The 70031-nt window shown below is 42.6% G+C and overlaps 6 protein-coding genes across 11 annotated transcripts in view; 5 read left to right on the top strand and 1 right to left on the bottom strand.

Moving 5' to 3' along the window:
- The window catches only part of LOC147967240 (callose synthase 3-like), an 8528-nt gene extending 5686 nt beyond the window's left edge, over positions 1-2842 (top strand). Inside the window, exons 5-12 of one of the 2 annotated variants that reach the window (XM_087529372.1) lie at positions 333-419; positions 513-629; positions 738-830; positions 944-1035; positions 1110-1236; positions 2092-2229; positions 2308-2384; positions 2466-2842. In XM_087529372.1, the coding sequence (XP_087385498.1) occupies positions 333-419; positions 513-629; positions 738-830; positions 944-1035; positions 1110-1236; positions 2092-2229; positions 2308-2384; positions 2466-2736 (1002 nt within the window). In that variant the 3' untranslated portion in view covers positions 2737-2842. Of the gene's footprint in view, positions 1-332; positions 420-512; positions 630-737; positions 831-943; positions 1036-1109; positions 1237-2091; positions 2230-2304; positions 2385-2465 lie in introns of both variants that reach the window. The other variant, XM_087529371.1, reaches the window with a different exon arrangement.
- A 4577-nt stretch (positions 2843-7419) lies between these two features.
- LOC147967239 (outer envelope pore 21B-like protein) lies at positions 7420-10076 on the bottom strand. Its single transcript, XM_087529373.1, has 5 exons — positions 9856-10076; positions 9669-9743; positions 9410-9562; positions 9195-9293; positions 7420-7860 (listed from the first exon to the last, which is right to left on the bottom strand). Exons 1-5 carry the CDS (start codon positions 9964-9966, stop codon positions 7777-7779), a joined length of 522 nt encoding a protein of 173 aa, XP_087385499.1. The 5' UTR covers positions 9967-10076; the 3' UTR covers positions 7420-7776.
- Positions 10077-17654: 7578 nt separating this feature from the next.
- LOC147967238 (callose synthase 3-like) lies at positions 17655-31942 on the top strand. 3 transcript variants are annotated; one of them, XM_087529370.1, is made up of 42 exons: positions 17656-18197; positions 19050-19150; positions 19414-19538; positions 19641-19734; positions 19897-20010; positions 20125-20241; positions 20392-20484; positions 20584-20675; positions 20809-20935; positions 21957-22094; positions 22172-22248; positions 22343-22442; positions 22691-22813; positions 22926-23040; positions 23690-24024; positions 24104-24156; positions 24239-24299; positions 24550-24631; positions 24701-24750; positions 24829-24915; positions 25141-25266; positions 25394-25497; positions 25579-25663; positions 25748-25908; positions 26000-26123; positions 26215-26312; positions 26450-26585; positions 26703-26854; positions 27204-27313; positions 27394-27519; positions 27639-27707; positions 27798-27972; positions 28412-28574; positions 28697-28816; positions 28903-29021; positions 29147-29230; positions 29523-29635; positions 29723-29952; positions 30046-30843; positions 30974-31024; positions 31193-31378; positions 31464-31942. In XM_087529370.1, exons 1-42 carry the CDS (start codon positions 17939-17941, stop codon positions 31716-31718), a joined length of 5928 nt encoding a protein of 1975 aa, XP_087385496.1. In that variant the 5' UTR covers positions 17656-17938; the 3' UTR covers positions 31719-31942. The 3 variants fall into 3 exon arrangements, with proteins under 3 accessions (XP_087385493.1, XP_087385496.1, XP_087385495.1); XM_087529367.1 differs by having other exon boundaries at positions 17655-18197; positions 27639-27972; XM_087529369.1 differs by having other exon boundaries at positions 25579-25908.
- Positions 31943-35535: 3593 nt separating this feature from the next.
- On the top strand, positions 35536-36832 carry LOC147967237 (uncharacterized). Its single transcript, XM_087527532.1, has 2 exons — positions 35536-36333; positions 36435-36832. The coding sequence occupies exons 1-2, from the start codon at positions 35610-35612 to the stop codon at positions 36470-36472; spliced, it is 762 nt and encodes a 253-aa protein (XP_087383658.1). The 5' UTR covers positions 35536-35609; the 3' UTR covers positions 36473-36832.
- Positions 36833-48817: 11985 nt separating this feature from the next.
- On the top strand, positions 48818-56276 carry LOC147967236 (callose synthase 3-like). 3 transcript variants are annotated; one of them, XM_087529366.1, is made up of 25 exons: positions 48819-48965; positions 49035-49084; positions 49163-49249; positions 49475-49600; positions 49728-49831; positions 49913-49997; positions 50082-50242; positions 50334-50457; positions 50549-50646; positions 50784-50919; positions 51037-51188; positions 51538-51647; positions 51728-51853; positions 51973-52041; positions 52132-52306; positions 52746-52908; positions 53031-53150; positions 53237-53355; positions 53481-53564; positions 53857-53969; positions 54057-54286; positions 54380-55177; positions 55308-55358; positions 55527-55712; positions 55798-56276. In XM_087529366.1, the coding sequence occupies exons 1-25, from the start codon at positions 48869-48871 to the stop codon at positions 56050-56052; spliced, it is 3819 nt and encodes a 1272-aa protein (XP_087385492.1). In that variant the 5' UTR covers positions 48819-48868; the 3' UTR covers positions 56053-56276. The 3 variants fall into 3 exon arrangements, with proteins under 3 accessions (XP_087385490.1, XP_087385491.1, XP_087385492.1); XM_087529364.1 differs by having other exon boundaries at positions 48818-48965; positions 51973-52306; XM_087529365.1 differs by having other exon boundaries at positions 48818-48965; positions 49913-50242.
- A 3593-nt stretch (positions 56277-59869) lies between these two features.
- LOC147967235 (uncharacterized) lies at positions 59870-61166 on the top strand. The gene is made up of 2 exons (XM_087527531.1): positions 59870-60667; positions 60769-61166. Exons 1-2 carry the CDS (start codon positions 59944-59946, stop codon positions 60804-60806), a joined length of 762 nt encoding a protein of 253 aa, XP_087383657.1. The 5' UTR covers positions 59870-59943; the 3' UTR covers positions 60807-61166.
- Positions 61167-70031: the final 8865 nt, after the last annotated feature.

Here is a 70031-nt window from a genome sequence, read left to right as displayed (position 1 = left end):
TGTTCCTATCACCCCATTTCATTTTGTCCAAACACGATCTCTATTTCCACATGATTTCTTCCTTCATCAAGAGCTCATCCATCTCCCTGAGGATTTTCTTCCTCTCCAAAATAGCAGCATGGTCATTTCTTTTGTAGAGTACATTTAATCTTTTCCGCTCCATTTCAAGCTTTTTAGGCAAATTAACCTATATGGTCCCTACTCCACCCATGAAGGGACTTCATAAGGGCATCCAGATTATTTGCCACATCTCCCAAGTCACTGACATGCGCACTTTTATTCCAACATAATTTGATTTGATCTTTCAGCACTGTTATTGATTGATGTTACAGATTCTGGAAACAAACAACCAAGTCGAGGAAAAGAAAAAGGTGTATCTTCCTGACAGTGCTAATCAGACTATTATGAAATATCCCAAGGTTCTCATCCATCCTGATTTCTTCCAGAGTACTTTGGCAAGATGTTGAGATGATTACAGTACGACTTGTGCTGCTTTTCATTATTACATGTAGATCCAAGCAGCTTTGCATGCCCTTAGTGACACCAGGGGTCTGCCATGGCCCAAGGGCCATGAAAAGAAGGCTGATGCAGATCTTCTTGAATGGCTTCAGGCCATGTTTGGGTTTCAGGTTATCACAACATGGCGACTCTACCATTTGCATTCATATCTCATGCCCACAATTTGGTTGTGAGTGCTGATAAATTAATGCTCTCTAACTTCCACTATCACTCTCCAGAAAGATAATGTGTCCAATCAGAGAGAACATCTCGTACTATTGCTTGCCAACATGCATATAAGGCAGATCTCCAAACCTGAACAACAACCAAAGGTACCGCCTTTTCCAACATACTGACATACACATGTGTGATGTGTGTGCACATTGACCCAACCCTTGTAAAATGATATCATATTTACTCATTCCCTTTCTGGAAATATTTTCAGTTAGATGACCATGTGTTGGATACAACAATGAAGAAGCTATTCAAGAACTACAAGAGATGGTGCAAGTACCTTGGTCGCAAAACCAGCTTATGGTATGATGATTAACCTTTAGTGGTCCACTGATTGATCCCTTGCTCAACTAATTAGTTGATCATTATGTTTCTAGGCTGCCGACAATTCCACAAGAAGTACAACAGCGTAAGCTTCTCCATATGGGCCTTTATCTGCTCATATGCGGCGAGGCGGCTAACTTGCGATTTATGCCGGAGTGTCTTTGCTACCTCTTTCATCATGTATGGTCAATTCCTAAACCCTGATCAAGAGAAATCTGATCTAATTTGTGTGCTCACTTTTCTTCTAGTGATGCTATCTTAGTATTTTAGACCATTTTAAATGGGCGAAAGCTTGAGGATAGTACACCATATTTCAGATTCTTTGCTACGTCTACCATTTTAAATGGGCGAGGCGGCTAACTTGCGGTTCATGCCAGTTGCTACCTCTATAATCATGTATGGTCAATTCATTTCTTCGTCAAATTAAAGACACGATCTATTTACTAAACTGGAGAATTGGGTTTTAAACTCTTTATTAAAGGAGTTCAAGGTCCTTATTCTGTTTCCTGATTACAATGAAAATGATGCAAAGGCTACTATGCTAGTATTTGGGTATGTCTGGAGAGTTAACAAAATGTATCCTAACTATTTTTTTGGTCATCACCAAAAAAAATTGGTCTTTGTATGGATGGCCGCCAATTGTTTGTCATGCCAACTTAACTCCAGATATAAGTTCTTCCCGAGGAGGTCCCGTAAACACTAACAAAAAAAAAATCTAACGCGGTCCCTATTTTTGCTTGACCCCTTTTCTTCTATTGATGCTCACATGGTAGTTTAGACCATTGCAAATCAGCAAAAGGTTGAGGTTAGTAGTACATTATATTTCTGTGCCGGAAAGTTTTACATACCATTTATGTTTTTGTTGCCCTTTCATACTTGTTTCCATTTAGCAATTGTATAGTTTGTGTTTGTGGACATGCTAGTTACTAAATGCTTGATTGTCAAGGCTGTTGTTGTTGGTTGATTGACTGCCATAGCTCTTCTGATGAGATGATTATTGGCAAGTGACGGTCGTGCTTTTTTATTCCATTGCAGATGGCTTTTGAATTGTATGGTGTGTTGGCTGGAAACGTGAACCCAATAACTGGTGAATATGTTAGACCATTCTATGGTGGCGAAGAGGAAGCCTTCTTGAAGAAAGTCGTGACTCCAATTTCCAGAATCACAGAAATGGTACATTTCTTTATTTTCATGCTCATGTTTTAATTCAAGCACAATCAACTTATATCCTTTTGGTTTTTGCCATAGGAGAAAGCTGAAAGGAGCGGGACAATAAAATCAAAACACTCGCATCGGAGAAACTATGATGATCTCAATGCGTACTTTTGGTAAATACAGCATATATAATTCGTTATATTCATTACAATTTTGTGGCCCATGCAATTAATTAATTTTACATTGCCTATCAGGTCAAAAGACTGTTTCCAATTAGGATGGCCAATGAGAGCCGATGCAGATTTTTTCAAGAAGAGGCGCAACCTGTGTGAGTTGTGCTCTTCTTCCACACCACAAGTGTGTGTGCGTCTGTGCTTCATCTTGGCCACAGTCAGGTCTTGGGTCCAACAGTCACGGCGGCGGTGCTGGTGGAGTGGACGAGGCTCGCCAGAGTTCATTTGGTCGTCAACAGTTAGTGATGGGCCAGTGAGTGATCTGGAGTACTGCTTGCTTGGCAACAAATGACTATCACCTATTAACTATTGCTGTGTGTAATAGAGCTTGTATAGTCCACGCCCATGCTGTACTTATTGGATGCTTAACCTTTTAATGAATACCCTTTGTGTGAAAATAGTAGAAAAATACCAGCGACGGAGTACAACGTGTTTCCCCCACAAGAAAAAGTTCAATCAAGTTATCACTATCCCTATCCCTTAAAAAAGCTCGAAATGATAGCTCGCTGGCACAAAGGGAAAAAAAAATGCCAATATTTTGCGCACCATCTGCATCTGCAACCCGGCAACTCCAGAGTATGCTCCTCTCAAGCAGCTTCGTGGATTCAGGCCCTTGCAGATGTACCCTCACCAGTCACCCCACTACCGACTGTTGTTGTACCATCTACGTTTTCACAATATATAGGCTCCGGCCAGCCGCCGAGGAAAATAGGTTGCCTGATCCTAGCGCTCTTCAAGATTGCCTCCAACTGCTATTCCAAGATAGCATATACTACTGGTACACAAGCAATGGGATATTGGTATTCTCGACACCACTGATGAGTCGTTCAGCAAGATCCGCATCCCGTTTTCTTATGGCTACGCTCGACTGTTTGAGATGGGTGACATGCTTGCTATCTTGTCTCTTAATGGTGACAGCCTTTGATATCTGGGTGATGCAGGACTACTAAGCCGAGGCCTGGGATTTCAAGTGTCGAGTTGAATTGCCGGTTGTCGAGACCATGCAGCAGTGTCAATGCCCTCTCCATCAACAGAATGTGATGGTTGTGCCTGGGGACAGTGAGCTCAGTTGTGATGACTGGCTGTTTCAGGTTGATGTTGATGTCAAGTTGATTGCCAGTTTCCATCCGAGAGGCAACAATTCTACTCATTTTCTGCTCAAGCAAACTCTTGTTCAACAAACCTTCTTTCCGACACTAGAGAGCTATGTTGTGAACCCCTCGGAAGATTATGTTGTCAAACCTTCGATGAGCCTTTTATGCCCGGTTATGTATTAACACTTAGCCTTTTATCCCCATTTATGTATATGACGGGCGCAACGTGTATGAATTAGGTCCATTATGAGCCGGCCGGCTCGTTTCTTTTTTATGTAGACAAGTTATGATCACAAGAAGCTTTGACTGTAAGTCCCAGCCATGCTCTTTTTTTCTTTGACCGGCTCAATGTGCTTGAATTTCGTCCACTATGAGCCAACTTGTTTCTTTTTGATGTAGACAAGTTATGATCACAAGAAGCTCTGACTGTTTCATGGTCTCATGAGATTTACTCCCTCCGTTCCGAATTACTTGTCGTAGATATGGATGTATCTAGATGTATTTTAGTTTTAAATATATCCGTTTCTGCGACGAGTAATTTGGAACGGAGGAATACATTTGTTAGAATATCCCTCTGGGTTGAAGTGGCTAGCATGTTGATGCTAAAATTATTTGGTAAGCGTTTGAAATATTTGCCTATTGGTCTGCCTCTGGGTTTTTTTTATCGAGTCTTGTTTTTTCTTAAAGATCATTCAGTGGTTTTCCTGATAACTAAATATTTTCTGTAATCTGTCTTTGCTGCTGCATTGTTCGGGACTATCTCTGTCACAGTCAGGCTTGTAAAAACTACGAGATGGTTGAATATTTGTGTTTTGTTATTGTATTGATCTCACCCTCGTATGGGGTATATATAGAATACACGAAGGATAGAGACTTGAAGTACAAGACAAGTTATACTACATTGTTTAAACCTATCCGATCTCTATTCTTTATCTCTATCTTTAAACCCATATTATATTCTAATAAGGCTTAGGTCTTAACTGTCTTAACTGTCAGCCGTGTTCGTTTTTTTTCTCTGTAGCCAGTGCAAGGCCATGTCAAGAGAACAACACGTAATATATGCCATTCCTTCAGGGTAATTTGCTCAGCTTCTCACAGCACTTGTAGGCTACTCACAGTTAATTATCTGTTATTTGCACCCCCGTTTTGGCGTGTATGATAATATACCTACTGGACACAAAAGATATATGAGTGTGTGTGGTTACAGTTTACGCTATAGATTCAGTATACAAGTTCAATAATCTTCATACCAATTCTTAATCTTTATCTTTATCTTGTCCTCCCTTGATGAAAAATTCCAAGGCGCCTCCCTTGATCATGTCCTCCGGTTCATCTGACACTAATTTCAGGGGTTTTATCTATTGCAAATTGTCAGTTCATGTCCGTAGTCTGAAAGGCTTTTCTTGCGAGTGTGTATGCTAGATGATTGGAATTTTTCTCCTACTGTAATTCTAGTGTTAGTAAAGTGTAAGTTACAGAGTAGTTGCACTATAAACGGCAGTGGAATTTCCTCACCCACACTTTAATTCTAATGATATTAGAGTGTAATTTACATAGTACTTCCACTGTAAATTACAGTGGGATTGTAACTATAAATTCAGTGGATTAGTTAACCATAGTGTTTTCCCACTGTTTGTATTGCAAAGCCTTTTAGAATCAATTTTCTTTTGGGATTGTCTTTGTTGGGTACGTAGTATTGCATCCATTTTGAAACCATTTTAAGACTAGAACCTTTTCTTTTGCGGTTTGCCTTTGTTTGGTGCATCCATATGAGAACCAAGATTGGCATGATTGAAATGAAGCAAGTGCCAGGTTTAAAGACTGATTGTTAGCATGAGCCCACAATTTTCTGTGTGCACATGGAAATTTGGAAAGGACATGTCAATAGACTAAACTATTTGCAACAAATCAATAGCAAGAATGCAAGTAAAGTCTCTGTATCTGAATGCCAACTTTAACCCCAAAATGTAATATCTGAAAATATATAAACAAATTCAACTGAAGCCTAATTCAATTTCTCCCTTCTTTTATTATGAAGTAGCTAATGTTACAACCTAACTAACTGTGTTCTGCTGTAATTAGCTAGAAACCGTGCAAATGGTGACAAGGTCTCAAGCTTCCCGCGTGGTGTTCGCGAGGAGCGTGTGCTTCTGCTTCTGCCTCGTCACGCTATGGTGTGTGTCCACCCCAGCTGACCTGCGGTTTGGCGGTGTGGAGTAAGTCATTTTCCTACTCGTAAGGTCCTCTAGTCCCGGTTCACCAAACCGGGACCAAAGAGTGGGGACTAAAGCATTAACTATTAGACCATGGGTAAAGAGGGTCCCCCTCCCCTTTGACCATCTTTCTTTGGGCTGGTCACCTAACCCCTTAGGGCTGACGTCACCGGTTGTGAGAACCCTGTTGGCACAGAAAGATGCACTTCTCTCTTTCTCTCTATCGCTTCTAGTTGCATGCATGCGTGCACATGCACGCCCTGCGATGGAAATCTGTGCCCTCCCCTCCCCTCCACTTTCCTCGCCAAATCAACGTCAGTCCACCTCCCCTTTCCTTTCTTTACCTTTACCTAATATTAAAGGACGGAATCTTTCATAGTTCTCCATACGTCATCCCTTTTAATCTGTTGATTTTATGTTAACCACAAAGATTATTGGCTGAGATTTCTTCTCTCTTCTTCTTCTATAAAAAAAAACTGTTCACAAAAACGTCTTGGTCCGTCGCTATGGGCCATCAGTCCGTATTGGACCGGGCTTCTCCCTTCCTACACGCTCGCTTGCCTAAAAAAATTAGATACGCACTTGCCCGCAGTCAACACAGAGGCGGCTGCCATGAAGGTTGTGTGGCGGCTCTCTGTAGGGAGGGAGAGAGAGAGAGAGAGAGAGAGAGTCTAGGAGTAGCGTAGGAAGAGAAGGAGAGGAAGAACGGGACGCGGGAGAGAGGGAAGGAAGAGGAGAAGAAGAAGGCCCGATGGGTGACAGGTAATGAAGGAACGCAATATACTGGTGTGTAGGTAAATCAATTGGTTTGTTGAATCGCGGCTCTACCAAGTAGATCGAGTAGAATCACCATGGCGTTAGCATTTAATGCAGAATTGGGAGCACGCCGTGTTTAGTTTGCGCAATGCAAATTCATTCCATATATAACCATTGAACAATCCACCAAGAACAGAAACTTAAATAGAACACAGTTCGTTTCATTCATGAAGAAGTGCACACAACTAACAAAAGGCGATGGTGAGTTTAAGCGCCTAATGAGCTTTCCTCATCCACAGGTACTGCTTTTTTTGTGCTATACTCACTGCTCCACATAATCAGGACTTTTTTGAACACACCATTTCTTGATGTTTACAATATCACTTGTTGGACATGTACAGAATAGCTTAAGTATATGAATTACTTACTTCAACCTGAACTGTTGAAACATATATACACCCCTCAAGTGAAACTCTAAACAGTTGGATGAACGGACAACTAAACAGTTGGCTACATGTATAGTTCGTTCCAAGCACATTTAGACTGATTCCCATCCAGTTTAGTTATTGGAGCCGAAATGATTTTGGAGCCTGGCTTTTGTTCAGATTCGTTCAAGTGCTTCATTGGAAAGATGGAAAACAATATTCGAATCCGGTCTTCCATTGGCAAGATGGTTCGGTCCATGCTTCTTGGTGCTCTGTCATTGCAATGCTCTGCCCTTTATTTTGTTGATGACTGAATGAATGAATGAATGAATGATTGTTGCAGTTCCAGTGGCGGCCGAGGTCACCTTCACTGCCTACTCCTGAGAAGGAGAAGGAAATCTCAACCTCCATGGAAGGCTGAGTTGCTGTAAGTGGAAGCAGCTGCAGACCATAAAGGAGAAGAATATGTATGATGACTCCAAAGATGTCGAGGTGGAGTGAAGGTCATTGGGAACACTCAAGTTTATAATTTTGTGTTTTTCTTACATGCACTTCACCTTGTACATTCTTCTTATTCGCATTCATAGACATTTGCATGCCTTCATACAACCAATAATCTCATCAGCGCTACACAAAGGCACAACTGAATCCTGAATTTCCAGACTCAATTCCATCAATGAAATGTCTAAGTTTCTAATTCTACATACGGCTTTCTCCATAGAACTGGTGCTTGCTGGTGAATGGCATCTTTCCGGTGCAATACAATGGAATGAAATGAAATGGTGGCCCCTAAAGGAGGGACAACACAACTACGGCGCTAACTGATCACCAGAGACCTAGCCGATCACATATCGAATCTGACATCCCATTTCCCGTCCATGTAACCATTAAGCGTCCAGTTGTTCTCCCTCAGCTGGAAATAAGGCATCTGCAATCACAAACACGTTTTCAGATTTATGAAACTAGAACCAGGTAGAAACAGAATTAATGATCCAACTAATTTTGGTACTACAAGATATGTAGAAGAAATATTCATCAGCTTACACATACACAGTTTATTATCAATTAGTACATTTGCAAAATAGATGGCCAAAAGGGAGTGGGATTAGCCTGATTCTGGTGAATAGTATTTGCACAACTAACAGGGGATGCATTCCAGACATTGCGTTATGTGAACATGCAAAAAGGAGATGCATAGCAATTTCCTAAGATTTGTCAGCGAATGTGACCGGTGAGGAACAAGTGTGTCAGTGTGCTGCTCTGAACCCTTTTGCTTTACGGAACCAAAGCTGGAACGCACTTTACCATATTTATGAAAACTACAGCCAGGTAGGAAAGATAAATTTAACCTTGCTTGGTAATGTTTTGGTCGGCAGTGAACGAAAGGAAAACGCAATGTTTTGCACTAAATTGATCCAATTAATTGTGGTATAAGGTGTGCAGAAGAAATGCTCATCAGATTATACAGTTAAGAAGTGCATCAGCAATAATATACGGCGAAAAAGGAAGGGGATGGAACCATGTATTTCAACATGAGTCTGTTTCTGGAAAATACTTGTACAAGAACTAACAAGGCGCGAGGGGGAGACACCGGGAGATATTAAAGGCACATCAAGTTATTCTGAACTTTTTTGCTTTACGAAAGAGAAACAGGCCAATGTGCTGATAATGATATTGTACAAGAATCACTGATATGTGGTAAGGTTTCTTGAGCGAATGTGACTGGTGAGGAGCAAGTGTCAAGTGTGTGCTGCTCTGAAGCTTTTCGCTTTACGAGAAAGAAACTGGCATGCACTTTCCCACTGCATTTGCATAGACATACAATATTTAGTGTTGTGCTGATATCTTCTAAGGTTTGTTCAGCTACAGAGTGGTAAGAGTAACAGGTGTGTGGTGCTCTGAAATTCAGGCATATAGTACAATATTTAGTGCAGGTACTTTTTTTTGCTTTAGGAAGGAGAAACTGGCATCTACTTTTTGCACTGCACAGGCATATACAATATTTAGTGCAGGTAGCAGGGTATGTTGCTGCTGACTGACAGAAATTCAGGCACAAGTGGTGGTGATCTTAATGGGAGCAATCGAAAGAGAAGCAGCAAATGAATCCCAGCAGACCATGTCAGAACAATACGTTTGCAATAGAATTTAGCATGTTATAATTCTGTAGAGACATGCATAATCGACGGCAATGGGACAGGCATTGCACGAAGGGAACAAGTCGGCTTAACCAACAGTACAAATGTGTGCCCTGTGGCGGCGTACCTTGCGGTATAGCTCGTATCCGGCCTTGATCCTGACGTCCTGGCCCCTTCTGAAGTCGAGTATGGTCCAGGCGAGCTCGATGGCGCCGCTCTTCCTCCTCTGCAGGCAGGCAGGAAGAGAGCAGCAGCAAAAGTTTGAGTCAGGTACAAAATTCCTAATATGGTGATGCTGCAAATGCTGAAATGCGGGCGGTTCAGGAAGAAGCTGAGGGGTACCGGCTTGAAGTTTTTGTCGGCGAGGAGGCGGCCCTTGATGTTGAGGCCGAGGAGGCCGTCGTGGGTGAAGGAGACAGCTTTCTTCCCCCGGAGGGTGTACCTGAAGATGTTGCCCTTCTCCAGCTGGACCCCGGCCCCGACGTTGGCCGACAGCTGGTTGGTTAATGGAGGAGAGCAGAGACGAATCACAGCAAATTAGTCATTGGATTGGTTCCAAGAGAAGGAAAGAAAAGAAATGCAGAGGAGAGTAGGTAGTCGCCTGTGGGAAGAAGTGCCTTGCGAGGATGGCGAGGAGGCTGGGCTTCCGGGTGGCGGTGTCGATCTCCGCGTGAGCCTGATTGATTTGATTGATTGTTGGGGCAGGAGTCAGGTCACCGGAGGAGAGGAGGATTGATTCATGTTGAGTAAAGAAAGAAGGAAAGAAAGAAAGAAAGATTTGCGTTTGCCTGGAGGAGTGCGTTGTATGCGAGGGGCAGCTTCTGCTTGGCGTGGATGCGGAGGCCCAGCTGCTGCCCGGAGGTCGAGTCGGCGCCGCGCAGCCGCAGGGAGGTCTCCATCGCTCCCTCCGGCGGCTCCTGTGACCTGCCCTGCGGAGTGAGAGAGAGAGATGGATGGATAGGGTTGGTTGCTGCGGAGAAGACGACGACTTTCCTTCCTTCCTTGCTTGGGTTGGGTTGGGTTGGGCCCAAATCTCTTCTCTATCGGTCCACTGTTGTGCTTGAGAGCCCATTCTAATTCCTCCTACCTACCTACCGCTAAAACAACAAATAAGGACAAAACAGCCCAGCAAATTTCCACCCATTTTTCTCACTAGGGATTTTGCATTTTTAAAAATAAAATTTGAATGTTTTTAATATATTGTTTTGAAAACGTGAATTTTTTTTTAAAAAACTAAAACTTTACTATTTATTTTTAATTTTTTTTCTAAAAATGCGTTCAAAAACAAGATTTTTATAAATTTTAATTACCTATTAGAATTTATAAACGCTTGCAACTTTCAACTTTTTAAAAAATATATAAATAACAATATTTTTAAAATCCAAACGATTTTTAGAAATAAAATACGAAAAAAACTGAAAAGAACAAAAAACAGAAGAAAACTATCTAAAAAGTACAGTTCCCAAAACGAAAACTCTATGAACACGTTTGGCAGGTCGCATATACCTCAGCCAGGCCCACGCGGGAAGAAAATGGCCTGTTTGGTTACTCGCATTAATTCACTGTTGGGCCTGCATCGTTTACTCCTTCGCTGTCATCGACTGAGCTCCTGTTGCCCGTTCCTTGTTGGTTGTTGTTTCAATACTTGGGTTTCGTTTACGACTTATCGTACTATGTTGGTTTAAAACTTGTTATGTGTGGTTAAGACTTGTGTTTGTCCTTAAATTTGTTTTGTTACTCTAGTTTAGTTGTTACTTCTTCATGTGTGCCTCTGGTAACCTCACCACTTCAAGGAGGAGGTTACCGCACAACTGTCCTGGATGTAACAAAACAACCAGACGTGTGTTTCCCCTGAAACAAGTCTGCAACCAAACATCAGGCCTTTCCGTTTCAGCACATGCAGGCTAGAGGGGATGCATGCAACTAATCAACATGCATACGTTTTTTTTTGCCTGCATATGCTCAACCAGGCCCAGTTAGGACAAGTATGCAAAGCGCCTAAAAACGATGCAGATAACCAAACACATCATATAGACACATGTTATCGTTGAATGGGTAGGCCCATTATGATCATTCACCGGCTTCCCTTGGTGTGATCGGGCGGTAATATGCCACAACGAGTGACAAATATGGAATCACCACTTTACCCCTCTAAAATTATCATCGGTTCAACGTACAACCCAAAATTTTGATTTGGTTCAAAATACAACCCTGAAATCTAAAAATAGTCCACGATACATGATTTAAACTGGTTTTAACTCCGCTTTTACGCTAAAGCCCGTGCCCAGGCTGCCCATAGACCTCGTCTTCCTCTTGCCATCCCAATAATGGCCCCCTCTTTCTACCAGCCTACCATCAACGACAGACGCTTCATCATTGAAGCTACTGCTCCGGTCATACGCTCACCGGCAGCTGCTGCTGCTTCTCTGCCCTAGCTCTCATTGCACTAGCCGATGGCATCTCCACGACATGTTGGAGATGGTTGCAGATATATTTTAGGGATTAATATATTTTTTTTCGAGACAATTTAGGGATTAATATATATGAGTGATTGATTGGCTGAAGCTGCCTCCAGGTCCAGGTAGTTTATCGATGATACAATGGTTGTCTTGTGTGATGAGTTGGCATGAAAATGTGGATGTGTGTGTGCGTGCGTGTGTTTAGAAGCAGCCAAATCGTTAAAAAAAATTGATCAGAAGGCTTTCGGAGCTTGGGGTTGTAATTTGAATGGGCAAAATCAAAGTTCTTCAAAGGATTTTATTTCCTACAAAATTTCGATAGAAATCCTATGAACAAAAGGAGGCCTGAAGGTTGTAATGCAAACCTGGGGACAAAGTGTAGTTTAGGGGCGAAATTGGTCTTGTCTAGGTTAGTGCGTGGATGCTTAATTGACAGTGTCATCTGTACTAGTGCATGCTATGTGTTAGCACCTAGGTGGAACGAATGAGTGAGAAGACGGGTATGCATCCGCCGTTACTATGCATCATCATCATCCCTAATCAGGGAAAGAAAAGAAGATTAGATTGAGGGATGGTATCGATGATGAGTAGATTGAGCACCCAAAGGAAAGAGCTTTCTCCTCCTCTTTTCTTCTCAAAGTCTTTTTCGGCTGTGACCAAGGCCAGCTCAGCAGCTCCATCTCATGGGGAGGGGTGTTTTGGCTCTGGGGGTCCAAATGCACCCTAAATTCTGGGCGTTCAGCTTTACTTCATAATTTGTGCCATCATTTACTAACTCTCATATATGCAAGTGCAGTGCTAGGAATACAGGGAGAACAAAAAGTGCAAATACATATCGTACTTGCGGATGGCGCGGGGTCGTCGCACGTGAGCACATGTTTTGGAGCGACGGGTGTTAGCGCCTGGAAAGTTGTACCGATCGAACATGTGTCAAGCACGAGTACTTGTGGAAAAGGCCTATATAAACCACTCTCAAATCGATATAATAGGAGAAAGAGATACACTTTGAAACTCCAAAGAAGAGCACAACTTGTCAACTACAACAGATTTTTTAGAACATATATATTTATAAGATGGAGAAAATGATCATTGGTTGCCGTTAATTTGTTTCGGGCTCCGGCGTCTATCGTCATGGATCCCGTCAAATTGTTGTACCTTCTTCGTCAGTTCTTGAGCAAAATTCCCTTAACTACTACTCCTAGTGTATCGGCATGAATCCCGTCAAATTCTTTCTACCCAACTAAATCCTATCACTAGGCATCTTCACAGCAAAATACTAAACCATGATTATTTCACTTAGTGCCCATCTAAAGTGGGTGGGTGTTTAACTGATGGTGTCCATGTCTACTTATGTTTAACGGTCATAAACAAAAGACGTGGCAACAACGATTAGTGAGAAACACACACGTATGCATTTATCCGTGGCGTGACCTATCATCGTCCCTATATATATCTATCTATGTGCGACATGTAATAGATATGAATCGATGATGATGCCGACTAGATTGAGATGTCATAGCATAGACCTAACAGGGACACGCATTGCTCCGAACCCTAAACCCTAGCCGAACCAACGAATCGATGCCACCAAACCAACGCGAAATTACATATATTTTTGGGGCTCATTAAAAGTTTATACCAAACTTTTACACTTTAATTTAATTTATTAAAATGTAATATAAAACATTATTTTTGTATATTTGTTAATTTAGTTAGTATACGTAATCAAAGGAAATTATGTTGTGTCGTTCTCTTATGTACGGTTGAAATATTCATTGTTCAAACATGGTATAATAATTTTTGACGTGCTTCAAACATTATACAGAAATATGATGTGTATCTCTGTTTCGTGTTTGTGCATAATTTAATATCCTTAAATACTTCAAGTGGGATCTGTGAAACATGGGATGTAAAATAGATGCCAGCACACGCTTGCAATGTATGATCTAGATACAAGCAAACAGAAAATTCTAGAGTTTATGACATGTTTATGAGGATCTTGTCATCTACAAGTTTTTCTCATACTATTTATTGCATGCTTCCGCTTATTATCTATGACCATATTGCGCATGATCACACAAGCAGTCATCATCTCTCATAATTTTTTGGTGCTCCAAGTTCTAGCAGGACACCGAATGATGCTCCATCGAGATTGCAGAACACCAAAGGCATGCTCGACATCCTTCATAGCACTCTCTTGCTCTTGGACAAATCTCTTCCTCTTCTCTCCGACAGGGTTGGAGATCGTCTTCACAATAGTGGTCCATTGAGGATAGATACGTCAGTTAGATAGTATCATTTGTTGTAGTTGTGGCCGTTGATGTTAACATTGTAAGTGCATCTAGTGCCTCTTAGTGATTTTGGTGTATTGAAGACTTATAGGTTAAGGGACTAATGCGTTTGTGAGTGTACACAGGTCTATAAGTCTATGGGGAGTTTGATATTTACAGAAAAAGTCGACCCCTAAAAATGAATATCTTCGACTGAAGATTTTGGTATTTCTGAAGACTTTCATGAAGACTTTGAAAGTGAAGAAATTGGTGTGTCCGTGAAGACTTGATATTCATGCGAGGAATATAAAGCTTGCAGACTTTCGTTTTCATAGTTTTGTTTTTCTCTTTCTTGAGTCATAGAAAACACCGTATTATTAAAGGGGGTCGAGGAAATACTAAGGAAAAATTTCCATGTGATGCTCAACTCAAAATCCTACACCTACCAATCCCTTCGAGTGAAGCCATTGGAAATCTCATACAGTTCAGTCAATTTCTTCAGTGACAGAGACGAAGTTCTTCTGGTCTCTGAGGAAATTGTCCTGACTGAGGAGTTAGGAATTCGCCAGTGCGGATTGCCTACACAGTGAGGAACATGATAGCCCTGAGGATTTTGCTACTCAAAATTCCGACCGTTGCTGTGCTATGCGCCAGCTGTCCCAAAATATCTATCCACCTAACGGTCATATCATTGAAGGGCATTTATGTCTTATCATGTCGGGCTGCTCCCTAGGCTATAAATAGCCGCCCCCCTACAACCACTAGCTGGTTGGCTGCTCTGAGAGAAACTGGCACTTGTCATTTGAGAGCAACCCATCCTCTGAGGACTTTGAGCGAAAATCATCAAGTGAGAAAAAACCAAAAACCCAAAACCCAAACACCTACAAACCTCAAGTGATTGAGCATCACTGAACAGATTGATCCTGAGTGGATCCGATGCTTGTTACCTTTGAAGACTGTGCTTCTTCCAGACGGTTAGACGTCATGGTCTAGAGCATCCAAGAGGAATTGTGGATCGCCGAGTGACCAAGTTTGTGAAGGTTTGGAAGTCGCCTGAAGACTTACCACGAGTGATTGGATGAGGTCTGTGTGACCTTAGTTCAAGGAGAATACGGTGAGGACTGGGTGTCCTGAGCTGCGTGTTCAGGACTGGGTGTCCGGGACTATGTGTCCTCGAGTTTAAATACTCAGCCGCTCCAACCAGACGTACAACTGAGACAGTAGTTGGAACTGGTCTACCAAATCATTGTCTTCACCAAGCTTACTGGTTCTATTTTCTCAACTCTTTCATTTCCTCATAACTGTGTTGTGTGTTTGTTCATATCTGTGTTTAAAGACTTTGACTGAAGACTTTCTCAATTTCCTCAATTCAATTTCTTCAGTCTGTTTGTCTTCATCCTGTGTTATCCTGTGATTACGCTTCCTATACTCTGTGCCTGTCTTCATTTCATCATGATGACTATGCTTGTATTCTGTTATGTTTACTTTTGAGTACTTATTCCGCTGCTAGTAGTTCTTCGCTAAGGAATTTCCTCACCGGCAAATTCCTCAGTGAAGAATTTCATAAAAATCGCCTATTCATCCCCCCTCTAGTCGATATAACGCACTTTCAAACATTCACCGGTGGACAGTTGCCTTCGGCAAGCCTTGCAAACACCAGCGAGCGTTGAAGCACGTTGATATCATTGAGCGATCCGGCCACGTCAAAGAAAGAGTGTCAGATCCAGAGACCGTGTGAGGCCACAACCTCAAGTATGATAGTGCAAGCCTTCACAAGGCCCCTATGATAGTTCAAGTATGATAGTGTAAGTAAAATTATAAATACGGATTTTAAAAAATCGAAACAATTTTCAAAAAAAAAAATCTGAAAATAAAACTAAAAAGACAAAACCAGCAAAAAAGGGTTCCGAAAACGGGAACTCTATATACACGTGCTACCGCTGAATGGGTATAGGCCCATTAAGATCATTCGCTGGCTTCCCTTTGTGCGATTTGGCGGCAATTTGCCGCAACGAGTGACAAATATGGAATCGCCACTTTACCATTATAGTAATCTAGGTCGTTGGATTGACATGGTTTGATGCCGAGATTAATTGGATGTGCCTCTTTGGGTCTTTATATATTGGTATAGATGTAGATACACTTGTCCTTGATCGATTGTCAACAAACAATGGATCCATTTCGAATCCGTGAAGTTTTCAACTTGTTCAACTTGTTAACATTTTTCAAATTTGCGGATTTTTCAAATTCATGAATTAATTTTGAATTCATGGTTTTTTTATTCTTATATTTTTGAACTAGTGAATTTTTGGCTTTTGGCGAGTAGGGGAGCTGGCTGAGCCGTTGTAGGGTGCCTCCCGCAGCGCTCTCGGGGTAGGGAGAGCAGCGTCGGCGGTGGACGGTCGGCCAGGACAAGGGCACTGCTGGGAGTTGGAGCTCATGATAAAATTCTTCTAGGATGTTTTTTTTAATCCTTTGGGATTTTGTTTTAGCAACAGGGAAAAGAATTAAGAAGTCGGCAGATTCTAAGCAAAAAACAAGGAGCTTAGGGTGCATTTTGAACAAACAAAATTAAAGTTGAAGGTTGTAATATAAAATAAAACAAACCGGGGACAAAGTTCAGGAGGTAAGTTGGTGTTGGTCTCATTTAGTGGCCATCTAAAGTGGGTGGGTGTTTTTTTTTGAGGTTAGTGGGTGCGTGCTTAAGTGACCGTGTCCATATGTGCTTATGTTTAGCCGTCATAAACAAGAGACGTGGCAGCAACGATTAGTGAGAAAACACATACGTATGCATCCTTATATATATCGGGGTGTGGTCTCATGATATTAAGAAGACGTGCTTGTGTGTGTGTCGGACATGTGATAGATATGAATCGACGATGATGATGCTGAGTAGATCGAGCACCGAAAGTAAAGCACAAAAGGGAAGAGCCCAACACAAGACACGACTTTCTCCCCTGGCCTTTTCCCCTCAAATTCTCTTCTTTTGGGTTGTGGTCTCATGCAGCCGCTTTAGGCCACCACTACATGTAGTATACTAGTATCAATCATCGCTGGTAGTTTAGTGTACTATCATGATCGTATTATTCTAGTATAATGTACTGTGGAGAATCGAGGTTTATTCGATTTATATGCCTATAAAGTCAAAAGGCGTCCCCACAACATTCCATTCCATTATGCTGGCTGCTACAGTGCGACATGGTAAACTTTACCGACTCCTCTCTGGTGTTTTATCATTTGGGGGTGGCAGTTTGTTACACAGACCGTGCCCTTCGACGTCCAGTGGTATGCGTCGACGACTTCTCCATAAGCCATTACCTACACAAGCCTCTGAGTTTAAGCAGGTTTGATCTGCAGGGGCGTAGGGCATAGGTGCGGCATGGAGCCACCTATGGATAGATGCGGAGGAAGAAGACTTGGGCACCCCAAGAATTTCAATGCAATTTTATTCTTTTTTGTAAGGGTGTGTTTGTAAGGACATGTGTATTTAATATACGACCACAGACCCACTTTAAAAATAAAAAATATTATACTCCCTCCGTAATAAACTAATAATATAAGTATTAGTTTTGTTGTCAATCTTCTACTGTCCTTGTCATGAGCAAAGAAAGAAAGGATCTTTAGCATAATTTAGACAGATTTAATTTTAGCAATGAGAAAAGGAAATTCAAAAAGCAGTAGCACTCTCTCCTATCCTATGGATGGATGGGTTGGACTGGTGAGAGAAATCGTGCGTCTCGTCTGCCCCCTTTCTTCTCCACTCCGCCAACACAAGAGTTTTGTCCATCTAAACGCTCTTATATTAGTTTACAAAGGGAGTATATATTATACGAAGAAAAAGCAGCGAAAAGAATATCAGCTCTGCTATGCTTTGCTTTCCCCAAACCCCACTGCCTCCCTCCCTGCTTTTGCTCTTCTCTTCACTGCCGCTACACCTCGACATCAATCCCTTCCCCCAAACCCAAACCCAAATCCAAATCCAAATCCATGGATCGGTCGATCTAGGGTTTGGCTCCTCCCCCTCCGGCCGAAATCAAGCCAAGCCAAGGCAAGGCAAGCCAGGGTGAAAAAGCAAGAAACCTTGTTGAGCGAGAAAGTTCCGTCCTTTCCTTCTTCCCTCCCGGCCGTCGGCCGCGGGCGGGATGGCCTCCTCCTCCGGGAGGCGGCCGGGCGCGGGCCCCGGCCCAGGCGGCGGCGGCGGTGGGGAGCCCTCCTCGTCGGGCGCGGCTTCCACCCCGGCGTCCGGAGGCGGCAGGAGGATCCTGCGGACGCAGACGGCGGGGAACCTGGGCGAGTCCATCTTCGACAGCGAGGTGGTGCCCTCCTCGCTGGTGGAGATCGCCCCCATCCTCCGTGTCGCCAACGAGGTGGAGGCCAGCAACCCCAGAGTCGCATACCTATGTAAGCAACCACATTCATCCATCCTTCCTCTGCTCTGCTCTCCTCTCTTTGTTAATTACTGTTACCAAGCAAGCAAGGAAGGAAGGAAGGCACCAAAGCAGAGGAGTTGTTAATTATTATTACTGCTTGCTTGTTACTCTACCAAGAAAGGCTCTCTCTTTGTTAATTACTACTGGGTGCTACTCCCTGCTCCTGTATTCTATTGTTACTACAAAGTCTGCCTTGCCTGTGTATTATATATACTTTATTCTTCTTGCTCAACTCCTAGTACGTACTTACAAGACTAGTCCCAGTGACAGTCCACTCTCTTAGTTAATTTATTATTCCCTCTGACTCTGAGTGCCCATAATTCCCAATCTCTCTAGCAGAGCAGAGCAGAGAGCACCACCTGCTCCCTTGTCTCACCCATACCAACAATTTAATAGCAGTATGTATGTCTCTTGGTCTTGGCTTGGGTGCTACATAGGTCCCTTCTGCTACTAGTCCACTTTGTAACTTGTTTGTATTCTATTACTACTACTTTGTATCTGTGTAGCACTGTATTATATTCTTCCTCCTCAAGTGCTACTCCCTCCGTTCCGAATTACTTGTCTTGGATTTGTCTAGATACGGGTGTATCTAGACTCATTTTAGTGCTAGATACCTCCGTATCTAGACAAATCTAAGACAAGTAATTCGGAACGGAGGGAGTACAAGACTAGTCCTAGTACTAGTGTCTTGCTGCCATTGACAGCCTATCAAGTTTATTAACTCCAACTCAAGTCAAGTGCACATAATTCTCTAGATGCTGTATAGGTTACCAACAGTTTTCTTGCCTCACCCACACAATTGACTCTGTCTATTGCCTGCCAGGTCGATTCTACGCCTTCGAGAAGGCCCATCGACTCGACCCCACCTCCAGCGGCCGTGGTGTCCGCCAGTTCAAGACCGCGCTCCTCCAGAGGCTCGAAAGGGTACGTACATGTGCCTGCCTACATACGCATTTCCCTCCTCCTTGCACAAGATTTAAACTTGCAGCATATTTGATTGCATTCCGTTTCTGCTCTTTCCTGCGCTGTCTTCTATTTATAGCTTCCAAATCTTACCATATTAACTGCATACAGAGGCTAGTGGTCATTTGTTTTACCCCAGCAGTAACTTAATTGCATGACATCCAACGTATACATACCGTATTAACTGCTTCACTTCATTGTCATGCACACGCTTCTTTCCTCAGGAAAACGACCCCACGTTGAAGGGGAGGGTTAAGCAGAGCGATGCCCGCGAAATGCAGAGTTTCTACCAGCACTACTACAAAAAGTACATCCAGGCGCTCCAGAATGCCGCCGATAAAGCTGACCGGTCAGACCAACCAACCCATCCTCTTTTCTAATCTAATATAATGCTGCTGGCTCACTCATCTATGGCTTGCCTGATGCCTGCTCTGCTTTTCTGATTTCTCAGTGCCCAGCTGACAAAGGCGTATCAGACCGCGGCTGTCCTGTTCGAGGTCCTGAAGGCCGTCAATGTCTCACAGAAAATCGAAGTCGATCAAGCGGTAAGTTCTAGCACAAAACATTGGAACCTTCTCTGTTCTTTTGTTTGACACAATGCACCTTTCATGTTTCCTCACAAAAAAGAAAGAACCCACCGCTACTGTTGTTGTCCAGAAAAACAAAAATGGGTTTCACCTCCCTGCTGTGGTTGTTGATTGTTGCAGATTTTGGAGACGCACAACCAAGTCGAGGAGAAGAAGAAGCTGTATCTTCCTTACAATATCCTCCCGCTCGACCCTGACAGTGCTGCTAACCAGGCTATTATGCGATACCCTGAGGTTCCCATCCATCCTGATTCCCATCCCGAATTCACTGCGAGCTTATCATACTCTGGTGAGATGTTGAGATGATTACACTAGGGCTTATGCGCTGCTTCCCATTCTTACATGTAGATCCAAGCCTCTTTTCACGCTCTTCGTAACACAAGGGGTCTGCCATGGCCCAAGGACCACGAAAAGAAGGATGATGCGGACCTTCTTGAGTGGCTTCAGGCACTGTTTGGGTTTCAGGTTATGACAACATGGCTACTGCCTACCTTTTGTTTTCATATCTTATTTCTTGCGAGACTTTTGCTTTCATGTCAAACATTTTTGTACCGATGATTTCATTTGTGAGATCTGATACATCAATGCTCTCTAACTCCAACAACCACTCTGCAGAAAGATAACGTGTCCAATCAACGAGAGCATCTCATACTCTTGCTTGCCAACGTGCATATAAGGGAGATGTCCAAGCCTGACCAGCAATCAAAGGTAGTGCATTTCCCGACCTGCATTCATGTGAGATGTGCGCACATGGATCCTCGAGTAGTAATGTCATTTACTTGTTTCTTTTCTGGTGAAAATTTTCAGTTAGACGACCATGCGCTAGATATAGTAATGAAGAAGCTCTTCAAGAACTACAAAAGATGGTGCAAATACCTTGGCCGCAAAAGCAGCTTGTGGTATGATGTTCAATCTCCAGTGGAAAATTTGGAAGTTAACCATGATTATTTGATTTAATTAATTCAAGCCTGCAATCATAAGCTCTTCATAGTCGCTTGGTCCACTAATTATAATTGATCATTATCTTTCTAGGCTGCCGACAATTCAACAAGAAGTACAACAGCGGAAGCTTCTCTATATGGGCCTTTATCTGCTCATATGGGGCGAGGCAGCTAACTTGCGATTTATGCCAGAGTGTCTTTGCTACATCTATCATCATGTATGTTCAATTCCTTTCCTTGTCAAATTAAACACATGATCTATTTACTGAGCTGGCAAACTGGGTCTTAAACTCTTAGTTCAAGGTCATAATGTGATTTTCTGGTTAACACGGAAACGATGCAAATGATACTATGCTATTTGGGTATGTCTGGATAGTTGCCAAAAATGTACGCTACCAGTTTTTATGTAGGTGACCGAAAGTTTCGGTCTTTGTTTGGATGGTCACCAATTGTTTGGTATGACAATGACCTTTCGTACACTAGCACATTTTTCTTGCCAACATTAGCCAACTCATGGGCAGGCAAAACCATGACCAATATTTTGGTAGGGCAAGCTTGGGCTGAAACTAAACACCCTATCTTTTCTGACTTGAACCTTCACAAATCTGGTGGCATCTTCTGAGGAGCCACATTCTGTTCACTTACATTTTCCAGAAAGTATATGTTGGGCGTGAGTTACCTTAGGCATGAGGACTTACCTGCAAAACTTTGAGTTAAAAAGAACAGTCTCTCTCGAATCAGGACGGAGCTTACCTACAAAGTATGTTAGTACGCCATTGGGTAAAGAGTTTCTCTTGAATCAGTCTCTCTCTACGTGCATGGCTCCACTGTTTTTTCCAGTAGCCAGGACTGTTGAGGTGAAAAGTCTTCGATAATTTGGCTGCATAATGCATGTTCTAAGCACTGCAGTATCATACAATGTTGTTTACACGATAATTTAAGCAAAATGTAAGTTCCTACTGAGGTGATCCAGTAAACACCGATCAAGGAAGTTCTACAATGATCCCTATTTTTGTCTTGCCCCTTTTCTCACCCTCCTAGTATTTTGGACCATTGTAAATGGGCGGAAAGTTTAGGTTAGTACATTATATTTCTGTGCAGTACAAGTTGTGTTCATGGACATGCCGGGGGAAATGTGATTGATTGGCTTGGGGCATCGCTGTATTTTTAGGCCATAGCTCTTGCGATGGGATGATTATTGGCAAGTGATTGTTGTGTTCTGTTGTTGTTCCGCTGCAGATGGCTTTTGAATTGTATGGCATGTTGGCTGGAAATGTGAGCCCAACAACTGGTGAAAATGTTAAACCAGCCTATGGTGGTGCCGAAGAAGCCTTCCTGAAGAAAGTTGTGACCCCAATTTATAAAATCATAGAGATGGTATATTTCTTTATTTCCATTCTCATGTTTTAATTCCAAGCACAATTAAGTTATGTCCTTTGGGTTTTTTTACACAGGAAGCTGATAGGAGCAAGACAATGAAATCAAAACACTCACATTGGAGAAATTATGATGATCTCAATGAGTACTTCTGGTAAGCTGATAGGAGCACAATTTGTTATCTCCCTTGTAATTTCCCGAGCCAGTTTTGGAGGACACCCATACAATTATTTTTACATTGCTTACAGGTCAAGAGATTGTTTTCGGTTAGGATGGCCTATGAGGGCTGATGCTGATTTTTTCAAGACTCCAAATTTTGTTCTCAATGCTCGAGATCAGACGAATGGAGTAAGTTCATTTCAATATGAATGTACTTGCATTACCCTCATGCAAATGAGTAGATTTGGCTTAGTACTAGCATCTCAGTGTAAGAAAGTTGGTAGCAATCAGGTACCTTATTTAATCTTCAAATAAACCATTCACTAGTAACAAAATAAATGTATTCAACTGTCTGATAGGAAAAAAAATAAGGTAAATTTTTTGCAGTTTAATATTCATAGTCTCTTTCGGTATTGATATTTCTTATTCTGCTGCAGGAGCACAGACCAGCTGGTAATGACCATTGGATGGGAAAAGTCAACTTTGTTGAAATACGGTCATTTTGGCACATCTTCCGTAGCTTTAACAGGATGTGGAGCTTCTTAATTTTATCCTTACAGGTTAATTGTGATTTCCCACCTTCGTGTTGCTCTTCTTCTTTCGACTACACTTTTGGATGTTTTCTGTTTACTTGAGATGAACCTTTTTCTGTTGGTTTTCTCGTTCACTCAGGCCATGGTTATAGTTGCTTGGAATGGTGGCACGCCAGGTGACATCTTTGATGCAGGAGTGTTCAAACAAGTTTTGAGCATATTTATAACTGCTGCAGTAATGAAAATGGGCCAAGGTATGTTGATAATACCCCACCTCCCCTCCTTCCTATCCTAATATTATGGTATGCACATTCGTCTTTTCTTGGTTACGTGTCTTCGTTGTGTCCACATCCCATTAATTATCAGCATGGTTACACATGATATTGATTTTGATAGTCTGAATGGTTATCTTCTCCATTTACCCGAAACCTACATGGCCACAATTAGCTTATAAATTCTGAACAACAGTAGCTTTTGCGGGTCTACAAACAGTAATATTGTAGCCAAAGTATTAAGTGTATGGTCTGTATTCCGTACCAAAGCTCGATGAAAGTACTTCTGTTCAACTTGATTTTACTCGACGTTTAGTTTTCCTGAACATAATATTCTTAGCATGAAACCAGAGGAACATGGTGGTTGTTGGTTTGGTACAAACTGGAACACCGAACATTGCTACCATTGGTTAGGTTCATAAATATATTTTAATGCAGCAATTATGGACATTGTCTTGAGCTGTACCAAAGCTCGATGAAAATACCTGTGTAATTTGATTGACTCGTTCATTTTATTTTTCTGAACATATTATTCTAAGCATGAAACCGTGTAAGCATGTTGGTTGTTCTTTTTGTACACACTAGGCAATGTTTATCATTGGTTAGGTTTACTAAATATATTTTAATGCAGCAATTCTGGACATTGTCTTGAGCTGGAAAGCAAGAAAAAGCATGTCTCTTGCTGTTAAACTCCGGTACATCTTGAAATTACTATCAGGAGCTGCATGGGTTGTAATTTTACCAGTGACTTACGCATACACCTCAGACAATCCCACTGGACTCAATAGAACAATCAAAAGCTGGTTTGGTGACGGCCGGAACCAGCCATCGTTATACATCTTGGCTGTTGTGATATATTTGTCACCAAATATGCTGGCGGCTACGTTATTCATTTTTCCTATCCTGAGGAGATTCCTTGAGAAGTCAAATCTTAAAGTTGTAGCCCTCATAATGTGGTGGTCACAGGTAATTTTGCTTTGGTAGTTTTCTTCAAGTTGTTGATTCTTGACACCCTGTTTATAATAAGATGTAAAACATTGTACAGCCTCGCTTATTCGTTGGCAGAGGAATGCATGAAGGTGCATTCTCCCTTTTCAAGTATGTTTGCCTGTTTAAGCGTTTGTTATTCTTTATGAATTACCATTGCATGTGCTCTTTCTGAGGATTGTTGTTCTTCTAGGTATACAATGTTCTGGGTCATTCTTTTGGCCACAAAATTGGTAGTGAGCTTCTACGTGGAGGTATTATTCTTAACTGATTCCACCACCATATGTTGTATAATTTTGCATCAAACTATTGCTAGCCATTTCAACGGAAGTTTTGTCCCATTAATGTCTTGAGGGCTATTTATAGAAACCTACGACGTTCCCCACTACTCATAAGTACACTTTTGCTGGTTAAGGGTTATCCAGTTAATTTTCCTAGCTGTTTCCTTTGGTTATTATGAAATCATAGTTTGGTTGCTCATCTTGTCATATGCCCGGCCTGCAGATCAGGCCACTTGTTCAACCAACAAAAGATATAATGAAGGTGCCAATAACAACATTTCAGTGGCACGAGTTCTTCCCACATGGTCAGTCTCCCCCCCTCTCTCTAACCTGGTTGAGCCCGAACATGTTCTTATTTTTGGTTTTATCTGCAGCAAAGAACAACATCGGTGTCGTCATTGCACTTTGGGCTCCTATCATTCTTGTATGCCTTCTGTCCTCTTCATTGTGTAGAACAGAAGTTGTTCATCCTATTTTGACCTACCTTGGTTTATTGGTTCAGGTGTATTTCATGGATACCCAAATATGGTATGCAATTTTCTCGACATTAGTTGGTGGTATCTATGGGGCATGTCGTCGTCTTGGTGAGGTTAGTAATACCGACCAACACCTTCCACTCGCCGTTCTGTAGATTGACCTTTGAGGGATGGGTCAGTATGTAAAGTTGTTCTTTAATTAGAACTTGTTAAATTTCCAAATTTTTATGAGCATCGCTTGTTACTCATTATTTCTGGATTTGATTGTGCTGTGAATTTTTTGTACAATGGAACAAAGCAACTTACAGAGTGTAATGTTGTTGGTGTTACTAAATCAGATACGAACCTTGGGAATGTTAAGATCTCGCTTCGAATCTTTGCCGAAGGCTTTCAACGATCACTTGATTCCAAATGACTCAAAGAGGAGAGGATTCCGTTCCGCTTTCTCCAGTAAACCTTCTCAGGTGTGGATTTTCTTTTTATTTTCACATATTAATGGAGAGCACATTAGGTGTAGATCCCTTCTACGAGAATGCATTTATGTTCTTGTTTTATTTTGTCTTCTCATCTAACACGCTTAAGTTACTCTAGAAACCTGGAGATGGCAAAGAAGAAGACAAAATAGCTGCAAGATTTGCTCAGATATGGAATCTGATCATCACAAGCTTCCGCCAGGAAGACTTGATAGATAACAGGTGCGGCATCTGATATCTATTTTTACATATTGACTGTCCTTCTGATTCCTGCTGATCTGTTGTTTGTTGCGTTCTGGTCAGGGAGAAGGACTTGTTACTTGTTCCATACTGCAAAGATCGTGAAATGGATATGATCCAGTGGCCACCATTCCTGCTTGCTAGCAAGGTACATATTCTCATTCAACTCCTGCTGTTATTTTGGTGGAATGAGGCATCGTCGTTTCATTTTATTTTATTAACTGCATTTCAGATTCCAATAGCATTGGATATGGCAGCAGACAGTGGAGGAAAAGACCGCGATCTGAAGAAACGGATGAATTCAGATCCATATTTCACTTACGCCATCAAGGAATGCTATGCTTCATTCAAAAACATAATATATGCTTTAGTGGTTGGTGTACGGGAGCGAGAGTATGTTCTACATTCTCCTCACTTCTTTAAAAGTACCAAGTCTTGATTGTTTTTTGTTCTTATTAACAAACTTCATGATATATATTTTCAGTGTCATCCAAAAGATTTTTAAAGTGGTGGATGATCTCGTAGCAGACGATACTCTGATAAGGGATCTGCACATGAGTAACTTACCTACCCTGAGCAAGAAGTTTATTGAGCTGCTTGTGATACTGGTATATATAGAATTAGTCATCATGCATGGTCCGGGTCATGTTGAATGTGTATGCCACCTCCTAATCCTTCTTAATTCTTAATTCCATGCAGCAAAAGAATGACAAAGATGACCGGGGTCAGGTCATCATTTTATTCCAGGATATGCTCGAGGTGGTAACAAGGGATATAATGGAAGAACAACTCACCGAGTGAGAGACCTAACTTATCATCATTCTACTGCAGAATGGTCTTTTCCCACTCAGTGGGAAATCACATGCTTTAGATTCTTGGTTGTTGCGTTGTCTTTCGTTACTTCTTATATGTAGTATTGCTATCTCTTGATCAGGCTACTAGAACCGGTACATGGTGGAAATAATAGAAAACACGAAGGGATCACACCACTTGATCAACAGGAACAGGAACAGTTGTTCACTAAAGCTATTGAATTTCCTGTCAAGGCATCAGATGCCTGGAAGGAAAAGGTTATATTTCAGATATTTTTATTTATTTATCGTTGTTTGATTGAACTAGGGACATTTATATATATTTGAAAAATAAAGATAAGCTTCTAAGATTGTTGCTCATGTTCTTGGCTTCAGATAAAAAGGCTTCACCTTCTGCTCACAGTGAAGGAGTCTGCTATGGATGTTCCTACAAACCTGGATGCTAGAAGGCGGATATCTTTCTTTGCTAATTCTCTTTTTATGGACATGCCAAAAGCTCCAAAAGTGCGCAATATGCTGCCCTTCTCGTAAGTTTTTCTTCTCTCTAGAATTTATGTGTATGATGTATTCTATTCTATGCTTGAATCATCGTGTACTGGATTAGCTTCCTTGTGTATTTTATGGATAACCAAGCATCATTCATTCCATGGAGTTTTGCTTCTTTGCCTTCATATATGTAAATATTCACACTTCTGTTACTCCCTAAACAAAATGCATGCACCGTTATGCTAGTAGTATAACTCGACGTAGAACTGCATTTCATGTAGAACTGCCCTTTCCAAATTCTGTTTCCAGCTCATGTTAATAGGGGTAAGAATGGTATCCTAATGAATAGTTGGCTTGCTGCTTCTTTACGGGGCAACTTGTGTACTGCAGTGTCTTGACTCCCTATTACAAAGAAGACGTCCTTTTCTCCTCACAAGCACTAGAGGAGGAGAACGAGGATGGGGTTTCTATCCTTTTTTACCTGCAAAAAATCTACCCAGGTACATCCCATCCATCGAGTCGGCATATCCTAGTAACTCCAGTCCCCGGACACGAAACTCATGTTTGCCTCTCCTTGCAGATGAGTGGAAAAACTTTCTTGAAAGGGTGGACTGCAAGAATGAAGAGGAACTCCGTGAGACTGAACAAACGGAAGATGAGCTTCGCCTTTGGGCATCATACAGGGGCCAAACTTTGACGCGAACTGGTATCCCCTTTGCCTCTTCTCTCATAGGCACTATACTTTTCCAAAAAAGAAAAAAAATGCATTGGTATCATGGCTCGATATTTCTTTCCTTCAGTAGTAATGCTTGCTCAATCTTACAGTAAGAGGGATGATGTACTACCGACAAGCTTTGGTGCTTCAGTCTTGTCTTGATATGGCCCCAGAGAATGGTATTTCTATGCGACCGAGCCTGTTTCCTGATTGTGATTTTTTGGAACACAGTATGATGATGTATCAACTAATTTGCCTGCTTTCCTCAGATCTTATGGAAGGCTTCAGGGCTGCAGATATACTATCTGAGGAATCACACTTATTAACTCAGTCCAAAGCTGTAGCCGACATGAAGTTTACATACGTTGTATCATGCCAGTCATACGGTATCCAGAAACGTTCTGGTGATCAACGTGCGCAGGATATTCTGAGGCTGATGACAACGTAAGTCTTTATTCAAGAATATAAAGTTCTATAGAGGGTATTGTGATAATAGTTCCTTGCCGAACGTTCCATTTATATTTTATCACTTCATTTTCTTGAATATGTTGGATGTCTGATTCCTTTCTCTGACACGTCAAAACTAGAATATATCTCCTTGCAAACTGTTACGCGGAAGAATAGATTATGATCTGTAGTTCAACCGTAGAAAGTTGTGTTAGGTCATGGGATTGTATTAGCCTCTTAGGATACAACTATTAGTGCATTTGGCAGTTTTTATAGTTTTGCTGATCTTCCATGAGCGTGCACACAAGAAAGTTTTTCAGGCGTTGTATCAATTCACTGGGTTCTAATCTGGTTTGGACACACCGCCTCTGTTTTGATCATTGCAATACATTCTATGCATGTCATCAATGATTGAAAAGGCTTGTTTATTTGCCAGTTATCCATCACTTCGGGTTGCCTATATTGACGAAGTCGAGGAGACAAGCAAAGAGGGGGAAGCAAGCAAAGATAGGAGCAAGAAGATAGAGAAGGTTTACTACTCAGCGTTGGTGAAGGCGGCAGTAACTAAGCCTGATGATCCTGGTCAGAAACTCGATCAGGTACTGTGAAATGAAATGGTTTTAATAATCATCCCTATATTTGAAACAGGTGCATTTCGTGATCTCACCCGTGCCGATTCGATATAAACTTGCTTACCTTGTGTCATTTTGTTGTGTAATAGGACATTTACAGGATAAAACTTCCGGGCAATGCAATGTTGGGTGAAGGCAAACCAGAAAATCAGAACCATGCGATAATTTTTACTCGAGGTGAAGGCCTACAAACCATAGACATGAATCAGGTATATATGCGTCATTTGTGCTTCTTGTGCTGCTAGCTAGTATTTTTTGGGCCATTTAGTCATGGTGTGATGCTATGACATGACAGGAGCATTATATGGAGGAGACATTGAAAATGAGAAACCTGCTGCAAGAGTTTACCAAGAAACATGATGGTGTGAGGTATCCAACAATACTTGGTGTAAGAGAACATATATTCACTGGCAGGTATATATATGTCGTTTCTGACTGCCTCCTTCACCCTTCAATTTGTGATTAATGTATGACTTCATCATACAATGTTGCTATTTGCTTGGATAAAATTACTCATATTGTTATGATTGCTTTTGCAGTGTTTCTTCGCTTGCGTGGTTCATGTCAAACCAAGAGACAAGTTTTGTGACTATTGGACAGCGTGTACTTGCCAATCCTTTAAGGTAAATCATCATGACTGAATCACAATGCAGTTCATCTCATTCATGGGTTTACTACGTTCAGTTACTTACTTTCTATATGTTTCTTTCTACAACTTGTCGTTAATTCTGCAAGTAACAAGTTATTGTTGATTATTTCAATTTAGTACTCCTTTTTTGTTCATTTGGTTGAGTTGTGTTCTTGGTTTTGTTTCTTGCTGTTAGTGTTACTCTGTGCAGTGTTACTCCTCTTTCTTTGAAGAAATTTAAAGATTGTTGGTTTATGATTTCTTTTCCTGGACACTCTCACGTGCAGGGTTCGATTTCATTATGGACATCCTGATATCTTTGATCGACTTTTCCATCTCACGAGGGGCGGTGTAAGCAAAGCATCTAAGATTATTAATCTTAGTGAGGACATATTTGCTGGTATGCATGCGGTCAACATTTTGCCGTTGCTGTGTGTGGTTCTTGAAGATGTTGTTATGCTAATTAATACCTGTCTCTTTGCGACAGGATTCAATTCAACACTGCGTGAAGGAAACGTTACACATCATGAATACATGCAAGTTGGCAAGGGAAGAGATGTTGGTCTCAACCAGATTTCACTATTCGAGGCGAAAATAGCGTATGGTAATGGCGAGCAGACACTGAGCCGTGACATCTACCGACTTGGGCATCGTTTTGATTTCTTCAGAATGTTGTCCTGCTACTACACTACCATCGGCTTTTACTTCAGCACAATGGTACTGATGCCTTTGCCTTGCTGGACTTTTCAGCTTTCTGAAAAAAATTGGTTAATATTCCTAACCTCTGTAGCTTTGCTGTTCTTTTTCCAGATTACGGTATGGACCGTGTATGTATTTCTCTATGGGCGTCTGTATCTTGTCCTCAGTGGGCTTGATGAAGGACTAGCCACTGGAAGAAGGTTTATACACAACGACCCTCTCCAGGTCGCTCTTGCCTCGCAGTCGTTTGTGCAGCTTGGCTTCTTGATGGCGCTCCCTATGATGATGGAGATCGGTCTGGAGAGAGGGTTCAGGACCGCGTTGAGCGACTTTGTGCTCATGCAGCTTCAGTTAGCGTCCGTCTTCTTCACATTCTCCCTTGGAACCAAGACTCACTACTACGGAAAGACGCTGCTCCACGGAGGAGCCGAGTACAGAGCCACTGGACGTGGATTCGTGGTGTTCCATGCCAAATTCGCCGAGAACTACCGCCTCTACTCGCGGAGCCATTTCGTCAAGGGCATCGAGCTGATGATCCTGCTTATCGTGTTTGAGATCTTCGGGCAGTCGTACCGAGGAGCCATCGCGTACATCTTCATCACCTTCTCCATGTGGTTCATGGTTGTCACCTGGCTCTTTGCGCCGTTCCTGTTCAACCCTTCTGGGTTTGAGTGGCAGAAGATTGTGGACGACTGGACCGACTGGAACAAGTGGATCAGCAACCGTGGGGGTATCGGTGTTTCGCCGGACAAAAGCTGGGAGTCATGGTGGGAGAAAGAGCACGAGCCCCTTAAATACTCGGGGAAGCGTGGCACTGTTCTTGAGATAGTGCTGGCGGTGCGCTTCTTCATCTACCAGTATGGGCTTGTTTACCATCTCAACATAACCAGACACACCAAGAGCGTCCTGGTAATTTATCTGCTTGGTCTTATTATCCTGATGATGCCTATCATGTATCTAAACATGATGACTTGATTGTGTTCTACAGTCTCTGTTTTACTAGTAAGCCTACTGACTAATGAATGGGCTGTCTTTCCAGGTGTATTGCTTGTCATGGGTTGTCATCTTCTTCATATTGCTGGTGATGAAGGTGAGCATTAAGTTAACTAGTGGCCTGGCCATTTAACTGCAGTCTTCTCAATTGTGACGCGGCAGAGATTAGGGCTGGCCATTGCTTGTCCTCTTGTGCTACAACAGACATTAGGGTGTCCTCTTGTGCGAGTTTGGCTGTTGACTGACTGTTTATGCACGCACGCAGGCTGTGTCGGTTGGTCGGCGGAAATTCAGCGCCGAGTTCCAGCTCGTGTTCCGGCTGCTCAAGGGGCTCATCTTCATCGTGTTCATCTCCACCATCGTGATCCTGATAGTGATCCCTCACATGACGATCCAGGACATATTTGTCTGCATCCTCGCCTTCATGCCCACAGGATGGGGCTTGCTCCTGGTAATTAATTAATCTGGCGTATCCTGCTACATGATGAGGTGTTCATATTGAAAGAAGCACAGCAATGAAGATTGTTTGATTGCAGGTGGCTCAGGCGCTGAAGCCTGCGATCATGAGCGTGGGGCTGTGGGGGTCGATCCGGGCGCTGGCTCGTGGGTACGAGATCATCATGGGGCTGCTGCTCTTCACCCCGATCGCGTTCCTGGCGTGGTTCCCGTTCGTGTCGGAGTTCCAGACCCGGATGCTCTTCAACCAGGCCTTCAGCCGTGGGCTGCAGATCTCGAGGATCCTGGGCGGGCACAAGAAGGACCGGGCAGCGCGGAGCAAGGACGATAGGTAGATAGATTATTGCTCTAGTAGCTAGTAAGATAGGATGATGATTGCCTGCTTGCTTGCTTGCTGTAGAATATATATGTGTATGCATGGTATGGTTTGTAGTTGTAGTAGTAGTAGAGCGAGGAGGTATGCATGGTATATGCTTAATTGACCTGATATTGGCGATTAGGAATTATTACTGTGGTTCCTGATTGGTGTGGTGTCTTGCATGTAAAAAGTTTTTGGCTAGTGTCTTCTTCTCTAGTAGATGAACTCTTTCTTTCCCCTCTCGCAAGGCGACTAGGGCGAAGCCTTCCTCTCCTTAATTTCCGCCGCCTTTGCTTGCCGCTCTGGCGGCGGTGGTGTGGAGGGGAATCCTAGTGCCTCTATCCTGGCTAGTACATAGGTTACAAGTTACAACTAGCAAAAGGGCTGTGTTGCAATGAATTTTTTTTCATAATTTTCAATGGCCATGACCACATTTTCCTGCATCACCAAGATACACTATAATTTGAAATCATGAATATTTTTTTGAACTCGTGAATATATTTGAAATCATGAACACTGTTATAAAATTTTGAACATCTGCTAAAAAGAAGAACATTTGTTGAATTTATGAACATTTTATACTATTTGCACATTTTTCTAAAATTTGTGAACATTTTTTAAAACAATTTTATTGAATCGGCGAACATTTCTAGAATTGAGGAACATTTTTTCGGAAATAGGCGGAACAAATTTTGAAATTCACGAACATTTTTTTGGATTTAACGAACATTTTTCGAAATGCATGATCATTTTTTGAATCAGAGAGCATCTTATGAATGAATAAACTATATTGTAAGTTATGAACAATTTTTGAATTTTTAGGATATTTTTCCATCCATGAACATTTTTTGAATTGGCGAAATTTTGTTCAATTTCATTAACATTTTCCAATACATGAACTTTTTAAAAAATCATGATTATTTTTTCATTTCCTGAACAGTTGTTTCCAAATTTTTGATCATTTTTTGAATACGAAAACAATTTTTTACAAAATCACGCACAATTTTTGAATCCACAATCATTTTATGATTTATTAAACATTTTATTTAAAATTCTTTTTTTGTTAATTTTTGAAGTCCCAAATTATTCATAGTAGAAAAAAAACGAAAACGGAAAAGAAAAAGGAAAAATAAAAACAGAATTAAAAAAACAGGCCGCCCAGACATGGGTCGGCCCAAACGGACACGCTGTGCCTTCTCCCTGCGTGCGGAGCGCAGTATAGGAGGTCCATACTGGATGGGCCGGCCCAGGCAGGGGATTCCCCTATGTGAAATGTTTGTAATCACTTACCAATGGCATTGGTGGGTAATATTTTACAACCTTGAGGGCTATTTCCATGACGTACCGCTAGAAACAATAGCCCCTTTATTATTACTAGCAAAAATGCCCGTGCGTTGCAACGGTAGAAAAAATGTCACGACCCTAACTCGATAAGTATTCCCTCTCATCCCACACATCATCAAAAATCTATCCTTGACCAAAAATCTATCTTACTAACCTGTTCATTTAATCAAATCGAGACTCATGCAAACTCGAGACTCTGAATATTCAGGATGCGGAATGGAGTGCAGAGTTGAAATCCTAGAATAGAAGGACAACTGTACATGAGGAGGGACATGAACAACCTCGTTCGCAGAATGGCCTTCATGGCGAACTGACCCAAAGATGATGATGTAGATCTTGCGGATGGTCGTCCACCGTAGGTCCAGTACTTCATCATCCACAACCGCCACAAGCACTGGCCACACGCCCTACCGTGAAACGCTGCACGCTACTGTTTGCCACGCTGCTAGCCCCGTCGCCTCCAGCCATCATTGTTGTCGCCACCATCCGGAAGCTTGACTTTGGCACTGCCCAGTTAATCATGCCCATACTGCAGCTCCTAGATCTTTGGGTCTGAATGTGATGGCGATATGCATCAAGGCGATCCCCTGCTTGTTGCTTTAGTGAACTCGGTAGGCTTGGCATAGGGGATGTAATTTATTGCCCAACCACATCTCATACTGGAAACATGATGAGCCCCGAATTATTTCTATCTCGAAATAGATATATCGATGCTAAACAGAACTCTGCGCATGGTTAAAACTGACAGACAACATCCTGTTCTTGCTGTACTTTTAAAATTGAATTCAGATTGACCAAAATAGGTACCATTTGAAAGCTTATGACAAAAGACTTCTACCTTTATTTTCAAAATACTAACTGCATCTATTGTGTGCGGTTTCTTCTAATCTACACATCAAACTATCATCTTAGGTATTATATAGATGTTACATAAACTGGACTTGAGCAAGTGAGAATTTTTTAAAAGTTTAAGACATACACATGATCCAAGTCAACCAGTCTAGGCATGGTAAAGTCTACAAAGATGATTCACTACCTTACTGTGTTATCAATTGATGAAAAATTGGCACAGCTTCTAGGATAATCCTGCTAGTACAACTGTAACAGTTACAATAATAATCTTGGTTTTTTCATTTGAATAAAAGAACACAAACCATCATGAGGCCCCTATGGAATCAACACAACCATGATTCTGATCTCTTTTTTTTTTTGCATGGACCATGATTCTGATCTGCTATAAGATTTACCCTTAAGTTCATAGTATTCAGAGTTCAGACCTCAGCAGTGGAAGAACTCCTAGCAAAGCCATGTATGCGTGAAAGAAACATCAACACTTAGTATTATCTAGATAATCATGGGAAGAACATATAAAATTAGTAAAATCCTAAAGGAATAAATCAAGCGTGGGAAATTTACATGGTTGCTAGCTAGCTAGCATGGGCTATTGGCCAATGAAACACGTACCGGAGGCTCAATCAGGCATGATGTATGGTCATTTCGTGCACATCTGGTTGGCTTGCTTCATCGTCGTTGCCGGCTACTACTTGTACATCTGGTCAGCTTGCTTCTTCGTACTTCTACAACAGTACCTTGCTCTGAAGTGGATTTGAGTTTCATTCACTCCCTCCATATCCTTCCGAGGAGAGGCGCTCCTCACGCGGGAGACCAGTGCCCTCGCACCGCTGCACCCTTCCTTCTTCTCCTACCTCTCCTCCTCCCTGGATCCTCCTCTGTCTCTCTTTTCTACCAGAAAAATGAAAGCCCCGCCATGACCTTGGAGCTCTCCTTGCTAGCCATGGAGGCCCGCCTCCAGCTGCAAGGACTTCGCCCGCGGCGCCGGATCCCTCATTCTCCCGCGCCCGCTGGATCCCGCCGCCGCCGTTCTGCACCGAGCAGATGCGTCGTCCCCAGCCTCTCGAGCAGCCGCGTTGACCTGATCCAGAAGCTGCCGTCGAGAGCACGGCAGGAGCGGCGAGCGGGCAGAGGTGCAGCCGCGGCGGCGGGCGGGTTGAGGTCGGCCGCGGCGGCCAGGGGATTTGGCTCGGCAAGGCCAGGGTCGTGGGGGGAGGCGGAAGCGTACGGGTGTTTTTTTCCAGCGAACCGTTTTTTCTTTGCAAATTAACGATAGATTGCGGGTTCAATGCACAAAATCACAGGGGCTTTTCTGCAAATAGTGCGCGACGGTGAACCCGGAGACTCAATCCGTGCTTTATTATTAGGAAGAGATTTATTTTTCTTAGAAAACTAGAATATGTTGTTTTATTAAAGGAAATAAATGAGCACCAAAACGGAAAGAAGTTATTAGCCAGCAAGCCAGCAAAATCAGTAAAAGATTTGTTGTTTTTATTGAAGGAAATTGCATGCCCAAAACAAAACAAAACAATTATTTTTGGAAAGAAGTTATTATTACCCAGCAAATCCTTAGCTAGCGTTCAAACCCAGCAAAAGTCCCTCCTTTAATTTCCTTCCCTTCCGACAAGCAGCCAGCTGAGAGTGCCAGCCGGCGGCCACCGGCGGCCAATCCATGGCGGAGCACATCTGGCACCAGTTCTTCTCCATCCTCGCCTGGATCCTCGCCGATGCCGACCTGGCCCGCCGCACGCTCGACCATGCCGCGGACGAGCTCGAGGGGGCCATTGACCACCACGCCTCCAACGTCTACTCGGCCAGCGACGCGCCGGTCCGGCGCTTCCTCCGCCGCTACGTCTTCGACACCGCCCGTGACCGTGTGGCCGCCCTCAGCAGCGAGGAGCCTCGGCCGGTCGCCGCGGACGCCGCCGCCCTGCCCCTGCGTCCCAACCGCGGCCTCCTCGTGAACGTGAAGGCGGGCATCGACCTGCTGCTGGCCTCGGAGCCGTCCGCCGGCGTGATGCGCGCCTTCTTCCTGCGGGACACGCGGCAGAGGAGCCGCCACGACTGCTATCCGGTCTGGTTCGCCGGCGTCCAGTCCGCCGTCGCTAACGCGGTCCGCAGGCTGTCCCGGGCGCGGTTGGAGCTGGGGGGCGTGTGCTCCGACGTGGAGGAGTTCCTCGCCGTGCCGGTGCCGGCCCAGTCCCAGGGAGCCGGCGAGGCATGCGCCGCCACGGCTCGCCACGCCCGTTCGGGCGTTGCCAACTTGGACGCCCTCGTCCAGATCCTGCGTGTGCTCGAAGAGGAGCTCGAGGACGAACCCCCTACCGCCCGTGTCGTGCACTTCTTCGGTTACGTTCCACCGCCGCCGCCGCCACCACCTCCGGCCAACGGCGCAGGTTCGCTCGACCAAGACCAACTGGTGCTTGATTGAATCATTCTACAGTATTATTTTGTGTCCATTTTGTTGTCTTGCTCACATGCTTGAGTCGACGTCCAGGTCCAGCAGGAGGAGCAGCAGCCGGAGGCGCCGCGTAGCCGGCCGCTGGAGACGGTTTCCAATTGCTTGGCCTCAACTTCTGTTTTTCTCCTGCACCATATCGATCGATCAATCCCATCTACAAATTGAACAGTCATGGTGAGACAACTCAAACCAATCAGATAGTACCCTGACTGCATGCCACCTTCAGTTCGATTCGGTGAGACAACTTAAATTTTATGTGACAAAAACTCAGACATGAACCAAATTTCATGTGATTTTTATTTTTATGTCTGAAATGGTTGGATCTATGGTACTTGCAGTTTGGTGCCATTTAGCTTAATTTAATTTCTATGTGTGAGAACTGACGACATGGCTGGGTTAATTGCATATCGATCGCCATGTGACATTTCTTTTTATTATGGGCAATTCGATCATGGCTGTCTGAAATAAAAGTTGGATGCATGGATTGCTATGTGCCTGAAGTTTGATGCTATTTAGTTTTCTTCATATGCATGGATGCTTTTACTTCTTCAGCACAAGAACGCTAGTTTTCCTCGCTGCTTAATTGGTTTCAGTTTATTTTGCAACACCAGTGGGATGAATGAAACTACTAGGGCTTCTCTGGATTGCAGGAATTTAGAAACACAGGAATAGGAAAAACCTCAGATCGAGATGCCATGTCCTATAAATTCCTATAGGATTTCAAAACACAGGAATTTCGATCCCATCTACAAACTGAACAGTCTTGGTGCGGTAGATACAAATTAATTTCTGCTATGTGAGAGCTCAATCAGATCGATCGTGCCCTGACTGCCTTGGGTTGGACGTACTGTTTGTGCTGTTCTCCATCTTCAGTTCCGGTGAGACAACTAAAATTTTATGTGAGACATGCTATGTGATTTTTCATTTCATGTCTGAAATGGTTTCTATGTGTGAGAACTGACGACATTGATTGCATATCTCTATGTGATTTTTCTATTTTATGTGCAACTCCATAATAGCTGTCTGAAATAAAAGTTGGATGCAGTTTGGGGCTATTTAGCTTGCTTCATATGCGTGAATGCTTTTATATCTTCAGCACAAGACCACTAGTTTTCCTAGCTGCTTAATTGGGTTCAGTTCATTTTGCAACAGCAGCGGGGTGAATGAAACTACCAGGGGCTTCTTTGGATTGCAGGAATTTAGAAATGCAAGAATTAATAGGAAAACATATAGGATTGAGATGCCATGTCCTATAAATCTCTACATGATTTTAAAACACAAGAATTTTATAAGATGTGTTCTTGGATGGTTCGCACGAAATGAACATAAGAATTTTAGAGGACAGAGAGTAGAGGGAAAGATAGCAAGTACATTGGACTTCTCAAAAGAAAGAGAAAATGTGGTTTCAGCTCATGTTTAGATTCCTATGGAATGGAGGGTATAGGAGTGGATTCCTTAGGAATTTGATGCACCCATTCCTATGATCCAAAGGCTTCCATAGGAAAAGTTCATATGGATTTAAATCCTACGAAATGCCTTCAATCCAAAGTCAAAGATGGCCTAATGGTGAGGAAAAACAAACAGAAAATATGGCATTCATCTTCTTTTTTGCGTGGAACATTCATCTTGATTAGGCACATACAATGCTAAGTCGATGGATATGTTGTCTAGTTAATCAGGCTCCCTTGGTAATCGTTTGTTGTGGTTGTCTTGTTTGGTGCATGCTAGCTAGCCCCTTTTTGTTCATCGGAAATCTCTTTTGGCCATGGGCTAGAAATTTTTAAAGATTCAAAAATAAAAAATTTAAGTTCCAAGAAATTCTGAAAAGCCACACATATGCATATATTGTAAAGGGTCATGATGAAATGCATTTCATGCGAGCTATACAAAAATAATGTATTTCTAGCGCATGTACTGTTCACTATATAAGTAGATGGTTTTATATGTAGCTGACATCAAAATGTACTTCATAACGACATTTCACACATATGTAGAGTAGTTTACATCTCTAAGTAATTAAGTGTGTATATTTGAGTCGCCGGCTGATTCTTCAACAGGCACGCGGTTAGAGATCATTTTCCCCTCCCACTGCTCGGGAGCTCAGCACGATGTCATGTACAAGTTTTTTTCAAACTTAAATTTTGACGTTTTGAGATTCATGCAGCTTGGAAGCCAAATATTCTCACTCCCTTGTTCATATGTTTTTATACCCATTCTGCCTTTGTTCAGTACAAGAATGATAGTCTTGCTACCTGTTTGGTAAGTGTTTATTTTGCATCGCTAGATGAATTAAATCATTCATGACCATAAAAATCTAGGGATGTCCAACGACATGTGCGCTAAATAAACTCATGCATGGTACACATGCAGTTTGGTGTCATTTAGCTTAATTTAATTTCTATGTGTGAGAACTGAAGACATGGTTGGGTTAATTGCATATCGATCGCTATGTGATTTTTCTTCTTATTATGTGCAATTCGATAATGGCTGTCTGAAATAAAAGTTGGATGCATCAGTCGCTATGTGCCTGAAGTTTCGTGCTATTTAGCTTTCTTCATATGCATGGATCGCTATGTGCCTGAAGTTTGGTGCTATATGTTTAGATTCCCATGGAATGGAGGGTATAGGAATGGATTCCTTATGAATTTTGTGCACCCATTCCTATGATCCAAAGGGTTCCATATAGGAAAATTTCATATGGATTTAAATCCTACGAAATTCCTTCAATCCAAAGAGGGCCTAATGGTGAGGAAATCCAAACAGAAAACATGGCATTCATCTTGATTAGGCATGTAGAGGTGCTAAATCGATGGATATGTTGTCTAGTTAAGTTAAGCAGGCTCCGTCGGTAATCACTGGCTGTGGTTGTCTTGATTCGTGCAAGCTAGCTATCGCCTTTGTTCATCGGAAATCTCTTTTGGCCATGGGGTACAAAATTTTAAAGATTCAAAAATCAAGATTTAAATTTCCAAGAATTTCTGAAAAAATACACATATGCACATGGATGTATTGTAAAGGGTCATGATGAAATGCATTTCATGCGAGCTATACAAAAAATCATGTATTTCTAGCACATGTACTGTTCACTACAGAAGTACATGATTTTGTGTGTAGCTCACATCAAAATGTACTTCATCATGAAATTTCACACGTATGTAGAGTGTACATCTCTAAGTAAGCGCGTATATTCTTACAATTTTTTTAAACTTAGAATTTGACCTTTTGAACTTTTTTGGATTCCATGCAGCCCGGGAGCCCAAATATTCTCACTCCCTTGTTCATATGTTTTTTTATACCCGTTCCTGCCTTTGTTCAGTACAAGAACGGTAGTCTCACTAGCTATCTGGTTTCTATTTATTTTGCACCGCTAGATGAATGAGACCACTTATGCCCAGGAAATTCTAGGGATGTCCAACAACCTGCGTGCTAAATAAACTCATGGTTAGGTTTGTGTTGTGTTGGCCACATCAACATTTTCTGAACGCCCGCCTGTGTTTTCTCTAGTATACATAGGTGATAGGTTATCAATTAGACAGGTAATCTCTTGCAGCCTTAATTGTGCTCTCTGTCTCATAGTAAATTCACTATGAGTGGCATCGATCAGCTCAAATATGCATGACACGATGTTGTAGTTTTTTTTGAACCAGGCTAATCCCCTTTCAGTTGCACAACAATGGAAATAGGGAACGAGAGAGGGGGGAAGAGCGGGCTCAACGCACTACCAGGAAACCCACTGCATTCGCTTACCATCAAAACGAATGCTATGGGACGAAAACCTAGCAGTACCTAGAAACCCACTGCATTCGCTCGACATTAGGCTAAAATAGTAGCAGGAAGTCTACGCAAGTAGCAAAACGAGCATCCTAGAGAACTTAGCAAAAACTAACGACTACCCTCGGGAACGAAGAACAGCTGGACGCAGAAACTGACGGCACTCCAAGAAGGACTACGGGTCCCATCATTTCCCCAGCAACCGGGTTCCTGGACGCTTCAAATATCTGCATCAGCGTCACCACACTCGTCCTGATCACTGCTCCAGCACACAACTTCACCACATCATCAACCCAATACATCAAAAAAGAGCACACTGAGAAGACAATCTCAAAAGGAGTTTTAATCAACTTTTTCTCAAAAGTGGCTCGATTTCGAGCAAGCCAAACAGCCCAGGAAACTGCTGCTTAACCCATGGTGTAAAAAAAATTCTTCACCGGGGAGGAAATTATAACACCAGGAGAAATATTGCTAGTAGTTGCCGGGACAAGTATCGGTCCCCAACACCACTCCAATCGAGCGCCAAACTACGCAAGGTACAGGACAAGTGAAAAAATGTGTTGCAATGACTCACTTCCCTTGCAGAAGGAGCAACTGGGATTACCAGGCCACCTTCTCCGTTGCATAACTTGCCAAGTAAGCACGACATCCTGGCATAACAACCATCAGAAAATTTGGATTTGAAGAGGCAATTTTGCTTTCCAGATCCATTTAAAATTGCATCCACTAATTGGTTTTTCCAACCACATATACATGGATTTGGTAGTGTAGCTCCCAGTGTTATTCAATCCCCAATAAACCCCACGCTGTAGATAGATAGATATGTGCAATCCCATCAATTCTGTGTGCGGTTTATCACTATGGAATAATACAACAATAGATTGTGCTAACTGGCCATAGGTTGTATTTCATGAAAGAATTCTCTAGGCGTGCTCATTTAGAAAATGTCTTATGTTTCCTTCCATCATGGTTGGTACATACCTCATTTTGTACTGATGCGCTATGTTTCTCCAGGAAAAATGCGAGTCTCAATTGCTTCATTCGAAATGAACATAGGAATTTAGAGGATTGATGGCAGAACACACACACACACACACACACACACACACACACACACACAGAGAGAGAGAGAGAGAGAGAGAGAGAATCACACGTTGTGTTCGAATTAAACCCATGGTTAGGTTTGTATTGTGTTGGTTGTATGTACACTTGCTCAACGCCTGCCTGTGTTTTCTCTAGTATACACAGGCTATCAATTAGACGAACCATCTCTTGCAGCCTCAACGGTCCTCCCAAAGTATATTCACTATAAGTGGCATCGATCAGCCCTTTTTCGCCACAAACATGCATGACCACATGCTGTAGATAGATAGATATGCATTTCTGTTAATTGCGTGTGTGCGGTTTATCACCATGGAATCATACAACGGAAATTGCTAACAGACCATAGGTTGTATTTTATGAAATAATTCTCTCGGCCAAGTTCATTTCGAAAATGGCTTATGTTTTCCTTCAATCATGCGTTGATATACCTCGCTTTGAGCTTATGCATGCCCTCTATTTCTCTTGGAAAATGCAAGCCTCGATTGCATCACTAGTGTCAAGAATTATCCAATGTACATTGCTTGAGAAGGCCGAGCATATGTCCCTTCAAGATAAGGATGGCTAATCTTCTTGGAGCGCAAATCATCTTGAATTGAGTGTAATTTTGGTGTGCTAGATATACTACGCAACAGAGAAAAAATACACTCAATCCAAACAAGGATACAAGCTGCGTCTAGCAGTGCATGGGATTATGATATTGTTTAACAAGTTTTTACTTATTTTATTGTTTATGGATCTAACATTTTTTTTGGTTTGATTTCTATTTTTCCAGTGAGCTGGTTATGATATATGTCAAGTACAATACGCTTCAACAACCGCAAATTATGTTCCAGAGCATTTAGGAGAAAGACATTGGTTCACCAAACCGCATGACATATCTTTGGGGTCTTTAACAGTTCAAAAACACCCAAAGAGTATGAAGGAAACGAGGTGACATTACTATAACTGCTGTGCATGCTAATATTAGCATTGAAATCTAATCAAAAGAGGTTGGTTGAAATGACCAAGCCACTTATGTGGTTTGAAGGAAACAATGGACCCTTTGCTATTTGGTTGTGCTCTAGCTAAACGGGTATGTCATGGAGTCCTTCATGCATTTGGATTTAGTAGTCCACCTGAATGCACCGCCAACATATTTGGAGGATGAATTTTTTCCATCCTACACTACAAGAAATATGTCAACTTGGGACCATCAGTATTGGTCATTGAATGGTCATTGTTTTTCATTTGCGACTTTTTTTGTGACAAAAAACAGTTGATCAAAAGCTGACCGTCTTTAATAAAACTTAACGACCTTTGTTGTGATATGGTCGTAGAAGGCAACAACCAAAATAGAAGGTCGTTTGTTCTACAACGAATTATTTTGGTCAATGGTTGTCTGCCCAGGCCACGTCGGATCCAATGTGACAAGCTGACGTGTCAAAATTGCGACCAATCGAATTGGACGTTGACAAGAATCAGCCCAGTCCAATTCGGTGTCTATATGGGTCGAGCCCAGTAATTTAGCCCATTTAATATATTTTTCTTGTTAATTTTATTTAGCTACATGGGCCAGGCCCAACAATCTGGCCTCGTACTTACTCGGCCGCAGCCTTTTAGAATCAATTTCCCTTTTTTTTACGATTCATTTTTTGTAGCCTCGGCCTTTTTAAAATCCAATTCTTGTTCGGGCCTTAGCCTCTTTTGCTCTCCTTTTAAATTTTGTAACTCGGCCTTTTTACAGTCCACTTTGTTTGTTTTCAAGAATTAATATACTGGTATTTGCTGAAACCGAGTCCCAACTATGTTTGGGCAATGGCCTTTTTAAGGTCCAGTAGTGTTTGGGCCAAGGCCTCTTTCAGTATTATGTATACATTTAGCACAAATTTAAATTCCAGGCATTTGATTAACAAGTACAGCAAGTACACCGAACATTTGAATAACAAGTACAACAAGTAAATATACATCCAATTCCCAGCAAGATCAACATTACATCAAAATTTCAAGCAAATTCTGCATTACAACAAGTTCAATAACATATAAAGCGAGTCGGTGACTGGGGCTTCGAGCTTCTTCGAATTTCTTCAGCCTAGGGACACCTATATAAGAGAGGGGAAGACTGATTAGTCATAAGTACACAAGCAGTGTTCGCATTAGTACATCGACGCTTTCAAGAAATACAACATTGACTTAAAACATCTAACGTGATAATAGATACATGACATGACAAGAGGCATATGTTGCCAGACAGAGATGGCACTTGTATAGACCTTGAAAAAAAACATACTAGTCAGTGATGCTACAGCACAACACTCAGACTAAAATAACATGATAAAGCATCACTAGGGATGCATACTGATTTTACTAACATCTTTTAATTGTCTACTCTGGAGTTGCGGTATCCCTTCACAACATGTTACACTCTTAGGTATGGTAAGCAGCACCTATCTATCTGAAATTAGTGTTGATAAAAAAAGTTTGGTGACTTCCATAGGACAACATATGAAATCAGGAGGTTTATTTCTCATGACGCTACAGGTAGATATATATCAAGAACACAAACTAATGGGTATATATTGTTGGGGAACGCAGTAATTTCAAAAATTTCCTACGCACATGCAAGATCCATCTAGGTGATGCATAGCAACGAGAGGGAAGAGTATTGTCCACGTACCCTCATAGACTGTAAGTGGAAGCGTTATGACAACACGGTTGATGTAGTCGAACGTCTTCACAATCCGACCGATCCTAGCACCGAAGATACGGTACCTCCGCGATCAGCACACGTTCAGCTCAGTGATGTCCCTCGTACTCTTGATCCAGTTGAGGCCGAAGGAAAGTTTCGTCAGCACGACGGCGTGGTGACGGTGATGATGAAGTTACCGGCGCAGGGCTTCGCCTAAGCACTAGGACGATATGACTGAGGTGTGTAACTATGTAGGGAGGCACCGCACACGGCTAAGAGATTGTCTGTTGGGCCTTTGGGGTGTCCCCTGCCCACGTATATAAAGGAGGGAGGAGGAGGAGGCCAGCCCTAGAGGGGGCACGCCAAGTGTGAGGACTCCTACTAGGACTCCCAAGTCCTAGTAGGATTCCCTTTTTCCTTTCCGGAGTAGGAGAGAAGGAAGAGGGAAAGAGAGAGGGAGTAGGAAAGGGCAAGGGGGGGGGGGGGGGCGCCCCCTTTCCCCTAGTCCAATTCGGACCTATGGGGGGGGCGCCTCCTTCCCTTTGGCCTGCCTCCTCTATTCCCGTATGGCCCAATAAGGGCCCAATACTTCTCCCGGCGAATGCCCGTCACTCTCCGGTACTCCGAAAAATACCCGAATCACTCGGAACCTTTCCGATGTCCGAATGTAGCCTTCCAATATATCGATTTTTACCTCTCGACCATTTCGAGACTCCTCGTCATGTCCCCGATCTCATCCGGGACTCCGAACAAACTTCGATCATCAAATCACATAACTCATAATACAAATCGTCATCGAACGTTAAGCGTGTGGACCCTACGGGTTCAAGAACTATGTAGACATGACCGAGACACATCTCCGGTCAATAACCAATAGCGGAACCTGGATGCTCATATTGGCTCCTACATATTCTACGAAGATCTTTATCGGTCAAACCGCATAACAACATACGTTGTTCCCTTTGTCATCGGTATGTTACTTGCCCGAGATTCGATCGTCGGTATCCTCAAACCTAGTTCAATCTCGTTACCGGCAAGTCTCTTTACTCGTTTTGTAATACATCATCCCGCAACTAACTCATTAGTCACAATGCTTGCAAGGCTTAGAGTGATGTGCATTACCGAGAGGGCCCAGAGATACTCTCTGATACACGGAGTGACAAATCCTAATCTCGATCTATGCCAACTCAACAAACACCATCGGAGACACCTGTAGAGTATCTTTATAATCACCCAGTTACGTTGTGATGTTTGATAGTGATGTCTGAAGGAAATATGCCCTAGAGGCAATAATAAAGTTATTATTTATTTCCTTATATCATGATAAATGTTTATTATTCATGCTAGAATTGTATTAACCGGAAACATAATACATGTGTGAATATATAGACAAACAGAGTGTCACTAGTATGCCTCTACTTGACTAGCTCGTTGATCAAAGATGGTTAAGTTTCCTAACCATAGACATGAGTTGTCATTTGATTAACGGGATCACATCATTAGGAGAATGATGTGATTGACTTGACCCATTCCGTTAGCTTAGCACTTGATCGTTTAGTTTGTTGCTATTGCTTTCTTCATGACTTATACATGTTCCTATGACTATGAGATTATGCAACTCCCGTTTACCGGAGGAACACTTTGTGTGCTACCAAACGTCAGAACATAACTGGGTGATTATAAAGGTGCTCTACAGGTGTCTCCAAAGGTACTTGTTGGGTTGGCGTATTTCGAGATTAGGATTTGTCACTCCGATTGCCGGAGAGGTATCTCTGGGCCCTCTCGGTAATGCACATCACTTAAGCCTTGCAAGCATTGCAACTAATGAGTTAGTTGCGGGATGATGTATTACGGAACGAGTAAAGAGACTTGTCGGTAACGAGATTGAAATAGGTATTGAGATACCGACGATCGAATCTCGGGCAAGTAACATACTGATGACAAAGGGAACAACGTATGTTGTTATTCGGTCTGACCGATAATGATCTTCGTAGAATATGTGGGAGCCAATATGAGCATCCAGGTTCCGCTATTGGTTATTGACCGGAGACGTGTCTCGGTCATGTCTACATAGTTCTCGAACCCGTAGGGTCTGCACGCTTAACATTTCGATGACAGTTATATTATGAGTTTATATGTTTTGATATGGTCGAGACATAAAGATTGATATATTGGAAGCCTATGTTTGGATATCGGGAGTGTTCCGGGTGAAATCGGGATTTTACCGGAGTACCGGGAGGTTACCGGAACCCCCCGGTAACTTAATGGGCCTTAGTGGGCCTAGGTGGAAGAGAGGAGAGGAGGCAAGGGCTGGCCGCACGCCCCTTCCCCCATAGTCCGAATAGGACAAGGAGAGGGGGGCGGCGCCCCCCTTCCTTCCTTCTCCTCCACTCCTTCCCCCTCAAGTCTTAATCCAACTAGGAAAATGGGGGAGTCCTACTCCTGGTGGGAGTAGGACTCCTCCGGCGCGCCTCCTCTCCCTGGCCGGCCGCACCCCCCTTGCTCCTTTATATATGGGGGCAGGGGGGCACCCCAGAGACAGAAAAATTGATCAAGTTGATCTTTTAGCCCTGTGCGGTGCCCCCCTCCACCATAGTCCACCTCGATAATACTGTAGCGGTGCTTAGGCGAAGCCCTACGTCGGTAGAACATCAACATTGTCACCACGCCGTCGTGCTGATGAAACTCTCCCTCAACACTCGGCTGGATCGGAGTTCGAGGGACATCATCGGGCTGAACGTGTGCTGAACTCGGAGGTGCCGTACGTTCGGTACTTGATCGGTCGGATCGTGAAGACGTACGACTACATCAACCGCGTTGTGCTAACGCTTCCGCTTTCGGTCTACAAGGGTACGTAGACAACACTCTCCCCTCTCGTTGCTATGCATCACCATGATCTTGCATGTGCGTAGGAATTTTTTTGAAATTACTACGTTCCCCAACAGTGGCATCCGAGCCAGGTTTTATGCGTTGATGTTATTTGCACGAGTAGAACACAAGTGAGTTGTGGGCGATATAAGTCATACTTCTTACCAGCATGTCATACTTTGGTTCGGCGGTATTGTTGGATGAAGCGGCCCGGACCGACATTACGTGTATGCTTACGCGAGACTGGTTCTACCGACGTGCTTTGCACATAGGTGGTTGGCGGGTGTCAGTTTCTCCAACTTTAGTTGAACCGAGTGTGGCTACGCCCGGTCCTTGCGAAGGTTAAAACAACATCAACTTGAGAAACTATCGTTGTGGTTTTGATGCGTAGGTAAGAACGGTTCTTGCTAAGCCCGTAGCATCCACGTAAAATTTGCAACAACAAAGTAGAGGACATCTAACTTGTTTTTGCAGGGCATGTACTGATGTGATATGGTCAAGACATGATGCTAAATTTATTGTATGAGATGATCATGTTTTGTAACCGAGTTATCGGCAACTAGCAGGAGCCATATGGTTGTCGCTTTATTGTATGCAATGCAATCGCCTTGTAATGCTTTACTTTATCACTAAGCGGTAGCGATAGTCGTAGAAGCATAAGATTGGCGAGACGATAACGATGGTACGATGGAGATCAAGGTGTCGCACCGGTGACGATGGTGATCATGACGGTGCTTCGGAGATGGAGATCACAAGCACAAGATGATGATGGCCATATCATATCACTTATATTGATTGCATGTGATGTTTATCTTTTATGCATCTTATCTTGCTTTGACTGACGGTAGCATTATAAGATGATCCCTCACTAAATTATCAAAGCATAAGTCTTCTCCTTGAGTATGCACCGTTGCAAAAGTTCTTCGTGCTGAGACACCACGTGATGATCGGGTGTGATAGGCTCTACGTTCAAATACAATGGGTGCAAAACAGTTGCACACGCGGAATGCTTAGGTTAAACTTGACGAGCCTAGCATATAATAGATATGGCCTCGGAACACGGAGACCGAAAGGTCGAGCGTGAATCATATAGTAGATATGATCAACATAGTGATGTTCACCAATGAAACTACTCCATCTCACGTGATGATCGGACATGGTTTAGTTGATTTGGTTCACGTAATCACTTAGAGGATTAGAGGGATGTCTATCTAAGTGGGAGTTCTTTAATAATATGATTAATTGAACCTAAATTTATCATGAACTTAGTACCTGATAGTATCTTGCTTATTTATGTTTGATTGTAGATAGATGGCCCGTGCTATTGTTCCGTTGAATTTTAATGCGTTCCTTGAGAAAGCAAAGTTGAAAGATGATGGTAGCAATTACACGGACTGGGTTCGTAACTTGAGGATTATCCTCATTGCTGCACAGAAGAATTACATCCTGGAAGCACCGCTGGGTGCCAGGCCTGCTGCTGGAGCAACACCAGATGTTATGAATGTCTGGCAGAGCAAAGCTGATGACTACTCGATAGTTCAGTGTGCCATGCTTTGCGGCTTAGAATCGGGACTTCAACGACGTTTTGAACGTCATGGAGCATATGAGATGTTCCAGGAGTTGAAGTTAATATTTCAAGCAAATGCCCGAATTGAGAGATATGAAGTCTCAAGATGGAGGAGAACAGTTCTGTCAGTGAGCATATACTCAAAATGTCTGGGTATAATAATCACTTGATTTAATTGGGAGTTAATCTTCCAGATGATTGCGTCATTGACAGAATTCTCCAATCACTGCCACCAAGCTACAAGAGCTTCGTGATGAACTATAATATTCTTAACTGATTCCACCACCATATGTTGTATAATTTTGCATCAAACTATTGCTAGCCATTTCAACGGAAGTTTTGTCCCATTAATGTCTTGAGGGCTATTTATAGAAACCTACGACGTTCCCCACTACTCATAAGTACACTTTTGCTGGTTAAGGGTTATCCAGTTAATTTTCCTAGCTGTTTCCTTTGGTTATTATGAAATCATAGTTTGGTTGCTCATCTTGTCATATGCCCGGCCTGCAGATCAGGCCACTTGTTCAACCAACAAAAGATATAATGAAGGTGCCAATAACAACATTTCAGTGGCACGAGTTCTTCCCACATGGTCAGTCTCCCCCCCTCTCTCTAACCTGGTTGAGCCCGAACATGTTCTTATTTTTGGTTTTATCTGCAGCAAAGAACAACATCGGTGTCGTCATTGCACTTTGGGCTCCTATCATTCTTGTATGCCTTCTGTCCTCTTCATTGTGTAGAACAGAAGTTGTTCATCCTATTTTGACCTACCTTGGTTTATTGGTTCAGGTGTATTTCATGGATACCCAAATATGGTATGCAATTTTCTCGACATTAGTTGGTGGTATCTATGGGGCATGTCGTCGTCTTGGTGAGGTTAGTAATACCGACCAACACCTTCCACTCGCCGTTCTGTAGATTGACCTTTGAGGGATGGGTCAGTATGTAAAGTTGTTCTTTAATTAGAACTTGTTAAATTTCCAAATTTTTATGAGCATCGCTTGTTACTCATTATTTCTGGATTTGATTGTGCTGTGAATTTTTTGTACAATGGAACAAAGCAACTTACAGAGTGTAATGTTGTTGGTGTTACTAAATCAGATACGAACCTTGGGAATGTTAAGATCTCGCTTCGAATCTTTGCCGAAGGCTTTCAACGATCACTTGATTCCAAATGACTCAAAGAGGAGAGGATTCCGTTCCGCTTTCTCCAGTAAACCTTCTCAGGTGTGGATTTTCTTTTTATTTTCACATATTAATGGAGAGCACATTAGGTGTAGATCCCTTCTACGAGAATGCATTTATGTTCTTGTTTTATTTTGTCTTCTCATCTAACACGCTTAAGTTACTCTAGAAACCTGGAGATGGCAAAGAAGAAGACAAAATAGCTGCAAGATTTGCTCAGATATGGAATCTGATCATCACAAGCTTCCGCCAGGAAGACTTGATAGATAACAGGTGCGGCATCTGATATCTATTTTTACATATTGACTGTCCTTCTGATTCCTGCTGATCTGTTGTTTGTTGCGTTCTGGTCAGGGAGAAGGACTTGTTACTTGTTCCATACTGCAAAGATCGTGAAATGGATATGATCCAGTGGCCACCATTCCTGCTTGCTAGCAAGGTACATATTCTCATTCAACTCCTGCTGTTATTTTGGTGGAATGAGGCATCGTCGTTTCATTTTATTTTATTAACTGCATTTCAGATTCCAATAGCATTGGATATGGCAGCAGACAGTGGAGGAAAAGACCGCGATCTGAAGAAACGGATGAATTCAGATCCATATTTCACTTACGCCATCAAGGAATGCTATGCTTCATTCAAAAACATAATATATGCTTTAGTGGTTGGTGTACGGGAGCGAGAGTATGTTCTACATTCTCCTCACTTCTTTAAAAGTACCAAGTCTTGATTGTTTTTTGTTCTTATTAACAAACTTCATGATATATATTTTCAGTGTCATCCAAAAGATTTTTAAAGTGGTGGATGATCTCGTAGCAGACGATACTCTGATAAGGGATCTGCACATGAGTAACTTACCTACCCTGAGCAAGAAGTTTATTGAGCTGCTTGTGATACTGGTATATATAGAATTAGTCATCATGCATGGTCCGGGTCATGTTGAATGTGTATGCCACCTCCTAATCCTTCTTAATTCTTAATTCCATGCAGCAAAAGAATGACAAAGATGACCGGGGTCAGGTCATCATTTTATTCCAGGATATGCTCGAGGTGGTAACAAGGGATATAATGGAAGAACAACTCACCGAGTGAGAGACCTAACTTATCATCATTCTACTGCAGAATGGTCTTTTCCCACTCAGTGGGAAATCACATGCTTTAGATTCTTGGTTGTTGCGTTGTCTTTCGTTACTTCTTATATGTAGTATTGCTATCTCTTGATCAGGCTACTAGAACCGGTACATGGTGGAAATAATAGAAAACACGAAGGGATCACACCACTTGATCAACAGGAACAGGAACAGTTGTTCACTAAAGCTATTGAATTTCCTGTCAAGGCATCAGATGCCTGGAAGGAAAAGGTTATATTTCAGATATTTTTATTTATTTATCGTTGTTTGATTGAACTAGGGACATTTATATATATTTGAAAAATAAAGATAAGCTTCTAAGATTGTTGCTCATGTTCTTGGCTTCAGATAAAAAGGCTTCACCTTCTGCTCACAGTGAAGGAGTCTGCTATGGATGTTCCTACAAACCTGGATGCTAGAAGGCGGATATCTTTCTTTGCTAATTCTCTTTTTATGGACATGCCAAAAGCTCCAAAAGTGCGCAATATGCTGCCCTTCTCGTAAGTTTTTCTTCTCTCTAGAATTTATGTGTATGATGTATTCTATTCTATGCTTGAATCATCGTGTACTGGATTAGCTTCCTTGTGTATTTTATGGATAACCAAGCATCATTCATTCCATGGAGTTTTGCTTCTTTGCCTTCATATATGTAAATATTCACACTTCTGTTACTCCCTAAACAAAATGCATGCACCGTTATGCTAGTAGTATAACTCGACGTAGAACTGCATTTCATGTAGAACTGCCCTTTCCAAATTCTGTTTCCAGCTCATGTTAATAGGGGTAAGAATGGTATCCTAATGAATAGTTGGCTTGCTGCTTCTTTACGGGGCAACTTGTGTACTGCAGTGTCTTGACTCCCTATTACAAAGAAGACGTCCTTTTCTCCTCACAAGCACTAGAGGAGGAGAACGAGGATGGGGTTTCTATCCTTTTTTACCTGCAAAAAATCTACCCAGGTACATCCCATCCATCGAGTCGGCATATCCTAGTAACTCCAGTCCCCGGACACGAAACTCATGTTTGCCTCTCCTTGCAGATGAGTGGAAAAACTTTCTTGAAAGGGTGGACTGCAAGAATGAAGAGGAACTCCGTGAGACTGAACAAACGGAAGATGAGCTTCGCCTTTGGGCATCATACAGGGGCCAAACTTTGACGCGAACTGGTATCCCCTTTGCCTCTTCTCTCATAGGCACTATACTTTTCCAAAAAAGAAAAAAAATGCATTGGTATCATGGCTCGATATTTCTTTCCTTCAGTAGTAATGCTTGCTCAATCTTACAGTAAGAGGGATGATGTACTACCGACAAGCTTTGGTGCTTCAGTCTTGTCTTGATATGGCCCCAGAGAATGGTATTTCTATGCGACCGAGCCTGTTTCCTGATTGTGATTTTTTGGAACACAGTATGATGATGTATCAACTAATTTGCCTGCTTTCCTCAGATCTTATGGAAGGCTTCAGGGCTGCAGATATACTATCTGAGGAATCACACTTATTAACTCAGTCCAAAGCTGTAGCCGACATGAAGTTTACATACGTTGTATCATGCCAGTCATACGGTATCCAGAAACGTTCTGGTGATCAACGTGCGCAGGATATTCTGAGGCTGATGACAACGTAAGTCTTTATTCAAGAATATAAAGTTCTATAGAGGGTATTGTGATAATAGTTCCTTGCCGAACGTTCCATTTATATTTTATCACTTCATTTTCTTGAATATGTTGGATGTCTGATTCCTTTCTCTGACACGTCAAAACTAGAATATATCTCCTTGCAAACTGTTACGCGGAAGAATAGATTATGATCTGTAGTTCAACCGTAGAAAGTTGTGTTAGGTCATGGGATTGTATTAGCCTCTTAGGATACAACTATTAGTGCATTTGGCAGTTTTTATAGTTTTGCTGATCTTCCATGAGCGTGCACACAAGAAAGTTTTTCAGGCGTTGTATCAATTCACTGGGTTCTAATCTGGTTTGGACACACCGCCTCTGTTTTGATCATTGCAATACATTCTATGCATGTCATCAATGATTGAAAAGGCTTGTTTATTTGCCAGTTATCCATCACTTCGGGTTGCCTATATTGACGAAGTCGAGGAGACAAGCAAAGAGGGGGAAGCAAGCAAAGATAGGAGCAAGAAGATAGAGAAGGTTTACTACTCAGCGTTGGTGAAGGCGGCAGTAACTAAGCCTGATGATCCTGGTCAGAAACTCGATCAGGTACTGTGAAATGAAATGGTTTTAATAATCATCCCTATATTTGAAACAGGTGCATTTCGTGATCTCACCCGTGCCGATTCGATATAAACTTGCTTACCTTGTGTCATTTTGTTGTGTAATAGGACATTTACAGGATAAAACTTCCGGGCAATGCAATGTTGGGTGAAGGCAAACCAGAAAATCAGAACCATGCGATAATTTTTACTCGAGGTGAAGGCCTACAAACCATAGACATGAATCAGGTATATATGCGTCATTTGTGCTTCTTGTGCTGCTAGCTAGTATTTTTTGGGCCATTTAGTCATGGTGTGATGCTATGACATGACAGGAGCATTATATGGAGGAGACATTGAAAATGAGAAACCTGCTGCAAGAGTTTACCAAGAAACATGATGGTGTGAGGTATCCAACAATACTTGGTGTAAGAGAACATATATTCACTGGCAGGTATATATATGTCGTTTCTGACTGCCTCCTTCACCCTTCAATTTGTGATTAATGTATGACTTCATCATACAATGTTGCTATTTGCTTGGATAAAATTACTCATATTGTTATGATTGCTTTTGCAGTGTTTCTTCGCTTGCGTGGTTCATGTCAAACCAAGAGACAAGTTTTGTGACTATTGGACAGCGTGTACTTGCCAATCCTTTAAGGTAAATCATCATGACTGAATCACAATGCAGTTCATCTCATTCATGGGTTTACTACGTTCAGTTACTTACTTTCTATATGTTTCTTTCTACAACTTGTCGTTAATTCTGCAAGTAACAAGTTATTGTTGATTATTTCAATTTAGTACTCCTTTTTTGTTCATTTGGTTGAGTTGTGTTCTTGGTTTTGTTTCTTGCTGTTAGTGTTACTCTGTGCAGTGTTACTCCTCTTTCTTTGAAGAAATTTAAAGATTGTTGGTTTATGATTTCTTTTCCTGGACACTCTCACGTGCAGGGTTCGATTTCATTATGGACATCCTGATATCTTTGATCGACTTTTCCATCTCACGAGGGGCGGTGTAAGCAAAGCATCTAAGATTATTAATCTTAGTGAGGACATATTTGCTGGTATGCATGCGGTCAACATTTTGCCGTTGCTGTGTGTGGTTCTTGAAGATGTTGTTATGCTAATTAATACCTGTCTCTTTGCGACAGGATTCAATTCAACACTGCGTGAAGGAAACGTTACACATCATGAATACATGCAAGTTGGCAAGGGAAGAGATGTTGGTCTCAACCAGATTTCACTATTCGAGGCGAAAATAGCGTATGGTAATGGCGAGCAGACACTGAGCCGTGACATCTACCGACTTGGGCATCGTTTTGATTTCTTCAGAATGTTGTCCTGCTACTACACTACCATCGGCTTTTACTTCAGCACAATGGTACTGATGCCTTTGCCTTGCTGGACTTTTCAGCTTTCTGAAAAAAATTGGTTAATATTCCTAACCTCTGTAGCTTTGCTGTTCTTTTTCCAGATTACGGTATGGACCGTGTATGTATTTCTCTATGGGCGTCTGTATCTTGTCCTCAGTGGGCTTGATGAAGGACTAGCCACTGGAAGAAGGTTTATACACAACGACCCTCTCCAGGTCGCTCTTGCCTCGCAGTCGTTTGTGCAGCTTGGCTTCTTGATGGCGCTCCCTATGATGATGGAGATCGGTCTGGAGAGAGGGTTCAGGACCGCGTTGAGCGACTTTGTGCTCATGCAGCTTCAGTTAGCGTCCGTCTTCTTCACATTCTCCCTTGGAACCAAGACTCACTACTACGGAAAGACGCTGCTCCACGGAGGAGCCGAGTACAGAGCCACTGGACGTGGATTCGTGGTGTTCCATGCCAAATTCGCCGAGAACTACCGCCTCTACTCGCGGAGCCATTTCGTCAAGGGCATCGAGCTGATGATCCTGCTTATCGTGTTTGAGATCTTCGGGCAGTCGTACCGAGGAGCCATCGCGTACATCTTCATCACCTTCTCCATGTGGTTCATGGTTGTCACCTGGCTCTTTGCGCCGTTCCTGTTCAACCCTTCTGGGTTTGAGTGGCAGAAGATTGTGGACGACTGGACCGACTGGAACAAGTGGATCAGCAACCGTGGGGGTATCGGTGTTTCGCCGGACAAAAGCTGGGAGTCATGGTGGGAGAAAGAGCACGAGCCCCTTAAATACTCGGGGAAGCGTGGCACTGTTCTTGAGATAGTGCTGGCGGTGCGCTTCTTCATCTACCAGTATGGGCTTGTTTACCATCTCAACATAACCAGACACACCAAGAGCGTCCTGGTAATTTATCTGCTTGGTCTTATTATCCTGATGATGCCTATCATGTATCTAAACATGATGACTTGATTGTGTTCTACAGTCTCTGTTTTACTAGTAAGCCTACTGACTAATGAATGGGCTGTCTTTCCAGGTGTATTGCTTGTCATGGGTTGTCATCTTCTTCATATTGCTGGTGATGAAGGTGAGCATTAAGTTAACTAGTGGCCTGGCCATTTAACTGCAGTCTTCTCAATTGTGACGCGGCAGAGATTAGGGCTGGCCATTGCTTGTCCTCTTGTGCTACAACAGACATTAGGGTGTCCTCTTGTGCGAGTTTGGCTGTTGACTGACTGTTTATGCACGCACGCAGGCTGTGTCGGTTGGTCGGCGGAAATTCAGCGCCGAGTTCCAGCTCGTGTTCCGGCTGCTCAAGGGGCTCATCTTCATCGTGTTCATCTCCACCATCGTGATCCTGATAGTGATCCCTCACATGACGATCCAGGACATATTTGTCTGCATCCTCGCCTTCATGCCCACAGGATGGGGCTTGCTCCTGGTAATTAATTAATCTGGCGTATCCTGCTACATGATGAGGTGTTCATATTGAAAGAAGCACAGCAATGAAGATTGTTTGATTGCAGGTGGCTCAGGCGCTGAAGCCTGCGATCATGAGCGTGGGGCTGTGGGGGTCGATCCGGGCGCTGGCTCGTGGGTACGAGATCATCATGGGGCTGCTGCTCTTCACCCCGATCGCGTTCCTGGCGTGGTTCCCGTTCGTGTCGGAGTTCCAGACCCGGATGCTCTTCAACCAGGCCTTCAGCCGTGGGCTGCAGATCTCGAGGATCCTGGGCGGGCACAAGAAGGACCGGGCAGCGCGGAGCAAGGACGATAGGTAGATAGATTATTGCTCTAGTAGCTAGTAAGATAGGATGATGATTGCCTGCTTGCTTGCTTGCTGTAGAATATATATGTGTATGCATGGTATGGTTTGTAGTTGTAGTAGTAGTAGAGCGAGGAGGTATGCATGGTATATGCTTAATTGACCTGATATTGGCGATTAGGAATTATTACTGTGGTTCCTGATTGGTGTGGTGTCTTGCATGTAAAAAGTTTTTGGCTAGTGTCTTCTTCTCTAGTAGATGAACTCTTTCTTTCCCCTCTCGCAAGGCGACTAGGGCGAAGCCTTCCTCTCCTTAATTTCCGCCGCCTTTGCTTGCCGCTCTGGCGGCGGTGGTGTGGAGGGGAATCCTAGTGCCTCTATCCTGGCTAGTACATAGGTTACAAGTTACAACTAGCAAAAGGGCTGTGTTGCAATGAATTTTTTTTCATAATTTTCAATGGCCATGACCACATTTTCCTGCATCACCAAGATACACTATAATTTGAAATCATGAATATTTTTTTGAACTCGTGAATATATTTGAAATCATGAACACTGTTATAAAATTTTGAACATCTGCTAAAAAGAAGAACATTTGTTGAATTTATGAACATTTTATACTATTTGCACATTTTTCTAAAATTTGTGAACATTTTTTAAAACAATTTTATTGAATCGGCGAACATTTCTAGAATTGAGGAACATTTTTTCGGAAATAGGCGGAACAAATTTTGAAATTCACGAACATTTTTTTGGATTTAACGAACATTTTTCGAAATGCATGATCATTTTTTGAATCAGAGAGCATCTTATGAATGAATAAACTATATTGTAAGTTATGAACAATTTTTGAATTTTTAGGATATTTTTCCATCCATGAACATTTTTTGAATTGGCGAAATTTTGTTCAATTTCATTAACATTTTCCAATACATGAACTTTTTAAAAAATCATGATTATTTTTTCATTTCCTGAACAGTTGTTTCCAAATTTTTGATCATTTTTTGAATACGAAAACAATTTTTTACAAAATCACGCACAATTTTTGAATCCACAATCATTTTATGATTTATTAAACATTTTATTTAAAATTCTTTTTTTGTTAATTTTTGAAGTCCCAAATTATTCATAGTAGAAAAAAAACGAAAACGGAAAAGAAAAAGGAAAAATAAAAACAGAATTAAAAAAACAGGCCGCCCAGACATGGGTCGGCCCAAACGGACACGCTGTGCCTTCTCCCTGCGTGCGGAGCGCAGTATAGGAGGTCCATACTGGATGGGCCGGCCCAGGCAGGGGATTCCCCTATGTGAAATGTTTGTAATCACTTACCAATGGCATTGGTGGGTAATATTTTACAACCTTGAGGGCTATTTCCATGACGTACCGCTAGAAACAATAGCCCCTTTATTATTACTAGCAAAAATGCCCGTGCGTTGCAACGGTAGAAAAAATGTCACGACCCTAACTCGATAAGTATTCCCTCTCATCCCACACATCATCAAAAATCTATCCTTGACCAAAAATCTATCTTACTAACCTGTTCATTTAATCAAATCGAGACTCATGCAAACTCGAGACTCTGAATATTCAGGATGCGGAATGGAGTGCAGAGTTGAAATCCTAGAATAGAAGGACAACTGTACATGAGGAGGGACATGAACAACCTCGTTCGCAGAATGGCCTTCATGGCGAACTGACCCAAAGATGATGATGTAGATCTTGCGGATGGTCGTCCACCGTAGGTCCAGTACTTCATCATCCACAACCGCCACAAGCACTGGCCACACGCCCTACCGTGAAACGCTGCACGCTACTGTTTGCCACGCTGCTAGCCCCGTCGCCTCCAGCCATCATTGTTGTCGCCACCATCCGGAAGCTTGACTTTGGCACTGCCCAGTTAATCATGCCCATACTGCAGCTCCTAGATCTTTGGGTCTGAATGTGATGGCGATATGCATCAAGGCGATCCCCTGCTTGTTGCTTTAGTGAACTCGGTAGGCTTGGCATAGGGGATGCAATTTATTGCCCAACCACATCTCATACTGGAAACATGATGAGCCCCGAATTATTTCTATCTCGAAATAGATATATCGATGCTAAACAGAACTCTGCGCATGGTTAAAACTGACAGACAACATCCTGTTCTTGCTGTACTTTTAAAATTGAATTCAGATTGACCAAAATAGGTACCATTTGAAAGCTTATGACAAAAGACTTCTACCTTTATTTTCAAAATACTAACTGCATCTATTGTGTGCGGTTTCTTCTAATCTACACATCAAACTATCATCTTAGGTATTATATAGATGTTACATAAACTGGACTTGAGCAAGTGAGAATTTTTTAAAAGTTTAAGACATACACATGATCCAAGTCAACCAGTCTAGGCATGGTAAAGTCTACAAAGATGATTCACTACCTTACTGTGTTATCAATTGATGAAAAATTGGCACAGCTTCTAGGATAATCCTGCTAGTACAACTGTAACAGTTACAATAATAATCTTGGTTTTTTCATTTGAATAAAAGAACACAAACCATCATGAGGCCCCTATGGAATCAACACAACCATGATTCTGATCTCTTTTTTTTTTTGCATGGACCATGATTCTGATCTGCTATAAGATTTACCCTTAAGTTCATAGTATTCAGAGTTCAGACCTCAGCAGTGGAAGAACTCCTAGCAAAGCCATGTATGCGTGAAAGAAACATCAACACTTAGTATTATCTAGATAATCATGGGAAGAACATATAAAATTAGTAAAATCCTAAAGGAATAAATCAAGCGTGGGAAATTTACATGGTTGCTAGCTAGCTAGCATGGGCTATTGGCCAATGAAACACGTACCGGAGGATCAATCAGGCATGATGTATGGTCATTTCGTGCACATCTGGTTGGCTTGCTTCATCGTCGTTGCCGGCTACTACTTGTACATCTGGTCAGCTTGCTTCTTCGTACTTCTACAACAGTACCTTGCTCTGAAGTGGATTTGAGTTTCATTCACTCCCTCCATATCCTTCCGAGGAGAGGCGCTCCTCACGCGGGAGACCAGTGCCCTCGCACCGCTGCACCCTTCCTTCTTCTCCTACCTCTCCTCCTCCCTGGATCCTCCTCTGTCTCTCTTTTCTACCAGAAAAATGAAAGCCCCGCCATGACCTTGGAGCTCTCCTTGCTAGCCATGGAGGCCCGCCTCCAGCTGCAAGGACTTCGCCCGCGGCGCCGGATCCCTCATTCTCCCGCGCCCGCTGGATCCCGCCGCCGCCGTTCTGCACCGAGCAGATGCGTCGTCCCCAGCCTCTCGAGCAGCCGCGTTGACCTGATCCAGAAGCTGCCGTCGAGAGCACGGCAGGAGCGGCGAGCGGGCAGAGGTGCAGCCGCGGCGGCGGGCGGGTTGAGGTCGGCCGCGGCGGCCAGGGGATTTGGCTCGGCAAGGCCAGGGTCGTGGGGGGAGGCGGAAGCGTACGGGTGTTTTTTTCCAGCGAACCGTTTTTTCTTTGCAAATTAACGATAGATTGCGGGTTCAATGCACAAAATCACAGGGGCTTTTCTGCAAATAGTGCGCGACGGTGAACCCGGAGACTCAATCCGTGCTTTATTATTAGGAAGAGATTTATTTTTCTTAGAAAACTAGAATATGTTGTTTTATTAAAGGAAATAAATGAGCACCAAAACGGAAAGAAGTTATTAGCCAGCAAGCCAGCAAAATCAGTAAAAGATTTGTTGTTTTTATTGAAGGAAATTGCATGCCCAAAACAAAACAAAACAATTATTTTTGGAAAGAAGTTATTATTACCCAGCAAATCCTTAGCTAGCGTTCAAACCCAGCAAAAGTCCCTCCTTTAATTTCCTTCCCTTCCGACAAGCAGCCAGCTGAGAGTGCCAGCCGGCGGCCACCGGCGGCCAATCCATGGCGGAGCACATCTGGCACCAGTTCTTCTCCATCCTCGCCTGGATCCTCGCCGATGCCGACCTGGCCCGCCGCACGCTCGACCATGCCGCGGACGAGCTCGAGGGGGCCATTGACCACCACGCCTCCAACGTCTACTCGGCCAGCGACGCGCCGGTCCGGCGCTTCCTCCGCCGCTACGTCTTCGACACCGCCCGTGACCGTGTGGCCGCCCTCAGCAGCGAGGAGCCTCGGCCGGTCGCCGCGGACGCCGCCGCCCTGCCCCTGCGTCCCAACCGCGGCCTCCTCGTGAACGTGAAGGCGGGCATCGACCTGCTGCTGGCCTCGGAGCCGTCCGCCGGCGTGATGCGCGCCTTCTTCCTGCGGGACACGCGGCAGAGGAGCCGCCACGACTGCTATCCGGTCTGGTTCGCCGGCGTCCAGTCCGCCGTCGCTAACGCGGTCCGCAGGCTGTCCCGGGCGCGGTTGGAGCTGGGGGGCGTGTGCTCCGACGTGGAGGAGTTCCTCGCCGTGCCGGTGCCGGCCCAGTCCCAGGGAGCCGGCGAGGCATGCGCCGCCACGGCTCGCCACGCCCGTTCGGGCGTTGCCAACTTGGACGCCCTCGTCCAGATCCTGCGTGTGCTCGAAGAGGAGCTCGAGGACGAACCCCCTACCGCCCGTGTCGTGCACTTCTTCGGTTACGTTCCACCGCCGCCGCCGCCACCACCTCCGGCCAACGGCGCAGGTTCGCTCGACCAAGACCAACTGGTGCTTGATTGAATCATTCTACAGTATTATTTTGTGTCCATTTTGTTGTCTTGCTCACATGCTTGAGTCGACGTCCAGGTCCAGCAGGAGGAGCAGCAGCCGGAGGCGCCGCGTAGCCGGCCGCTGGAGACGGTTTCCAATTGCTTGGCCTCAACTTCTGTTTTTCTCCTGCACCATATCGATCGATCAATCCCATCTACAAATTGAACAGTCATGGTGAGACAACTCAAACCAATCAGATAGTACCCTGACTGCATGCCACCTTCAGTTCGATTCGGTGAGACAACTTAAATTTTATGTGACAAAAACTCAGACATGAACCAAATTTCATGTGATTTTTATTTTTATGTCTGAAATGGTTGGATCTATGGTACTTGCAGTTTGGTGCCATTTAGCTTAATTTAATTTCTATGTGTGAGAACTGACGACATGGCTGGGTTAATTGCATATCGATCGCCATGTGACATTTCTTTTTATTATGGGCAATTCGATCATGGCTGTCTGAAATAAAAGTTGGATGCATGGATTGCTATGTGCCTGAAGTTTGATGCTATTTAGTTTTCTTCATATGCATGGATGCTTTTACTTCTTCAGCACAAGAACGCTAGTTTTCCTCGCTGCTTAATTGGTTTCAGTTTATTTTGCAACACCAGTGGGATGAATGAAACTACTAGGGCTTCTCTGGATTGCAGGAATTTAGAAACACAGGAATAGGAAAAACCTCAGATCGAGATGCCATGTCCTATAAATTCCTATAGGATTTCAAAACACAGGAATTTCGATCCCATCTACAAACTGAACAGTCTTGGTGCGGTAGATACAAATTAATTTCTGCTATGTGAGAGCTCAATCAGATCGATCGTGCCCTGACTGCCTTGGGTTGGACGTACTGTTTGTGCTGTTCTCCATCTTCAGTTCCGGTGAGACAACTAAAATTTTATGTGAGACATGCTATGTGATTTTTCATTTCATGTCTGAAATGGTTTCTATGTGTGAGAACTGACGACATTGATTGCATATCTCTATGTGATTTTTCTATTTTATGTGCAACTCCATAATAGCTGTCTGAAATAAAAGTTGGATGCAGTTTGGGGCTATTTAGCTTGCTTCATATGCGTGAATGCTTTTATATCTTCAGCACAAGACCACTAGTTTTCCTAGCTGCTTAATTGGGTTCAGTTCATTTTGCAACAGCAGCGGGGTGAATGAAACTACCAGGGGCTTCTTTGGATTGCAGGAATTTAGAAATGCAAGAATTAATAGGAAAACATATAGGATTGAGATGCCATGTCCTATAAATCTCTACATGATTTTAAAACACAAGAATTTTATAAGATGTGTTCTTGGATGGTTCGCACGAAATGAACATAAGAATTTTAGAGGACAGAGAGTAGAGGGAAAGATAGCAAGTACATTGGACTTCTCAAAAGAAAGAGAAAATGTGGTTTCAGCTCATGTTTAGATTCCTATGGAATGGAGGGTATAGGAGTGGATTCCTTAGGAATTTGATGCACCCATTCCTATGATCCAAAGGCTTCCATAGGAAAAGTTCATATGGATTTAAATCCTACGAAATGCCTTCAATCCAAAGTCAAAGATGGCCTAATGGTGAGGAAAAACAAACAGAAAATATGGCATTCATCTTCTTTTTTGCGTGGAACATTCATCTTGATTAGGCACATACAATGCTAAGTCGATGGATATGTTGTCTAGTTAATCAGGCTCCCTTGGTAATCGTTTGTTGTGGTTGTCTTGTTTGGTGCATGCTAGCTAGCCCCTTTTTGTTCATCGGAAATCTCTTTTGGCCATGGGCTAGAAATTTTTAAAGATTCAAAAATAAAAAATTTAAGTTCCAAGAAATTCTGAAAAGCCACACATATGCATATATTGTAAAGGGTCATGATGAAATGCATTTCATGCGAGCTATACAAAAATAATGTATTTCTAGCGCATGTACTGTTCACTATATAAGTAGATGGTTTTATATGTAGCTGACATCAAAATGTACTTCATAACGACATTTCACACATATGTAGAGTAGTTTACATCTCTAAGTAATTAAGTGTGTATATTTGAGTCGCCGGCTGATTCTTCAACAGGCACGCGGTTAGAGATCATTTTCCCCTCCCACTGCTCGGGAGCTCAGCACGATGTCATGTACAAGTTTTTTTCAAACTTAAATTTTGACGTTTTGAGATTCATGCAGCTTGGAAGCCAAATATTCTCACTCCCTTGTTCATATGTTTTTATACCCATTCTGCCTTTGTTCAGTACAAGAATGATAGTCTTGCTACCTGTTTGGTAAGTGTTTATTTTGCATCGCTAGATGAATTAAATCATTCATGACCATAAAAATCTAGGGATGTCCAACGACATGTGCGCTAAATAAACTCATGCATGGTACACATGCAGTTTGGTGTCATTTAGCTTAATTTAATTTCTATGTGTGAGAACTGAAGACATGGTTGGGTTAATTGCATATCGATCGCTATGTGATTTTTCTTCTTATTATGTGCAATTCGATAATGGCTGTCTGAAATAAAAGTTGGATGCATCAGTCGCTATGTGCCTGAAGTTTCGTGCTATTTAGCTTTCTTCATATGCATGGATCGCTATGTGCCTGAAGTTTGGTGCTATATGTTTAGATTCCCATGGAATGGAGGGTATAGGAATGGATTCCTTATGAATTTTGTGCACCCATTCCTATGATCCAAAGGGTTCCATATAGGAAAATTTCATATGGATTTAAATCCTACGAAATTCCTTCAATCCAAAGAGGGCCTAATGGTGAGGAAATCCAAACAGAAAACATGGCATTCATCTTGATTAGGCATGTAGAGGTGCTAAATCGATGGATATGTTGTCTAGTTAAGTTAAGCAGGCTCCGTCGGTAATCACTGGCTGTGGTTGTCTTGATTCGTGCAAGCTAGCTATCGCCTTTGTTCATCGGAAATCTCTTTTGGCCATGGGGTACAAAATTTTAAAGATTCAAAAATCAAGATTTAAATTTCCAAGAATTTCTGAAAAAATACACATATGCACATGGATGTATTGTAAAGGGTCATGATGAAATGCATTTCATGCGAGCTATACAAAAAATCATGTATTTCTAGCACATGTACTGTTCACTACAGAAGTACATGATTTTGTGTGTAGCTCACATCAAAATGTACTTCATCATGAAATTTCACACGTATGTAGAGTGTACATCTCTAAGTAAGCGCGTATATTCTTACAATTTTTTTAAACTTAGAATTTGACCTTTTGAACTTTTTTGGATTCCATGCAGCCCGGGAGCCCAAATATTCTCACTCCCTTGTTCATATGTTTTTTTATACCCGTTCCTGCCTTTGTTCAGTACAAGAACGGTAGTCTCACTAGCTATCTGGTTTCTATTTATTTTGCACCGCTAGATGAATGAGACCACTTATGCCCAGGAAATTCTAGGGATGTCCAACAACCTGCGTGCTAAATAAACTCATGGTTAGGTTTGTGTTGTGTTGGCCACATCAACATTTTCTGAACGCCCGCCTGTGTTTTCTCTAGTATACATAGGTGATAGGTTATCAATTAGACAGGTAATCTCTTGCAGCCTTAATTGTGCTCTCTGTCTCATAGTAAATTCACTATGAGTGGCATCGATCAGCTCAAATATGCATGACACGATGTTGTAGTTTTTTTTGAACCAGGCTAATCCCCTTTCAGTTGCACAACAATGGAAATAGGGAACGAGAGAGGGGGGAAGAGCGGGCTCAACGCACTACCAGGAAACCCACTGCATTCGCTTACCATCAAAACGAATGCTATGGGACGAAAACCTAGCAGTACCTAGAAACCCACTGCATTCGCTCGACATTAGGCTAAAATAGTAGCAGGAAGTCTACGCAAGTAGCAAAACGAGCATCCTAGAGAACTTAGCAAAAACTAACGACTACCCTCGGGAACGAAGAACAGCTGGACGCAGAAACTGACGGCACTCCAAGAAGGACTACGGGTCCCATCATTTCCCCAGCAACCGGGTTCCTGGACGCTTCAAATATCTGCATCAGCGTCACCACACTCGTCCTGATCACTGCTCCAGCACACAACTTCACCACATCATCAACCCAATACATCAAAAAAGAGCACACTGAGAAGACAATCTCAAAAGGAGTTTTAATCAACTTTTTCTCAAAAGTGGCTCGATTTCGAGCAAGCCAAACAGCCCAGGAAACTGCTGCTTAACCCATGGTGTAAAAAAAATTCTTCACCGGGGAGGAAATTATAACACCAGGAGAAATATTGCTAGTAGTTGCCGGGACAAGTATCGGTCCCCAACACCACTCCAATCGAGCGCCAAACTACGCAAGGTACAGGACAAGTGAAAAAATGTGTTGCAATGACTCACTTCCCTTGCAGAAGGAGCAACTGGGATTACCAGGCCACCTTCTCCGTTGCATAACTTGCCAAGTAAGCACGACATCCTGGCATAACAACCATCAGAAAATTTGGATTTGAAGAGGCAATTTTGCTTTCCAGATCCATTTAAAATTGCATCCACTAATTGGTTTTTCCAACCACATATACATGGATTTGGTAGTGTAGCTCCCAGTGTTATTCAATCCCCAATAAACCCCACGCTGTAGATAGATAGATATGTGCAATCCCATCAATTCTGTGTGCGGTTTATCACTATGGAATAATACAACAATAGATTGTGCTAACTGGCCATAGGTTGTATTTCATGAAAGAATTCTCTAGGCGTGCTCATTTAGAAAATGTCTTATGTTTCCTTCCATCATGGTTGGTACATACCTCATTTTGTACTGATGCGCTATGTTTCTCCAGGAAAAATGCGAGTCTCAATTGCTTCATTCGAAATGAACATAGGAATTTAGAGGATTGATGGCAGAACACACACACACACACACACACACACACAGAGAGAGAGAGAGAGAGAGAGAGAGAATCACACGTTGTGTTCGAATTAAACCCATGGTTAGGTTTGTATTGTGTTGGTTGTATGTACACTTGCTCAACGCCTGCCTGTGTTTTCTCTAGTATACACAGGCTATCAATTAGACGAACCATCTCTTGCAGCCTCAACGGTCCTCCCAAAGTATATTCACTATAAGTGGCATCGATCAGCCCTTTTTCGCCACAAACATGCATGACCACATGCTGTAGATAGATAGATATGCATTTCTGTTAATTGCGTGTGTGCGGTTTATCACCATGGAATCATACAACGGAAATTGCTAACAGACCATAGGTTGTATTTTATGAAATAATTCTCTCGGCCAAGTTCATTTCGAAAATGGCTTATGTTTTCCTTCAATCATGCGTTGATATACCTCGCTTTGAGCTTATGCATGCCCTCTATTTCTCTTGGAAAATGCAAGCCTCGATTGCATCACTAGTGTCAAGAATTATCCAATGTACATTGCTTGAGAAGGCCGAGCATATGTCCCTTCAAGATAAGGATGGCTAATCTTCTTGGAGCGCAAATCATCTTGAATTGAGTGTAATTTTGGTGTGCTAGATATACTACGCAACAGAGAAAAAATACACTCAATCCAAACAAGGATACAAGCTGCGTCTAGCAGTGCATGGGATTATGATATTGTTTAACAAGTTTTTACTTATTTTATTGTTTATGGATCTAACATTTTTTTTGGTTTGATTTCTATTTTTCCAGTGAGCTGGTTATGATATATGTCAAGTACAATACGCTTCAACAACCGCAAATTATGTTCCAGAGCATTTAGGAGAAAGACATTGGTTCACCAAACCGCATGACATATCTTTGGGGTCTTTAACAGTTCAAAAACACCCAAAGAGTATGAAGGAAACGAGGTGACATTACTATAACTGCTGTGCATGCTAATATTAGCATTGAAATCTAATCAAAAGAGGTTGGTTGAAATGACCAAGCCACTTATGTGGTTTGAAGGAAACAATGGACCCTTTGCTATTTGGTTGTGCTCTAGCTAAACGGGTATGTCATGGAGTCCTTCATGCATTTGGATTTAGTAGTCCACCTGAATGCACCGCCAACATATTTGGAGGATGAATTTTTTCCATCCTACACTACAAGAAATATGTCAACTTGGGACCATCAGTATTGGTCATTGAATGGTCATTGTTTTTCATTTGCGACTTTTTTTGTGACAAAAAACAGTTGATCAAAAGCTGACCGTCTTTAATAAAACTTAATGACCTTTGTTGTGATATGGTCGTAGAAGGCAACAACCAAAATAGAAGGTCGTTTGTTCTACAACGAATTATTTTGGTCAATGGTTGTCTGCCCAGGCCACGTCGGATCCAATGTGACAAGCTGACGTGTCAAAATTGCGACCAATCGAATTGGACGTTGACAAGAATCAGCCCAGTCCAATTCGGTGTCTATATGGGTCGAGCCCAGTAATTTAGCCCATTTAATATATTTTTCTTGTTAATTTTATTTAGCTACATGGGCCAGGCCCAACAATCTGGCCTCGTACTTACTCGGCCGCAGCCTTTTAGAATCAATTTCCCTTTTTTTTACGATTCATTTTTTGTAGCCTCGGCCTTTTTAAAATCCAATTCTTGTTCGGGCCTTAGCCTCTTTTGCTCTCCTTTTAAATTTTGTAACTCGGCCTTTTTACAGTCCACTTTGTTTGTTTTCAAGAATTAATATACTGGTATTTGCTGAAACCGAGTCCCAACTATGTTTGGGCAATGGCCTTTTTAAGGTCCAGTAGTGTTTGGGCCAAGGCCTCTTTCAGTATTATGTATACATTTAGCACAAATTTAAATTCCAGGCATTTGATTAACAAGTACAGCAAGTACACCGAACATTTGAATAACAAGTACAACAAGTAAATATACATCCAATTCCCAGCAAGATCAACATTACATCAAAATTTCAAGCAAATTCTGCATTACAACAAGTTCAATAACATATAAAGCGAGTCGGTGACTGGGGCTTCGAGCTTCTTCGAATTTCTTCAGCCTAGGGACACCTATATAAGAGAGGGGAAGACTGATTAGTCATAAGTACACAAGCAGTGTTCGCATTAGTACATCGACGCTTTCAAGAAATACAACATTGACTTAAAACATCTAACGTGATAATAGATACATGACATGACAAGAGGCATATGTTGCCAGACAGAGATGGCACTTGTATAGACCTTGAAAAAAAACATACTAGTCAGTGATGCTACAGCACAACACTCAGACTAAAATAACATGATAAATCATCACTAGGGATGCATACTGATTTTACTAACATCTTTTAATTGTCTACTCTGGAGTTGCGGTATCCCTTCACAACATGTTACACTCTTAGGTATGGTAAGCAGCACCTATCTATCTGAAATTAGTGTTGATAAAAAAAGTTTGGTGACTTCCATAGGACAACATATGAAATCAGGAGGTTTATTTCTCATGACGCTACAGGTAGATATATATCAAGAACACAAACTAATGGGTATATATTGTTGGGGAACGCAGTAATTTCAAAAATTTCCTACGCACATGCAAGATCCATCTAGGTGATGCATAGCAACGAGAGGGAAGAGTATTGTCCACGTACCCTCATAGACTGTAAGTGGAAGCGTTATGACAACACGGTTGATGTAGTCGAACGTCTTCACAATCCGACCGATCCTAGCACCGAAGATACGGTACCTCCGCGATCAGCACACGTTCAGCTCAGTGATGTCCCTCGTACTCTTGATCCAGTTGAGGCCGAAGGAAAGTTTCGTCAGCACGACGGCGTGGTGACGGTGATGATGAAGTTACCGGCGCAGGGCTTCGCCTAAGCACTAGGACGATATGACTGAGGTGTGTAACTATGTAGGGGGGCACCGCACACGGCTAAGAGATTGTCTGTTGGGCCTTTGGGGTGTCCCCTGCCCACGTATATAAAGGAGGGAGGAGGAGGAGGCCAGCCCTAGAGGGGGCGCGCCAAGTGTGAGGACTCCTACTAGGACTCCCAAGTCCTAGTAGGATTCCCTTTTTCCTTTCCGGAGTAGGAGAGAAGGAAGAGGGAAAGAGAGAGGGAGTAGGAAAGGGCAAGGGGAGGGGGCGCCCCCTTTCCCCTAGTCCAATTCGGACCTATGGGGGGGCGCCTCCTTCCCTTTGGCCTGCCTCCTCTATTCCCGTATGGCCCAATAAGGGCCCAATACTTCTCCCGGCGAATGCCCGTCACTCTCCGGTACTCCGAAAAATACCCGAATCACTCGGAACCTTTCCGATGTCCGAATGTAGCCTTCCAATATATCGATTTTTACCTCTCGACCATTTCGAGACTCCTCGTCATGTCCCCGATCTCATCCGGGACTCCGAACAAACTTCGATCATCAAATCACATAACTCATAATACAAATCGTCATCGAACGTTAAGCGTGTGGACCCTACGGGTTCAAGAACTATGTAGACATGACCGAGACACATCTCCGGTCAATAACCAATAGCGGAACCTGGATGCTCATATTGGCTCCTACATATTCTACGAAGATCTTTATCGGTCAAACCGCATAACAACATACGTTGTTCCCTTTGTCATCGGTATGTTACTTGCCCGAGATTCGATCGTCGGTATCCTCAAACCTAGTTCAATCTCGTTACCGGCAAGTCTCTTTACTCGTTTTGTAATACATCATCCCGCAACTAACTCATTAGTCACAATGCTTGCAAGGCTTAGAGTGATGTGCATTACCGAGAGGGCCCAGAGATACTCTCTGATACACGGAGTGACAAATCCTAATCTCGATCTATGCCAACTCAACAAACACCATCGGAGACACCTGTAGAGTATCTTTATAATCACCCAGTTACGTTGTGATGTTTGATAGTGATGTCTGAAGGAAATATGCCCTAGAGGCAATAATAAAGTTATTATTTATTTCCTTATATCATGATAAATGTTTATTATTCATGCTAGAATTGTATTAACCGGAAACATAATACATGTGTGAATATATAGACAAACAGAGTGTCACTAGTATGCCTCTACTTGACTAGCTCGTTGATCAAAGATGGTTAAGTTTCCTAACCATAGACATGAGTTGTCATTTGATTAACGGGATCACATCATTAGGAGAATGATGTGATTGACTTGACCCATTCCGTTAGCTTAGCACTTGATCGTTTAGTTTGTTGCTATTGCTTTCTTCATGACTTATACATGTTCCTATGACTATGAGATTATGCAACTCCCGTTTACCGGAGGAACACTTTGTGTGCTACCAAACGTCAGAACATAACTGGGTGATTATAAAGGTGCTCTACAGGTGTCTCCAAAGGTACTTGTTGGGTTGGCGTATTTCGAGATTAGGATTTGTCACTCCGATTGCCGGAGAGGTATCTCTGGG

This window comes from Triticum urartu, chromosome 6A (assembly GCF_056163025.1).
Source record: "Triticum urartu cultivar PI428250 chromosome 6A, HENAU_Tu73, whole genome shotgun sequence".
Lineage (NCBI taxonomy): Eukaryota > Viridiplantae > Streptophyta > Magnoliopsida > Poales > Poaceae > Triticum > Triticum urartu.
This window is presented reverse-complemented; position numbering and strand designations above follow the sequence as displayed.

Coding starts and splice junctions, on each gene's coding strand:
- LOC147967238 (XM_087529367.1), top strand. CDS start 17,939: ATGGCCTCCTCCTCCGGGAGGCGGCCGGGCGCGGGCCCCGGCCCAGGC. Junction 20,485..20,583: donor AGCCTGACCAGCAATCAAAG/GTAGTGCATTTC, acceptor GAAAATTTTCAG/TTAGACGACCATGCGCTAGA. Junction 27,520..27,638: donor CCAAACTTTGACGCGAACTG/GTATCCCCTTTG, acceptor TCAATCTTACAG/TAAGAGGGATGATGTACTAC.
- LOC147967236 (XM_087529364.1), top strand. CDS start 48,869: ATGCCCGGCCTGCAGATCAGGCCACTTGTTCAACCAACAAAAGATATA. Junction 52,307..52,745: donor ATTCTGAGGCTGATGACAAC/GTAAGTCTTTAT, acceptor TTTATTTGCCAG/TTATCCATCACTTCGGGTTG. Junction 53,970..54,056: donor TAGTGAGGACATATTTGCTG/GTATGCATGCGG, acceptor TCTTTGCGACAG/GATTCAATTCAACACTGCGT.
- LOC147967239 (XM_087529373.1), bottom strand. CDS start 9,966: ATGGAGACCTCCCTGCGGCTGCGCGGCGCCGACTCGACCTCCGGGCAG. Junction 9,744..9,855: donor CATACAACGCACTCCTCCAG/GCAAACGCAAAT, acceptor CAAATCAATCAG/GCTCACGCGGAGATCGACAC. Junction 9,563..9,668: donor CAAGGCACTTCTTCCCACAG/GCGACTACCTAC, acceptor TTAACCAACCAG/CTGTCGGCCAACGTCGGGGC.
- LOC147967235 (XM_087527531.1), top strand. CDS start 59,944: ATGGCGGAGCACATCTGGCACCAGTTCTTCTCCATCCTCGCCTGGATC. Junction 60,668..60,768: donor ACCTCCGGCCAACGGCGCAG/GTTCGCTCGACC, acceptor GTCGACGTCCAG/GTCCAGCAGGAGGAGCAGCA.
- LOC147967237 (XM_087527532.1), top strand. CDS start 35,610: ATGGCGGAGCACATCTGGCACCAGTTCTTCTCCATCCTCGCCTGGATC. Junction 36,334..36,434: donor ACCTCCGGCCAACGGCGCAG/GTTCGCTCGACC, acceptor GTCGACGTCCAG/GTCCAGCAGGAGGAGCAGCA.